The sequence below is a fragment of the Esox lucius genome, chromosome 13 (assembly GCF_011004845.1).
Source record: "Esox lucius isolate fEsoLuc1 chromosome 13, fEsoLuc1.pri, whole genome shotgun sequence".
Classification (NCBI taxonomy): Eukaryota; Metazoa; Chordata; class Actinopteri; order Esociformes; family Esocidae; genus Esox; species Esox lucius.
The window spans coordinates 15,072,027-15,132,974 of record NC_047581.1 but is presented as its reverse complement, the minus strand read 5'-3'; the positions used below and the strand labels follow the sequence as shown (position 1 = coordinate 15,132,974).

General features: G+C 44.6%; 1 protein-coding gene and 1 non-coding gene across 12 annotated transcripts; both read left to right on the top strand.

Annotated features, from left to right (window-relative positions):
* Nucleotides 1-1,024: 1,024 nt before the first annotated feature.
* Nucleotides 1,025-32,641, top strand: ep400 (E1A binding protein p400). Of its 11 annotated transcripts, XM_029124524.2 has the most exons (55): nucleotides 1,025-1,201; nucleotides 1,991-2,234; nucleotides 2,328-3,316; nucleotides 3,418-3,525; nucleotides 4,454-4,535; nucleotides 4,787-4,900; nucleotides 6,690-7,081; nucleotides 7,177-7,476; nucleotides 7,574-7,759; nucleotides 7,870-8,010; nucleotides 8,099-8,177; nucleotides 8,263-8,312; nucleotides 8,399-8,453; nucleotides 8,632-8,721; nucleotides 8,832-8,945; nucleotides 9,097-9,287; nucleotides 9,423-9,600; nucleotides 9,688-9,824; nucleotides 11,149-11,318; nucleotides 11,681-11,855; nucleotides 12,173-12,309; nucleotides 12,485-12,671; nucleotides 13,348-13,517; nucleotides 13,851-14,026; nucleotides 15,176-15,454; nucleotides 16,521-16,694; nucleotides 16,974-17,120; nucleotides 17,656-17,711; nucleotides 17,848-18,137; nucleotides 18,254-18,456; nucleotides 18,574-18,743; nucleotides 19,612-19,808; nucleotides 19,936-20,047; nucleotides 20,131-20,403; nucleotides 20,518-20,592; nucleotides 20,718-20,852; nucleotides 20,934-20,978; nucleotides 21,084-21,237; nucleotides 21,948-22,180; nucleotides 22,303-22,476; nucleotides 22,649-22,696; nucleotides 22,788-22,924; nucleotides 23,026-23,161; nucleotides 24,023-24,100; nucleotides 24,695-24,886; nucleotides 25,013-25,058; nucleotides 25,145-25,257; nucleotides 25,533-25,728; nucleotides 25,881-26,017; nucleotides 26,444-26,653; nucleotides 28,596-28,758; nucleotides 29,593-29,726; nucleotides 30,413-30,562; nucleotides 30,957-31,031; nucleotides 31,310-32,641. In XM_029124524.2, the coding sequence occupies exons 2-55, from the start codon at nucleotides 2,006-2,008 to the stop codon at nucleotides 31,595-31,597; spliced, it is 9,270 nt and encodes a 3,089-aa protein (XP_028980357.2). In that variant the 5' UTR covers nucleotides 1,025-1,201; nucleotides 1,991-2,005; the 3' UTR covers nucleotides 31,598-32,641. The 11 variants fall into 11 exon arrangements, with proteins under 11 accessions (XP_028980357.2, XP_028980355.2, XP_028980353.2 ...); XM_029124522.2 differs by having other exon boundaries at nucleotides 1,991-3,316; nucleotides 16,563-16,694; XM_029124520.2 differs by having other exon boundaries at nucleotides 1,991-3,316; nucleotides 16,521-16,685.
* LOC114840737 lies at nucleotides 18,981-19,110 on the top strand. Its single transcript, XR_003782828.1, has one exon. It is a non-coding gene; the product is annotated as a small nucleolar RNA SNORA49 (small nucleolar RNA).
* Nucleotides 32,642-60,948: the final 28,307 nt, after the last annotated feature.

The window sequence follows — 60,948 nt, the reverse complement described above, 5'->3', positions numbered from 1 at the left end:
GTCCCAACTTTTTTGGAATCGGGTTTGTAGTTGTAATAAAATATATCCTTCTTATAGAGTTGATGAAGTTGAATGTATTCTAGTATGTAATAGTTAGAAATTGGTTATGACAGGATTTTGTTTTCCTTATCTAAAAAGTATTTAACTGTTAACAGTCTTTTGGGCTCATCTGCATCTCTAAAGGTGGCACAGCAGGCTAATGATCTGTTCATGTAAGTCATTGACAGCTTCTTAAGATTGTTGGCTGGATTGTTAAGTAATTACCAAGTACAGTAGTGATTATCACCTCCATTTACACAAGGAATTATGGATCTAAATTGATGGCTATTAAGTAATTTGGAATGTGGCCAATGGAATGTAAAGTTCCAGCAACAATTGCAAATACACAGTGCCCCATGATTTTTTTGCATATAATCACTCTATCCACTGTCCTGAACATGGTCCTACAATACATTAAATGCAGCATATAGAATAGTGTTTTTTTTTAAATAGGGCAATATATATTTCATATCCATTGAGTTACATTGTGGCCAATGGAATGTGTTGAGCAAAACACCAGCAACAATTGCAAATACACAGTGGCCCTTGATTTTCTTGCACATAATCACTCTATAGAATCTCGTGAACATTTCCTAGAATACATTCACTGCGGCATATAGTATCGTTTTTTCTGTACAGGGCCATATTTATTGAATTTCCTTTGAGTTGCATTGTGGCCAATAGGATCTAGGATGGGTGGAGTAAAATGCCAGCAACAATTGCAAATACACAGTGCCCCTTGATTTCTTTGCATATAATTATTCTATCCACTCCTGAACATTTCCTACAATATACACTAAGCAAAGTGTCAACATCGATACATTTAATATAATTAAAAACGCGTTTTACTGCGGACTTCTATTTTGAAGGCAAAATCCGAAAACCGGAAGTCTTATTGTTGCTAGGGAATCTCTAATGTTGCTAGCATGACGCTTCTGTCCCAGGGTCATTCACTTCCTTTCAAACTAAACGGAACTGCATCCGGTTCTTCAAAGAATAGGTTGAAAAAAATAAGGTGGCCACCGCCATGTTTCAGAATGAAATATGTATAAAACATTGAATGTAATATTTCCGTATAGTAGCATTTACAATCATATTTTTTGTATTTGATTTTAAAGAATACTTGTTCTTTGATGAGACTACTGCAGGAGTTGTATTTGCTGTAAGTAACTAGATCCGGTGATGTCTGTTTACCCAGCTGCTAGCATTAGCTAGCACGCTATCGAAGGAAGAAGCAGTATATCGGCCTAATGCGTGTCACATAGCTGGACATTGAGTCGACGGAAACGTTTTTCTGTGACCACTGCATATATTGTATGTATGTCGTTGAGTTGCATTGTTGGGTAAAATCATTCTAAACCGCAGCGTTCACTAGCGCTATTACAGCTGAACTTGTGTGACAAAAGGCCGCACAACATTAGCATAATTTTATGTTGCTGGCTAACAACACATATTTTGAGAAGATGGGACAACCGTATGGCTTATGCTGATAGTTTAATATGGGTTTGGGTTAAATATGCTTTTAACTATCTATAAAGATATAAAACTTAACATCTTACCAGCTAGAAATATTACGTCGCTTATACTTAACAGTATTTCTACGTTGCCTGTCAAATTGTGCAAACAACAATGGTTAGCTAGTTAGCTAAAGTAGCTTTAGTTGTCACTGAAGATGCTTATCTGCACCTCTAAATATATCTAGGTCTGCAAGATTAATGACAGGCTAACTTTTCCAAGCCGTTCCTTAATCGTTGGCACTGTTTTCACAACGCGTAGCAATAGCAAATATTTTAGTTTTTAGCTGTGTGCAAAATGATTAATGATTGTCTTTCTCACAAGAATGGCAATGTTTGGTTGAACGAAACACACACTTCGTTTTAATTGTACTGCATCTTAACTAATATTGGCTTTATAATTCAATGACAATGTTTACCCTCGATTTCCCATACAGTAACAGCGTTACGCAATGCACCATGGGAATGGACCACAGAATATGCAACGGCAACTTCAGAGATCCAAGTCCAGCACTGGGTCTGAAGCTGAAGACCAACAGCAGCATACCATGGCAGTTACCCAACAGCAGGCAACAGCCAACCACCCACAATCACCTGTGACCACGTTTGCATCTGCAGCCAGCCCTTCAGCCCCCCAGTCCCCCAACTACCAGATAATCATGAGCCGCAGCCCCGTCACAGGTCAGAACATGAACCTCACCTTACATAATGTCAGTCCAGGTGTGACAGGCAACCAACAGATCACACTCACACCCCTCCCCCTGCAAAACCCAGGCTCTCCCGGTTTTCAACACCCGGCCCAGTGGAGGTTTGAGCCTATCCAGTCTCCCTTAATCCAGGTCCCGTCACCCCTGCCCCAATCCATGCAGCCCCAAAGTCCCACCCAGCACAGCCCTGTACCACTCCAGCGACCTGGGGGACCTGGAACGGGACTGGGGGTGTGTGGACAGAGCCCGACACGCTTTGTTGAGGCTGGGATGCTTGTGAGTAAGATCAGCCTCGGCAGCCCATCTGGGAGTGGGCACCTGTGCACTGTTTACCAGGAGGGGACAGGGCTGACGCAGCTAGCTTCAACCACGGCTGGTCAGGTGCAACTGTCCACCCAAGGGGCGCCAGGCTCTGTGCGTGAGCGCAGGCTGTCCCAGCCACACTCACAGACCGGAGGCACAATCCACCACCTTGGACCTCAGAGTCCTGTTGCCAGCGGGACTGCTCTGCCTACATTGGGGAGCCCAGGCCACATCACCACCTCCAATCTACCGCCTCAGATCAGCAGTATCATCCAGGGGCAGCTGGCACGCCCCCTGATATTTGATAAGACTTCGCAGGGTGTGGTAGCTGGAGTTGGAACTCCAGCCACAGCATCTTTCAATATGCCCTCTACCATTCCTCCCTCCAGTCCGTCCCTCACTAACCCTTCCCAAGGCATCTCCAACCCCCCCCTTACACCTACTAGCATGGGCTCCATGAAGAAACAGATGCCCAAAAAGCTGGAGGAGATTGCGCCACCCAACCCTGAAGTGGCCCAGCTGAGAAAGCAGTGCCTGGAGCACCACACTAAGAAGATGGAGGGCCTGAAGGAGATTTTCAAAGACTATTTGATAGAACTGTTCTTCCTGCAGCACCTCCAGGGGAACATGATGGACTACTTGGCTTTCAAAAAGAAGCCCTGTGTTCCGCTCTTCACCTACCTGCGGCAGAACGACCTGGACCTCGAGGAGGAAGAGGAAGAGGAGGAGCTGTCCGAGGTCATCAATGACGAGGTAGCGCTACGTAATTGGATTCATTAATCATACACTCAGTGTGTCTACGTTTTGCCTTGTGTTGAGTCTAGTCTAGTAGTTTAAATCTCTGCCACTTGCAGGTGAAGGTTGTCACTGGGAAGGATGGACAGGCTGGAACACCGGTTGCCATATCTACACAGCTTCCACCCAATGTTTCTGCAGCATTCTCTACCCAGACATTGTTCCAGGTAAAGAAGGGTGATGGGCTCCCAAATGACAGCAGTGTTTACACAGACAGGATAGAACTCATCATATTTATATGCTAGGTTTCCATCCAACTGGCGACATTGGATGCAATAATTTTCCATCAATCTTTTGTGCAACTTATGGTGTAAAAAAAACACTGCTTGTGATAACATAATGCTCAGAAAATGTATTTTCCTATGCAGGTTTTTATGTATCTAATAGAAATGTAACAAAGTGTGTATCAAGTACATCACCTCCAATCCAAAATACATTTATAAGAATCTTGTAAGTCCCACAGAATGGTTGGTATCTATCTACGATGTGGACTAGAAGCCTTTGTATTAGTTTGTACAACATGCAATCTGTTACAAGAACACAATATGAAAGGTATTTCAAAAATGTTCACTAATTACTTATACCAAATGTGAAATACATTTTTGTTTTTCCTTTGTTCTAACCCATTTTTTGTGGGGACCAGTTCCAAATCACGTTGCGTTCACGTCCAAGGAACAAGGGAGAGTTGAGGATCCAAATCATTGCTCGATAAACTGTACCGATTCTGATTTGCACGGTTAGCTTAACCAAGAAGTAGGCCGGAACAAATGTACGTTTTGGAGGGTACTCCTCTGGCTAAAATACAAAATTGAACTTGCAGCCCGGACACCAGGACAGTGCTGAGAGAATTTATGCTGCCCTTTGTGGGAAAAGATCGCTGTGCCGTAACCTGCAGCTCCACTGTGACACGGTACTTGTAGCCATTAGCTTAGCCACTCATGAATCCAACATCTCCGGTTTCATCAGCATGTTCAGGTCATTCAGCCACATGGAATGGTTTGGATGGAAGCTTGGTTAAAGCTTCCATTAAAGTACAAAAAAAAATGTATCTCTTATATCCAAGCTCTTGGTAACCCTTGGTGTATGGCTCCTCAGGTCCACCCGGGAGCAGCTGGTAGCATGACTACCCCTGGGGACATGGAGGCCTTTAAAAGACAACAGGCAATGGTTCAAGCAGGTAGGACAAGGGCAGTAAACTCCTGTGGCTCCTCTGTTGGTTTGTTTCCTCCCCCTTTTCTTTTTCTTTCTTTTCTTTTTTTTTTCTTTTTTTTTTTTTCCTTCCCTCAAATTGCTTCTGCTTTTAGATATTTGGCATCCAGCGCTATGTTTAGAAGTCTTAACCCCGAGGAAGGAGAGCTGGTCTGTGTGGTTTACAGAAGGTCATTGCTGTGTTTCCGTTATGAGGGTATTGTGTGTTTTAAATCCCAGATCAGGCTAAGAGGTCCCGGATTGAAGTTGGTCGCCATGGAATGATTTTCCAGCGTCCTGGTGCTTTAGGATCACCTGGCGTTCCACTCCAGCAGCTTATGCCGACAGCGCAAGGTAGGAGTGCTACTACCAGGCCGTTCTGTGTTCTGTTCGATGCTGCTGGACGTGTACCCATCCTACGAGGCAAACCGAATTCCAGCAACGTCCCATCGTCTCCAACGAAACCTCCAAGCAGCATCAACAAAGCAGTCTTCATCCATCCGCTGGGCAGACATCCCAGCAGGCCGCGGGAAGTTCAGGCTTAGCTCTCCCAGCACGCTCTCTCTCTAGACCAAGGGAAAAAATGGGGAAGAAGATTTCTTTTTAATCAAGTCTGAAGAAAAGGAATAGCCTCTCAATGGGATGATGCCATGTCTTATGATTTTTCACTTATGTTTTATTGATCATCCGTCTTCATCCGTTTCTTCTTTTCAAAGTAGTTTTGTTCTCGATCGTCTTTGTTTGGATGGACTTTCCTGTGCCGTTGGAGCTTTGGCTAATTTGCAAGCGGATCACGGAAAGTGAGAGGAGGAACCCTGGAAAACTAAAACATCTCTTTCCAGTGGGCCATATTTGCTCATTGAGTGATTGCTTTTTTTGTTCCTCCTTTTTCCTAATCATCGTAGTCATCCATCTCCCACAACCCTTGTCTCTCCGCGTTGTCAACATGGATTCACAATGCATCTCTGTCCTATGTTGAGACGTCAGTCGTCATCCGCCGTTTCCTCTCCTTGTTCCATCATCCTCTGTTGGTTTCCCCATCTGTTTCCCCATGGCATACCGTTCTGACTTGGCCTCTTTCCCTCAGTCGTAGTAGGAAGGAGAGGAGCCGTGTGGAGGAGGTTTGGTGCAGTCATGACGCCAGGTTGGCGTTGTGTGGGTGTGTCTGTCAGGGCCAGGTGTGGGTGTGTCTGTCAGGGCCAGGTGTTGGCATGGTCGAAGTGATGATGTGAGGGATGGTCAGGGAGGATAGGACAGGTGCTGCTTAGTCACTGTGCACAACTCTGCTCAGCCCAAGCCTGCTGTCTGCAAGATCCTGTGTGTCCTTCTGCTCACTTCTCTGCTTTGCTGTGTACTGTGTTCCACAAACCTAGAGGCAACCCGACTCCAGCACTCCTGCTAGGTTAACATTGCTTCATGCATGCTGTACATGTTTTTTTTGTGATAGTGGTTGCTCTTCTTTTTTTTTTTTCTTCTTTTTTTTTTTATAAACCTTCCCCTCAGTTTATTTTAATATTTCCTATTTGATTTCAAAACATTTCTTCTCAGTCCCTTTGCTGAAACGTATGCATGAATAGTTTTAATGACATTCTCTTAACATTTCAAATCATTTACATTTTATATATTTTATCCTTTATCGGTGGTCACGTTAAGATTTACATCTTTTACAAGTGAGCCCTATTTTCCTTTGTGATTTTTGCATTAATAAAGTAGTATTTCATTTGAGAGACATGTAGATGATCACATTTATTTTTCCTGTAATCATTGTGCTATATAATTTTCATTTAGTTCTCACTCTTCTTTAACAGTAAGAACTACTGCTGTTGACTCATAGCACATACAGTTAGTTTGTTCTGGATAGCCAATATTGTAAGTCGAGCTCTAAACACTTTCCTTCCATAATCTTGTGGTCATATTTAGAGAAATAACGGCTAAGTTGAGTAACCAGAGGCCTTCGGGCCTGACCACAACTCAGTCCCCCTCTGGTGTCCCTCAGTGCTCACCTGAATGGCAGTGTTCTCCAGGGGACCTCGATGCGCTCTCTCCACAGTGTAGCCTCCACAGAGTAGACCACAGCCACGTGTTGTTGTCCCGCTACTCCTTCCATTGGGTCTTCCCTTATGACTGTGTTACCTTGCTCCAGGCGGGATGCCCCCCAACCCGCAGTCAGTCCAGATCCCCGGGCAGAAGCAGAACCAGCCCCAGTATGACCCGTCCAAGGGACCGCCGGTGCAGAACGCTGCCAGCCTGCACACCCCTCCCCCCCAGCTGCCCAGCCGCCTGCCCCAAGGCTCCCTCCCCATGGCGGGCCTCCCCATGGCTATGTCCCAGCAGCCCCTGCATGTGGAGAGCTCCGCTCACGGTGCCAACCAGGCCCCGGTGAAGGTGCAGGGGGCTGGCCCGGTCATGGCTCCGGTTAACCCTCACACACAGCTCCAGGCTCAGCTCCAGCAGCAGATGCAGTCCAGCCTTCACCTCCAGATGCAGGCCCAGCAGCTCCAGCAGGCCCAGCCCATGCTGCAGCCGGGACACGCCGTGAGTCTCCGGGACATCCAGACATGTTGTTGGTTGGTTTTACGGATGTGTAGGTCAACCATTTGTCTCTCTCTCCCTCTGTCTCCTTTGATCAGACTGTGGCTCTCGCTCGTCCCGGAGCTGACTCCAACCAACCTGTCCAAAGAATGATGACCAACTCCCTGTCTAATCCCTCCATGTCTCCTAGCCCCCTAAACACACCCAACGCCCTCCCTTCCCCCCACGCCCTGTGCCCCCTCCGTCCCCCCGTGTCCAACATTAACCCCGTCACCCAGTCCAAACTGGCCGGGCCTAACGGAACCTCCACGGTCAAAATGGGAGGCTTTGGGCAAGGCTCTGGGGTGCAGTCTTCAGAGGGGAGCTCGCAGGACAAACAAGCTGAGCAGGCCAAACTGGTGAGGAGTTATTTCTGTGTTGTTCACCAGCTGTTCAGGCGCTTACGTGTTCACGGCTCATGATGTGAGCCCTCTGTCTCCATCTCTCACCCTCCAGGAGAGCCAGGTGCACCAGCGTATCTCGGAGCTGAGGAAAGAGGGCCAGTGGTCGGCCAGCCGACTGCCCAAGCTGATGGAGTCCTCCCGGCCCAAGTCTCACTGGGACTATCTCCTGGAGGAGATGCAGTGGATGGCAGTTGACTTTGCCCAGGAGAGGAGGTGGAAGATGGCCGCTGCTAAGAAGGTGCATCAAGTTCTACTGTAGCCTGATGAAAATGACGTCTGTGACTGGCTCCTCAATGACGTGCTCGTACATTGTTCCAGTGCTGTTGTTCACAAGTTAATTTTCCTCAGTTGGTTCGCACGTGTTCCCGTTACCATGACGAGCAGAAGAAGACGGAGGAGAGGTCCAAGAAAGAGGAAGAAATGCGGCTTCGTCACATTGCAAGCACCATCGCCAGGGAGGTGGAGTTCTTCTGGTCCAACATTGAACAGGTAGAGTTCTCTTTGTTTTAATTTGTTGTTCTGGTGAACTTGAATATATTTAGTGGCATCAACTTTTCTTGTTCTGGTTGTTTCTCAGGTTGTGGAGATTAAACTGCGTTTTGAGATTCACGAAAAGAGGCTTAAAACACTCAGTCTGCAGAGAGCAGTGAGTAAAGGTGAGTTTAATCAAGAACCTTTACATGAATCTTTTCTCTAAATGCGGGTTATTTTGGACTATCATGTGTATTCATTGCTTGGCAGGACAAGATGTTAAACCTGCTCTGACAACCGCAGGGAAAGCTGAAAAGGAGGTAGGTGGCTTGACAGATGGACTCACTCTGGTTATCCAGAATGCACAGTTGATTTATTTGGTGAGTCACAAAATGTTTCTTCACAGGAGCCCAGTATGTCAACAAGGAAGCGAAGGTCAAGTACTTCGCTGGCGGAAGAAAGTAAGTGTCTAAATGGATGTTTCCCGGGTGGGGACGTGCATGTTAAGTTTGGTCCATAATTTACATGGCATGACGATCCGATGATTTGTACCGGTCACCCCTTTAAGGCGCTGGTCTGCCGTTTTTTACTGACGAATGTTTAGCAGTGCTGTAACCTGTCTGTCTGCGTCATCTTCAGCTCCGGACGAGGAGAGTACCATCGAGGAACAGGAGGCCATGGAGGTGGCTGCCGATCAGAAGGCTGAATTAGCAGATCTGGCTAAAGATGGTCAGCTTTCTTACCAAATCCGCTGATTTGATTTCCCTATTTGATGGGATGTCTGACTGTTTGAAGCTGCCCCTTTCTCTGTAATGAGCCTTTGTCTTTTGCCTTCTCAGCTGAGATGCCCCTGGATGCGTTGGTGAAGCAGTATGCCGGTGCCTACGCTGAAAGCTTTGACTGGCCCCAGCCTGCCCCCCCGAGTGATGAGGAGGACCGGGACGAGACGGAAGGTGCTCCTGACCTCTGCATTTAGCCTCCATCTCTATGTATTGGTCTGGTGCCGGGCCAGTGGGGTCAATTTACGAATCCTTTGGCTCCGAAAGGCATGAAAGGGTGACCGTGTGGTCGCAGTGGTGCTAAATAGTTTCTGTTCTCTCTCAGAGATGGAATCCCCCATGGACAGCCCCCACCAGGCCGTGGTGATAGACTCCCTGCTCAGTGTGGACCAGTATAGAGGTTCTGAGAAGACCACCCCCTCTGACGCTGTCGGGAAGCCCAAGAAGGACATCGCGGAGGTGGCAGCCGCCACCGAACTCATCCTACCCAAGGGCAGCGCCAGGACCACCTCTTCTGTGAGTCATCCCATCTTAGACTCAATGAGCCGTTCGTCAATGACCGTAGTTTGTAAAGGACCCAGTTTTTTGTCATGAATGAAATGTGGTGTATTTCAGAGAACAGTGGGCAGTATTCGACTTTCTCTGTTCCAGGTCCGTAGCCCGGCTCCCTTCATGCTGCATGGTTCACTGCGTGAGTACCAGCAGATCGGAGTGGACTGGTTAGCCAGCCTCCACAAGAAACACCTGAACGGCATCCTAGCGGATGAGACTGGGCTGGGCAAGACTGTTCAGACTGTGGCCTACCTGGCCCACCTGGCTGGTCAAGAAGGTAAATAACGCTCAGCGTAAATGGCTTGTTCAATGCATCTGCTGCTTCTTGTTGTTGTATTTCCAAATGTATCTTCTTGATGTTCAGGCATTTGGGGCCCCCATCTGATTGTGGTAAGGACATGTAAGGTCCTGAGCTGGGAGATGGAGTTTAAACGCTGGTGTCCTGGCCTCAAGATCCTGCTTTACCTTGGCAACAGACAGGAACGCAGAGCGAAGAGAAGGGTAACTACTTATGATGTGTTTCAACAGGAGCTTTTTGAATTATACTAGCTAGACCGTTTTAATGTTTCACTGAAGACCCTTATTAGATCTTATTAGAGGGTTTCTTATTAGAGTTGTTTGGACACTAGGGAGTTGGGGGGAGGAGACATGCACTGCGGAACGAATCCAACGTCTTGTGGGCGGGTTTTAATAGTGGGGCGTTAACAAACCATTTTAATTTGCACTATGGTAATCTGTCAACAGAAATAAACGACGAGAGACTTACTGGATTTAAGGCGTTTAAGTGAATCACCATCCCGGGTATCGCTACAGATAATCCCTTTAAGGATGTTTTGAACAACACACTATCACAAGCTTCATGAATTGCGATTCCACTGATGTGGTCTAGAGGTTGGAGTGTCCCTGTGGATGTTTCTATACAGGCCTCACTGGGAGAAGACTTAGGGCCAGAGTTGCAGAAGATCGCCACGCTATACACACGGGTACCTGAACTATCCTATGGCTTAACACTACCTGGAAGTCATGCATGGATGTGATGCCACTCTCAAGGTGTCAGGAGTTGAAGTTCTCCGTAGCGATACCAGGGGTGGTGTTGAACCTAAACGCCTTAAACAACGAGAGACTTTCTGGGTCTCTGTCTTTAAGGCTACAACCCATCCAGGTCTCAATGAGGAGTTAGATTTTCCCCTTTTCTTTAAGTCTTACGTAAAGATTTATATGTGGTCATGTTACTAATTTAAACAAGTTCTCTCCATTCCTATATTAGAAGTGCCTGTTATCTTGCCTGATCTAGAGGCCATATGATATAACTAATTGTAATTGTTAGACCCAGGTGTTTCGATACTATGCAATTGCTTCTTCTTGTCCGTGTAATTGACACCCTGATGAAGTCGTAAGCCAAATGCGTGGTGTTTTTTTATAGTAATCTAGCCAGCACATTAAAGGCTTTTTAACTTTAAAACGGTCCTTAATTGCATCGTTGTTATGCATCAGCACGCGATTGGTGGAATGGAGTCAGAACATTAAGTGTTCCGCTGGCTACCTCTGTGATTTTCAGGTTGTGTCTCTGTGCACAAGCAAGAGTTGTAGGTTCCCAGGTGACTGGGTGTTGGCCTGTTGTGGGTCGGGGCTTGCAGGGCCATAGCCTCTTATGAAAATGTATGAATCTAGACTAGTGGGGGAAGATCTTCAAAGTCTGGCAAAGCAGAGAGTGTTCAGTAGACTAGACTCCCTTACCACCTTCAGGCTTCTGCTGTTCATTCAAAAGCATTTGTTGTTCGGATCGTATTTGTCTGTTCGTAACCTGCTCTTGATGTGTGTTCAGTGGTGGGGGGAGGCCAACAGCTTCCATGTGTGTGTGACGTCCTACAAGCTGCTGTTGAAGGACCAAAGCCATTTCCTGAGGAGGAGGTGGAAGCACCTGGTTCTAGATGAGGTGCAGCTCCTCAAGAACATGTCAGAGAAACACTGGGAAACTGTCTTTGCCCTCAAGAGGTAACAACTCTTTTAGACACCCAGACTAGTATGCTGAGAGTTAGCATGAAATAAAGGCTTGTTTTCATTGCTTAGAAGGTCTGAACTCTGAAATGTGGTTTAACCTTGTAGGTTTCAGTTGAATACTTGTGTAAACAAAACCAATACATTTCCTAAGCGATAAACACCAGCGTTTTTGGAGTTTGCTCTATATATAACACGGTTTCCAACAAACAACATAAGAAAACCTTTATTCTAGCAGAAATGACGTGTTTTATGTATTCTTTCAGCTTTGATATATTTCTTTTCTCTCCATATTTTATGCTGTGTTCTGAGCGGGATAAAGAGACCCTGCCAATTTGTTGTTGTGGTCTGTGTTCCAGTCAGCAGAGAATCCTCCTGATCAATACTCCACTACAGAACACCCTAAAGGAGCTGTGGACCATGATCCACTTCCTCCTGCCGGGCATTACCAGGCCCTACACAGACTTCCCCGTCAAGCCCGGCACCGACCAGAACCAGGACTACTGCCACAAACTGGTCATCCGCCTACACAGGGTCAGTCCTGGGCTTTGATTTCTGTCATTATTATTGATTATTGATAACAAGCAAAGGTTTGTCACTTCAACGTTTTGTTTCTCCTTCTCTGTGTTTCTCATTAAATAACTTCTCATTGGAATCTAATTTGCCAGGGAATTACTGTTCCTATCCGCTTACCTTTTCGTCTCATTTCAACTTTTAAACACATTTAAAGGGCACAAGCCACTGCATAAGCAATCATTTGCTAATAGACATGACATTCCATGGTTTATATTTTCATGTTTTTGTTCGACTGGTTCTATATTTATTCAAATCCTCATTGCTCGTGTTTCCAGATGATCCAGCCCTTCATCCTGAGGCGCTCTAAGAGAGACGTGGAGAAGCAGCTCCCTAAGAAGTACGAGCACATACTCAAGTGTCGCTTGTCCCGCCGACAGAAGAGCATGTATGAAGATATCCTCACCCAGCCAGGGTGAGTCAGGCCTCCAGACAACACGCTGACCTCGCCTCGGCCAGGTCACATTATTACGTTTCTTTTTCGTCGATTTGGGTTCTGTAATGGAAATGCGAGGTGAATATGTAGTTCTAACCGGGGCTTGGCGCCCCCGTGATGGTTTCTGATTGTCTGGCCCTCTGTCTGCCTCTAGAGCCCAGGAGGCGTTGAAGACGGGGCATTTTGTGAGCGTGCTGCAGGTTCTCATGCAGTTGCAGAGGAGCTGTAACCACCCAGACTTGGTGAACCTCCGGGAGACCTGCAGTTCTTATGTCTGTTCCCCTCTGCAGTACAACACCCCTTCCCTGGTGCTGGGAGCCCTGCAGGAGGACCAACGCAAGGTAGGACCAGGGGAGAGCCTGTATCACACAGCTAAAACAGCCAAGGTAGGACTAGGGGAGGGCCTGTATCACACAGCTAAAACAGCCAAGGTAGGACTAGGGGAGGGCCTGTATCACACAGCTAAAACAGCCAAGGTAGGACTAGGGGAGGGCCTGTATCACACAGCTAAAACAGCCAAGGTAGGACTAGGGGAGGGCCTGTATCACACAGCTAAAACAGCCAAGGTAGGACTAGGGGAGGGCCTGTATCACACAGCTAAAACACCCAAGGTAGGACTAGGGGAGGGCCTGTATCACACAGCTAAAACACCCAAGGTAGGACTAGGGGAGGGCCTGTATCACACAGCTAAAACACCCAAGGTAGGACCAGGGGAGGGCCTGTATCACACAGCTAAAACACCCAAGGTAGGACCAGGGGAGGGCCTGTATCACACAGCTAAAACAGCCAAGGTAGGACTAGGGGAGGGCCTGTATCACACAGCTAAAACACCCAAGGTAGGACTAGGGGAGGGCCTGTATCACACAGCTAAAACACCCAAGGCAGGACTAGGAGAGGGCCTGTATCACACAGCTAAAACACCCAAGGCAGGACTAGGAGATGATCCATGTGGAATTCCATTGTTTTTCTATGTATTTAAGGTTACCTGGTATTCATTTTCTGTGTCTCTTGTTCTAGAGCCTGGACCTGTCCCTGTTCGACTTGATCAGTAATGAGAATAGATGGACGCGCTACGAGACCGAGGAGGTTCTACCCAAACTGAAAGTCACCCGTCAGCTGATTGAGGAGATCTACAGTGGTCCGGACCCCCCGGCCAGACCCAAGCCTTGCAAGATCAAGCCCATGAGGTCTGTACTCACCAAATTATGAGGGACCCGGGGGCCTCTGAACGGTGCAGCAATTAAGTCCCTGCATCGCAGTTAGCTGGGTTATTGTGAGACTAATCTCCAAAGGTCCCAATGCAACTGGCCAGCACCGTATGAGTTGGGGGGGGGTGGGTTAGCAATGAAATACATGACCGTGCCTCATCACGCTCTTGGCGTAAGTCCAAATAACAGATGACATGGCTGATGTCATGATGTTACTCATAGAAATTGAAACTCCAGTGGTTTTTATGTCGTCTCTAGCTCTAGGCTGTGCTGCACGTTCTTTGACCTTTGAGTCTGTGATTTGATTGACAGGTTGTTCCAGCCAGTGCAGTACGGTACCAAGCCTGAGGGCCGCCTCGTGCCCGTGACAACTACTGTGGGTCAGCAGCGTCCTACAGCCACCCCCACCACTGCTGCTCCCACAGCCCCTCAGCCAGCCCAGAGTAGGGGCAAGTCCCCCGTCACCTCCACCACCACCACCACACAGGGTAAGACATCCCCATAGACCCCCTATGGCTCTTACACCCTTCACAGTGCCCTGGGATTCACACATGAAGTCCTCTTAGTGTTTGGATAATTGCAGTTTATTATTTACTGTGTGTGGGCCCTGTGTACTGTTATCATGTAGGGCTGGGCAAGTAAAGAAAACAAAAAAATCGTTTTTTATTTTGATGCAGTAACAGCAAGAGGTGTTTGTTATCATGATATACCTCATTTTTGCAACCTGCTATACATTTTTTGAGGCTGGAAAACTAAAATAGAACAAAATCTTTTTATTTATAAAATGTTATAAAACAGAGCAAACCAACAACCAATGTACAGCTCCAGAAATAATTTAGAGACCACAGACACCTTTCTCTTTCCTTTCCAAACAATTTGATAAGGAAAGTTTTAAGTGAGGAACAGAAGCGTTCAATTTGCTATATCCTATATGATCCTCACTCAAAGCCTTCCTTTTGACTTTTTTGGAAAGAAAAGGGTTGTATGTTAAATGTTTTGGCCATGTGCCCCAGCTGTTTTACCATGTAATGTTATGTAAAGCATGGGTGTGATGTCTGTCATTACACTAATACCTGCATTTTTGTTTTACGGTGTATATCTGTCTTTACCACTTATTTGTTGAAATTTGTTTTCACATAACATATTGGTTTTTGTTTAACTAACAAAAATGTATATACATTCAAACTCATGTAAAAAACCTAAAACCTTTAAATATGGATTGTTATAGCGTTGTATTATAGTGTTGTATAATGAGAGACAAAGGAGTTAAGACATTTTGTGACTTTTAGATTCTGAAAGGAATTGAATGGGCTACTAGTTGACCTAAAACCAGTTGACCTAAAACCACATTTTCCAGTGAGCGTGGCTGAGGTCTAGCTGGGGTTACTGAACGTGTGACATCAGCAACATTTCAGGAAGTCTTGCGTTTTACCAAGTGTATTCTAAAGCGGGGAAGTCCACGGCAAAGCTTTTATATTCATGTCGTCTTTTGACTCTAAACCCATCCATCCCAGACAGGTGGAGACCACACCAAGCTGATGAAGCACCACTTTTGGGTTGTGCTGTGAAATGAACTAATACATTGTTTCAGTCACCCCTAACTGTTAGCCCATCCCGAACCCCTTTGTACTCCACAGTGGCTGGGATCCCTATTCAGAAAGCCCAGACAAGCTCTCCTTCCATCGGCACCGCTGGGTCTGCTGTAGCCTCCTCTGGGAGCTCCGCCGGTGGCCAGCATGTAGTAGGGGCTGCCCCCCCTGTGGGCCTGGGCCAGGCTCTGTGTGGCGCAGCCCAGCCCACTTTGCCTGGCGTTGCCCAGGTCCCCAGGCCAACCCTAGGCCCCACCCATGCCATCCAGCCCAGCCTGGTTCCCCAGAGGCTGGTTCTAACATCCCAGGCCCAGGCACGGTTGCCTAGTAAGTGGCCTCCTCCCCTCCCTCCAACATCTCCTTAAATCTTCCGGCACAACAGAAAGGGCCGCTTTGACACCAAGCCTCTGTCTCCCTCCCTCGGACACTGCTGATGTGCGTTTAGGTCTTGGCTTGTAAAGGACCAGCACCTTTCACTTATTTCTTAGGATAATAATGTACTTCTTATACCACTGATGTATTTTCAAAGGAAAACCATACAAATATTCAACCATACAGTTTGTACACTTGATTGCAGAAAAAGAGCACTTTGTAAATGAAAGCTCCAGCCATGTCAGCAGTATCCCCTAAATCTCTTCTGAAACCTGCATGTCCACAGCCCAACGTCTGCTGCCATGACTGACTACACCGTACTGGTTTTAACCATTTAAAACTATCTTTTTCCCCACCTAAATATTGGTTCTCCCATTTTACTAATCGTTTACCTCTTGTCAGCCCAGCCGCAGGAAGAGATCCCAAAGCTTTGGTTTCTCTCTCTCCGTCTATTGGTTTTGTGTTGTTGTGTTTAGTCTTTTTCCTCTGAGGGCGTGCACTGCTAAGCATGTGCATATGGTTCCCCACACTGCTGTTCCCAGGCCACTCCCTCCCCCCCGAGTCTGACCACACCCGTCCTTTAGCAACACCAGGTGTAGCACGTTAACCGTTCTAAACAGAAACGGTATCTTTAAAAGAGCAAACAGTTGCGTTGTTGCATGCCTGTAATAGATGTTACGGTTGTGGTTGTAAAGGTAAGGACAAGCTACTAATTTAACTGAACACGTTTGTTGCAGGGCATCGGTCTCACCTGGAGATGACTGCTTTAGACCTTCTCTTTCCCCCTCAGGGTCTGTGTAGATTAGCTACCGCAGTGGTTGTTGTGTTGTGGAGGATAGCCACCTACTCCCATCCTATTCATTAACCCTCCCTGGTCCTGCATGTCTGTAGCCTCTCACCCTTCAACTAACTGACACACATCAAAGGGCTTTCTGTCGTCTTGTGACAGTTCGCTACTCGCCTGTCCTCTTTATCTGGTGTGACTGAAGGTGTTTGTGTGCGCCGTTCTGTCCTGCTAAAGGTGGAGATGTGGTAAAGATAGCCCAGCTGCCGTCCATTGCAGGTAGTCAGAACCGGATCTCCCAGCCAGAGACCCCCGTCACCCTGCAGTTCCAGGGCAACAAGTTTACTCTGTCCCCCAGCCAGCTCCGACAGCTGACCACGGGCCAGCCCTTGCAGCTCCAAGGTACACTCGGTAATGTACACCCAACATTTCATACTCTCCTTTTTACATCTTTGCCTTCGTCCCTGCTGTGTCAGCACGCTCTACAGTATATTGGCGTTACTTGCTGCAGTTTTTAATTATTCTCTTTTCCCCCGCAATGTATTTTATTCCAAGTCCCCTAAAAGGAATTGCGATTATAGTTGGATAACTGATGTTCCCTGTTTTAAGTGGTGATGTGCCATGTTTCTACAAGTAGCTGTTTAATGGTTTCTCTGTGGTGTCGGTGTGTTTGGCTGCATGGCGGTACAGGTAACATCCTGCAGATCGTGTCGGCCCCCGGGCAGCAGATCCTCCGGCCCCAGGGCCCCATGGTTATGCAGACGGTGCCTCAGGCCGTGCCCGTCTCCAACTCCTCCACCGCGCCGGGCACCCCACCCCAAGCCACGCCCACCCCAGGTACCAGACACATTCAACTGTGGATAGGGCCTCCTGTAGGCTTCTGTGTAATCTGCCTTTCGGATCGTGAAGATGGAATCAGTCCATCCAGATGTTAAAATGAAACTGAATGGAGAATGTATTTTTCCAGGATGTATTTTACCCTAACCCAATGGTCTTATGGCTACTCTGATCAGTCCACTGGGGATTTGTTCTGTAAATACCATCTCGTGTGTTACAAGAGCCCCTCTTTGGGTTTTCTTCATACCTAAAAGTTGCATGTAGTTTAAGCAACGCTGTTGACTTATTATTTTTTTTATTAAAAGTGGGATTTTGAGAGCTAAAATCCTAGGGGCTATGGAAACCATTATAAACAAAACAGAGAAAACAAAGGAATTTGGATAAAAATGATGTTACATTTTATAGGTCCCTTGTAAATACTTCCACGACAGTGTGTCTGCGGTCCGAGCTCATGCTTGAAACACATTGTGGTCTTACGGTGTAGTCCTCCTCCCGACTGGGATTGTGTTGTAATGGTCCGTCTCTCTCCCTTCAGCGGTGACTTCCACTTCCTCGGGGGTGAATGCCAAGCCTGCCACTGTTGCCCAGCAGGTGGGTACAACTGACCCTGGTGGTGCCCAAACAACATAAAAACATAGACTCACGTTTCTGCCGTGTTCCAGCCCATATTCTCCTTAACGTCATCATGTGAAACCCACGACGTGTTGTTTCCCTCTGGGTCATGTAGGAGTCATCAGAAGAAAGGAGTCGTCAGCTGAAGGAGCGTCTGAACCGCCTGTTCAGCGCCAACGAGCGGCGCTGCGGTTGCAGTGTGCTGTATGGGGCTGACCTCCTCCAGGCCTGTTCCGTGACCCCCGGACTGCCTCACTCAGCCCTGGTCCCCCGGGGCTGGAGGTGGGTGGGCAGGGAGAGCTGCCTCCGGGCCCAGAGGACCCCCGTGGCCACCACCTCACTTCTCCAGGGTGCCCTGCTTTCCTCCGCGGACCGCCGTGACGCCTGCCGCGGCCTAGTCAGCAGGTCTTTAGTCATCTGGCGTCACGTTTCACTGCCAATGCCTGGACAGACAAAATCACCCTGGTACAAAGCGAATTGAGCTCACAGTACTCATTTAAACTCCCTCTTGGTCTCTGTAGGTTGTCCTGTGTTATCCCTGCCGCTGTAGCTCCTCCCCCTCAGCTGTATGCAACCAATCCCCCGGCTTGCTACAGCCTGATGCAAAAGTCGATCCGCCGCAGGCTTCAGGAGACCGCTGCCCCCCACAGCGCGGAAATACGCCGACTGGCTACTGGGCCCCTTGTCCAGTTTCCTGACCTGCAGCTCATGCAGATGGACTCTGGTGAACACACTTTCCTATGAACCTGTGCACAAGCATAGGTAGCATGTCTGCCTGGTCTCCACACACTGTTGAAATTGCACTAAAATCATAATTTTCTGGGTTTTTTTTGCTCCAAAGGTAAACTTGAGGCCCTTGCCATTCTGCTCCACAAGCTACGGTCTGAAAATCGCCGCGTCCTCATCTTCACACAGATGTTGAAAATGCTGGACATCCTGGAGGCCTTCCTGGATTACCGGCAGCTCACGTACATCCGCGTGGACGAAAGCCTACCCGTGGATGAACGCCAGGTACAACCCCTTAAGCTGCAGCTGTAACGTTAGCTGTAACGTTAGCTGTAACGTTAGCTGTAACGTTAGCTGTAACGTTAGCTGTAACGTTAGCTGTAACGTTAGCTGTAACGTTAGCTGTAACGTTAGCTGTAACGTTAGCTGTAACGTTAGCTGTAACGTTAGCTGTAACGTTAGCTGTTATGGCGTTCACGCACCCTAGTTCACTCAGTGTCGGCGCTGCCTGCCTGTCTCTGTTTCTCCCTGTCTAACACCGGGACCTTTTGATTCACTGCAGTGTTCTGGCTCAGTAAGGGGACAGAGTACTCTGCTCTCTTCCCTCCCTACTGGATGAGGTTCCACCTAGGGCCTGAGAGAAGCGCACAGTACCAACCCTTAGTCTCATGCTTCACTTTTTGACTCTTTTGCTGCACTTGGCTGTTCAACTTTCTGTCTGAGAAATCTGTTTCTGCTTCTCTGGCTGTTTCTTTTCTCCGACTGACGCCTTGTGTAATTTCTTCTTCGGCTATCGGTGAGCTGAGTGAACAACCCCCGTGTTTGGTTTGCCAAATGTGAATCAGATGGAACGTGTCTTCATGCGCCTAAATGACTAATTGTACTTATTGAAGAACTGCTCATTTCCTGCAAACCACCCACTGATTCAGGATACATTGATTTGATAGACTGTAAACCACTGTCAGACCTGTCAGACCTCTCCAACCATCTGCACTATGTGTTGGAGAGGCCTGCTAGTAACTGTCAGCGTCCTGACCTAATGCTACCTATTCCAGGATCTTACTTTGAGTAGTGTGATAGGGTCCAAGTCTGACGAACATCAATTGGCGCTATTGTCTCCTGTTTCTCACGGTCTCCCCTTCCCTCCCATCAGGAGCACATGAAGGCCTTCAACAGGAACCGACAAGTCTTCTGCAGCATCCTGACCAACCGCTGCTGCACAGCCGTTGGGACCGTGTTCGACGCGGACACCATCATATTCTACGACACCGACCTCAACCCGAGCATGGACTCCCGTACCCAGGAGTGGTGTGACAAGATTGGACGCTCCAAAGATATCCACATCTACAGGTAACACAGGCGACCGCCATGTCCTGCCATAACGCTCCTCCTCGATGAGGGCACGAACTGAACGCTGTTGTCGGTGCCGTAATGGAGGGCCGTGTGTCATGGGTAACTGGGTGTCTTCATATCCCAGACTGGAGAGTGGGAATTCAATCGAGGAGAAGCTACTGAAGAATGGCACAAAGGATCTGATCAGAGAGGTTGCAGCCCAAGGGACTGACTACACCCTGGCGTTCCTCACGCAGGTAGGCCCCCCTGACCCCAACCAGCCCGGGTGACTTGAAACTCATCTGTATTTGGCTAACACATGAACGGCGTCTCTGTCCAGCGCACCATCCAGGATCTGTTCGAGGTGGAGGCTGGCTCGGGGGAGAAGGTGGAGGAGTTTGTGGTTCTGCACCAGGAGCCGTCACCCTCTGAGGCGATCTCCCCCCGTGTGGCCAGGCCCTACATCCAGGCCCTCCACAGCATCAGCCTGGACACCTCACCATCAGAGCAGCAGCAGGAGGAAAGCCGGGGAGTCCAGGAGGAGGACCTGGAGGAGTCCCAGGCCAAGGAGGAGCCCTCCCAGCTGACAGAGCTCAACGCTGTCATGGACCAGGTGATAAACTGTCACAGAGTGCCTTCTTAAAGTGTGTTGTTGACTACATATCAGAGAACGGGCACATCTCTTAACTAATACAGGATTGTCTGGATGAATCTGTTCCTTCATCAGCTAACGCCAATAGAAAAATACGCCCTGCAGTACCTGGAATATCTTCATGTCAGTGAGGACGAACTGGTTGCCAAGGTAGGACTCAACCTCGCCTCTTAGATTTCCAGAGGTACTTCAAGTTTGTCAGCCCGTTCATCCTCAAAGCACGTGAACATGACCATCATTTCCAAACTTTAAATGAAGCCTTTTGTGAATTTCAGGAGCGACTGATGTGTGCCAAGAGAGGCTGGGAGATGCAGCACCTCCAAAAACTGAAGGCTGAAGATGGGGAGCGGATGACCGTTGAGGAAGAGGAAGACCTGTTCACCTACACCAGAGAGGATGCTTACAACATGGTGGGTGGTTAGTGTTGAAGTAAAAGAACCGCAGGTAGTTAATTATCTACTGGAAATCACTAAAGTTATGTGTTTCAACAGGAGTATGTGTTTGACGGAGAAGACGGCCAAACAGAAATAATGCCTGTAAGTCAGTCACATTATCTATATGACTGTGTGTCCTGGCCTTATGTATTCTGTTAGTATCTCTGAGTGTGCCAGCTGTATTTGATCCTGTGATTCTGATTGCAGCTCTGGACTCCACCTACACCACCACAAGATGACAATGACATTTATATTGACTCTGTCATCTGTCTGATGTACGACTCCACTCCCATGCCTGAGTCCAAACTGCCGCCTGTCTACATCCGTAAAGAGCACAAGAGGCTCAAGATGGACCCCTCAGGTAAGATTTTTATTTCTCTTAAAAAGCGTTACTGTAGGCTTTCTGATCCCCCTGTGAGCTCTGTCCTCAGGTCCCATGGGTTTGACCCCTGTCCTCAGGTCCCATGGGTTTGACCCCTGTCCTCAGGTCCCATGGGGTTGACCCCTGTCCTCAGGACCCATGGGGTTGACCCCTGTCCTCAGGACCCATGGGGTTGACCCCTGTCCTCAGGACCCATGGGGTTGACCCCTGTCCTCAGGACCCATGGGGTTGACCCCTGTCCTCAGGACCCATGGGGTTGACCCCTGTCCTCAGGACCCATGGGGTTGACCCCTGTCCTCAGGTCCCATGGGGTTGACCCCTGTCCTCAGGTCCCATGGGGTTGACCCCTGTCCTCAGGTCCCATGGGGTTGACCCCTGTCCTCAGGACCCATGGGGTTGACCCCTGTCCTCAGGACCCATGGGGTTGACCCCTGTCCTCAGGACCCATGGGGTTGACCCCTGTCCTCAGGACCCATGGGGTTGACCCCTGTCCTCAGGACCCATGGGGTTGACCCCTGTCCTCAGGACCCATGGGGTTGACCCCTGTCCTCAGGACCCATGGGGTTGACCCCTGTCCTCAGGACCCATGGGGTTGACCCCTGTCCTCAGGACCCATGGGGTTGACCCCTGTCCTCAGGACCCATGGGGTTGACCCCTGTCCTCAGGACCCATGTGTTTATGCCCAGCAGCCGGTCGGAAGAAGAAGAAGGGTCATGGTGAGACGGTGATTCCTCCACGCTCTCTCTTTGAGAAGGCTAGCTTGCTCAAAGTCCGCCGCGAGGGCAAGGACCAAAAAAAGAACTTCTCCCTGAAGCAGCAGGCACCGTTCGCCAAGCCCCTGCCCTCGCTTGTCAAACCTGCCATGGAAGCTGGACAGGACAACCCAGAGTGGCTCATCAGTGAAGACTGGGCCCTTCTACAGGTAGGTTTGCTACTGCGATGGCCAGCTTTAATTAAGTGGGTTGCTGGAATTAAACCTATGTATAATAGTGATGTGTTGGAGTTAATATATGATGTCATGTTCCCCCTCTCTTTCCGCGCCAGGCTGTGAAACAGCTCCTGGAGCTCCCCCTGAACCTGACCATCGTTTCTCCTGCCCACACACCCAACTGGGACCTGGTCAGTGATGTGGTCAACTCCTGCAGCCGCATCTACCGCTCGCCGAAACAATGCCGCAGCCGCTACGAGAACGTCATCATCCCCCGAGAGGAGGGCAAGGTGAGCTGCCGCGATGAGAGTTACTACTGTATGGCCCCCGAGTTACTACTGTATGGCCCCCGAGTTACTACTGTATGGCCCCCGAGTTACTACTGTATGGCCCCTGAGGGGCTCCAAGACCACATGTTCTTAGAGCGGTCAGATAATGAACCCTTGTTGTTACTCACTGTAGTTGGTGTATGAGGCCAACCCCAAGAAGAAAACCAAGAGCATATACAAGGTACGTTGCGCCTGTCCGTTCCTTCTACCGTGGTCATACCGTGGCGATGTATAGAGTTCTCTAGATTGAGCCGTGTCCTCTTCTCAACCAGTCTAAGAACAGTCGTCCTCTACGGACCTGCCAGATCTACACCCAGGATGACAACGCTACACACATTCAGCTCTACAGCAGCCGTTTTGAGCTCATGAAGATCATTGCCAGCAAGAGGAGCCCCCCCATCAAGCCACTGTAAGCCCTCAACAGGGAGTGTGATCTGGTGCATTAAATGTCTTGAGCCTCAGCTGGCAAATATCTATTAACTGTATGGAATGTTTCCTTTATCATAATAGTTTGGGCATGAACCCGTTCCAGAAGAACCCCAAGCATGCCTCTGTCCTGGCAGAAAGTGGGATCAGCTACGACAAGCCCCTTCCTCCCATTCAGGTGGCAACACAACGCGCTGAACGGATTGCCAAGGAGAAGAAGGTGTGTACCAGATGATAAACTAGCATGGAGGGCCTGCATGACCTGTGTGTTCCAACAGACATTATTGCAGGGGTTTGTCGGACAGACAACTTTTGAAAGTTTTGATTGAAAGATTTGGAGACGTGGTTTTTCTGCTGTGTGTGCGTGAACCGAGTTGTGTTGTATTAAAGCACTGTCTTACTATTAACACTCCCTGCATTTGCTGCTTCAAGTCTCTTTGGGTGTGCAGCCACTGTGGGGTCTCAGCGGTCTGTGGGTTGGCCTGCCTAGTCACGGGGGTTATCACAGCTGTTTTCTTTCCTGGGAGTTCCCTCTGATCTGATTAGGCCTGGAAAATAATGATTGTGTACCGATCTGTCTCCATCTGTGATGGTGGTGCTACTAAAGGTAGTTGTCACTAATCTCTATTGCAGGGTTAGGACTCTGGTCCTCACTGGGATTTTCAATGGAGTCACAGTTGTTTTTCAAAACTAATTTGCCCCTCAGTTGTTATGAAAAAATATATTTATTATAAAATGTCGTTATTAGAAAGTCTATTGTAGATATTTAATGTCCATGATAAGCAAACTTACCTTATTAAATAAATAAATAGAATTTGAATAAACTTTACATCCAATTTTAGATGTTCATTAATGGGCTGGAGTGTTTTTTTAATTACATTTTTTACTCTAGCTCTGGCCGGATAGAACCGGCTTACCTGCAGAACCCATGCGCCTGGCCTAGTTTGACCGCCCCGTTCTAAAGCCAGAAACTGAACCCTGCCTATTTCTGCAATATGTCTGCTTACCATGTTATTTTCCATCCTTAGCTTGAATTATAACCTCTCTTACTTTAACCATTAAATTGACATTTTCTTTCTAGTGTGCCTTTGATACCGTAGAGTCAGACTTTGGGGCTATAGAAGCAAGTGACGACCAAAACGTAGACTACATGAAAGAAGTATGTGAAAGTGTTCAACTTGGCTCTGTTCATGCAACGTCTTTAGTCATTCTTTTATAATGGACCTTGTGAGCTTCTGTGATATTTTTCTGGGCTTATTAGGTTATTTTTTGCACATTTCGATTTTGCCTATAGGGTGTAGTATTGCTTAGTCCACGGCTGGCAAGTGAACTGCGCCACATTAACTTAAAATAACATTGAGGGACTGCCTTTGCTGGGTTCGGGACCTGTTGTGGGATTGGATGGAAAGCCGACTGGTGTGGGGGTGTGCAGTATCAGAAGCTGCTGGCGGGTGCAGGATGAATGAAGCTGTGCTTTAGTTTGTAATGTTACTAAATGTTTACATTCAAGTCATCCAGTAGACACTTATCCAGACTGACTTACAGTAGTGAGTTTTAAAATAAGTTTTACTGGCCTTCCTTGGGAATTTACTAAATGTTATATTGGCCCTCCCTGGGAATTTAACCCAGGAAACCATGTGTTCTCTCTGGATTTATACTGATGGCTAAATCTGCAGTTTGCAGTGTAACATTAATGTGTTAGGTTTGTGGACGAAGGCGTTTTCAAGACGAATGCCTGTGTCTCCCCTGGCAGGCTTTGGCGGAGCAGCAGAGGGCTCAGCAGCTAGCTCAGCAACAGCAGGCCCAGCAGGCCGGAGCCACCCAGGTCGTGGCCGGAGCCACCCAGACACAGGCTGGTTCTGCTGCAGGCCTGGCCCCGGCTCCAGGACTCCCCCAGCCGGCTGCAGTGGCTGGAGCTACCCCAGTACCCAACACGGCCGTCCTGGTGAGCCCGGGGAAACATCCCAGTTATCACATCACACTAATGGGTTGTTCTGTTTGTCATAAATCAATAGCTGTGGGAAGATATAAAGCATATATAATGGGGTTGGGCGTGTTTTGTGTTTTTCAGCCTGGTGCCATAAAGAATGCCACTGTGGGAACAACAATTCAAACTGGTGGGTTTTCACTGCATGCCCAGTAATCACTGCAAGACATTAGGATGTAATAACATAGTAAATCTTTTGTGTTTGGTCCCCTTCAGCCAGCGTAGGCGGAAACCTGATTGTGAACACAGTGGCTGGAGTTCCTCCCAGTCCGTTCCAGGCCAACAAACGTCTGGCCTCGCCAGGTCAAGTCATACCGCCGACCATGTCTGTAAGTATCTCTGTGACATAGTGTGTAGCGGATTGGACCTGTTTATGGCTGCTTCTGTTTGATTTTTCAATAAATACAGTGGGTTGGTAGGACTTTCTTGCATTTTGTAATGTCCCCATGAAGCCAGAGGTGACTATGAAACAGCCACAGTATTCAGATGTTGTGAAGCAGACCGGGACCTTCTGACTCCTCTGTCACCTCCTGTGTCTACTGTATACCAGTGAGGACCGTTATGTTGGTTGTGTTAACAGCCTTGTTCTTCCGCCCCCCTCCAGCCGGTCAGTGCAGCTGGAGCCCAGGTGGTTCACTCCCAGCAGAGACCCGCCGCCATTGCCCCTGGGGAGGTGGTGGCCATAGCTACAGGTCAGGGTGTCAGGGCCGTGAACCAGGTGACCGCCTCGGCTGTGGTGTCCACCACGCTGACCCCGGTGCAGTCCCAGACCCGCTCCTTGGTCACCCAGGTCACAGCAGGTACGGGACGCTATAAATCAAATGGATTCATTCATCTGATTCAATAAATCAAATGGATTCAGTCATCTGATTCAATAAATCAAATGGATTCCGTCATCTGATTCCTCACCCCCGCTCCTCTCTTTCTCGCCCTCCCCCCCCACCATCTCCAGCTGCAGGCATGCAGCTTCCCCAGGGGAAGCCCATCTCCCAGGCCCACCTCCACATGCTACGTCAGCAGCAGCTCCAGCAGCAACAGCAACAACAGGCTGCCTCTCCTCAAGGCATCAAGACAGTGGGGAAACCCCAGGTACTGTACCCTATGGAAAAGCCCTTCATTCATTAAAACCCCAGGTTCTGTACCCTATGGAAAAGCCCTTCATTCATTAAAACCCCAGGTTCTGTACCCTATGGAAAAGCCCTTCATTCATTAAAACCCCAGGTTCTGTACCCTATGGAAAAGCCCTTCATTCATTAAAACCCCAGGTTCTGTACCCTATGGAAAAGCCCTTCATTCATTAAAACCCCAGGTTCTGTACCCTATGGAAAGGCCCTTCATTCATTAAAACCCCAGGTTCTGTACCCTATGGAAAGGCCCTTCATTCATTAAAACCCCAGGTTCTGTACCCTATGGAAAGGCCCTTCATTCATTAAAACCCCAGGTTCTGTACACTTCGGAAAAGCCCTTAAAACAATACATCACCAGAATTAAAACTAACAGATGTGATTCCCATAGGAGCTAATGAAGATGCACAAGCAAAAGCTGCAGATGGCCGCCCAGCAACAGCAGGTGGCAGCTGCCCAGAGCCAGCAGACCTCCCAGGTGCAGCCAGCCAACCCCCAGGCAGCTCAGGCCAACCCCCAGCTGGCTGCCGTTGCTGCAGGTCCCAGAGGCGGGGCCGTTCTGGCTGGCACCACCGTAGCCAACCTTCAGGTGGCCAGACTGGTGAGGCCAAGCTTCATTACCTTCTCCCCAAAGTGAAATCCAGGACGGGAGACTACTGATCCTTTTTCATCTGTCCATATGTGACACGCAGTAACCAAGACATCACTGGCCCGGTTTTGACCAACTGAGTGTGTGGAAGCGTCTTGCTGTCGAGATCCAGCAGTGTAAAAATGATAGTGTTTGGCTAGATGGTGGAGCTAAAGCAAGTGACTTGATTTGCCAACTTCGTAAGGTCACATCCCATTGTACACGAAAGCCATTTAAATGTTTCATCTGGAACCCATGAAGTCCTCCATTTAAATGTTTCATCTGGAACCCATGAAGTCCTCCATTTAAATGTTTCATCTGGAACCCATGAAGTCCTCCATTTAAATGTTTCATCTGGAACCCATGAAGTCCTCCATTTAAATGTTTCATCTGGAACCCATGAAGTCCTCCATTTAAATGTTTTATCTGGAACCCATGAAGTCCTCCATTTAAATGTTGCTAAAAACTGTCAAAACGCCATCCCTCTGGCAGTACCTTAAACAAAATGGCTGCTAGGGAACAATAAACGTGTGTGTGCGTGCGTGCGTACACGCATGCACGCACATAAACGTATACCTGTCATTCATTTGATTTGTGATGTTTGGTACAAATGTTGTAAAAACTTAAGGCTCAACATGCATCTCAGACCTCACTGCCTCCATTCTGACTAAACCTTGCTAAATGAGGTCTTGCTATGGAGATCATAGTATTAACAAAGTTAAATCCAGTAGTAATCAGCTGAAATTCAGTAGCCACACTTTTCAATTGGCAAAAGAGGGGGGGGGGGCTGCTTAGCTTTTTTTCTGGGTATATAGATATACCAGACTGTCAGAAACAGACTCCACACACCAAAACCCGACGTCCTCTAGTGGGACCTGTGCTCACAGCCCAGCACCATGCAGCTGGATTGACATTTGCCAGAGAACACCAGAATTGGCAGGTCTGTCATTGGCGCCTCGCTCTCTTCACAGATGACACTGAGTTCACACTGAGCACATGTGACAGACGTGAAAGGGTCTAGGTGTCGTGGTGAATGTTATGCTGCCTGCGACATCATCCAGCATGACCAGTTTGGCGGTGGGTCAATGTTGGGGAGGCGTATACTTGAAGGTTCGCACAGACCTCCATGTGCTGGTCAACAGTACCCTGACTGCTGTTTGGTACCGCAATGATATCGTCAGACCTTACCCTTGTGCAGTGGGCCCTGGGTTCCTCCTGGTGCAAGACATATGCCTCATGTTGCCAGATTGTGTAGGCAGTTCCTGGATGACGAAGGCACTGATGCCATTGACTGGTCCTCACGTTCCCCAGACCTGAATCCAATTGAGAACCTCTGGGACGTTATGTATCGGTGCATCCGACACAGCCAAGTTGCGCTACAGACTCCAGGATCTCACTGATGCCCGGATCCAGGTCTGGGAAGAGATCTGCCAGGACAACATTTGCCATCTCATCAGGAGGATTCCCAGACATTGTCGGGAGTGCATATAGGCATGTGGGGGCCTTACACACTACTGAGTCACATTATGAGTTGGAACAGCCTGTGATTTCCATTGATTTTGATATTCAGTGTGAATTTGAATCCAGCCCTCAGTCGGTTGGTGATTTTTGGCTTCCATTGACTTTTGTTACATCAGTTTGTTCTCAACCAGTTACACAATGTATAGTCACGATTTGATCTTTAATATATGTCCTTCATCGAGACCCAATGTGTGATTTAAGAGTTCCCTTACCTTTTCTGAGGAGTGTATTTGTTTCCTTTTTTTCTCTCTATAGTATGCAACCCAGCTTAGAGTATTTTCACCACTATGTTGTGCTAATATGTATTATTTGCAAACTGTCAGTAACCCTCTTTAAGCTCACTTAGTGATCCTTTGAAATTGATCTTTCTAAGTGTTTTCCTTTGCCACTCCAGACACGTGTGACCACCCAGGGTCCGATCCCGGCCCAGCCAGGTCAGACTGCCCAGGTGACTCTCACCAAGCCCCCAGTGGTTTCTGTGCCAGCCGTGGTTTCCTCCGCTGGTGTCACTACCCTGCCCGTCATCAGTGTAGCTATTGGACAGCCCCCGAAGACAGGTGCGGAAACCCAATAATTACATTAAAACACACAAATGTTTTCGCAATGATTACCCGTCTGGATCGTTTCCTTGGTTAGCATGTGTCTGTCTGTCCTGGGTCGCCACGTGTCGGTCTGTCCTGGGTCGCCACGTGTCTGTCTGTCCTGGGTCGCCACGTGTCTGTCTGTCCTGGGTCGCCACGTGTCGGTCTGTCCTGGGTCGCCACGTGTCTGTCTGTCTGTCTTTCCGTCAGTCTGTCCTGGGTCGTCACGGTGTCTCTCTGTCTGTCTTTCCGTCAGTCTGTCCTGGGTCGTCACGGTGTCTCTCTCTGTCTGTCTTTCCGTCAGTCTGTCCTGGGTCGTCACGGTGTCTCTCTCTGTCTGTCTTTCCGTCAGTCTGTCCTGGGTCGTCACGGTGTCTCTCTCTGTCTGTCTTTCCGTCAGTCTGTCCTGGGTCGTCACGGTGTCTCTCTCTGTCTGTCTTTCCGTCAGTCTGTCCTGGGTCGTCACGGTGTCTCTCTCTGTCTGTCTTTCCGTCAGTCTGTCCTGGGTCGTCACGGTGTCTCTCTCTGTCTGTCTTTCCGTCAGTCTGTCCTGGGTCGTCACGGTGTCTCTCTCTGTCTGTCTTTCCGTCAGTCTGTCCTGGGTCGTCACGGTGTCTCTCTCTGTCTGTCTTTCCGTCAGTCTGTCCTGGGTCGTCACGGTGTCTCTCTCTGTCTGTCTTTCCGTCAGTCTGTCCTGGGTCGTCACGGTGTCTCTCTCTGTCTGTCTTTCCGTCAGTCTGTCCTGGGTCGTCACGGTGTCTCTCTGTCTCTTGGTCACCACCTGTCTGTCTCTTTCTCACCTGTCTGTAGGTGGGCCGGTGTTGACGCCACCGTTCCCCCAGTTCCAACAGCTGATCCAGATGAAGAAACAGGCAGCTGTTCAAGCTGCAGTGGCCCAACAGAAAGCCGTGCAGCCACAACCAGGCCAGGCCACTGTGCAGAAGGTGAGTAGTGTTAGAAATCAGCTGTTACGTATAGTGGTTGAAATAATAATAATATCCGGTTGTCAAGGGAGAGAGTAATTCAGTTATTTTTTGCAGCATTAGATAGTCTTGTTCATGAGGTTACAGACCTGGTCTTTCTTACACAACCTCCATCTCATCTCACTGTAATGTTGGTTACAAGCTGATATATACATTGAAGGGTGTGATCAGGTTTCCAAGACAGTAACCCCCATGCCAAACGTTCAGTGTAAACATTCCTGTGGTTATCAGAGTGCAACCTACAGAGAGAGAATCTAAACAGAGAGGTTTCTGTTGGTCTCATTATCTAGGCACATTCACTTCCAGTACATTCACATTGTCATTATCAATGCTCAGATTCCACAGTAGTGAAGTACAATGGACTTATAAGGACTCTGTTGTTCCACCTAGGTTTTTCAGTGGATGCACTAATTGTAAGTTGATCTGGATAAGAGTGTCTGTTAAATCATTCAAATGTAAAAGAATGAACAACTGGGACAACTGAGCCGCTGTTCGTGTCCACATAGACACATTATGTATTACCCAGGAGCTGCTTTTCTCTCTTAATTAGGGTGTGAACTGGTCAGAGGTGTCTTATACAATAACCCATGCCCCTAAGTGCTGTCAGAAGAGTCTTTGTGAGCCTGGTGGTTCTTTGTGTCCCTCAGATGGGCCAGCAGGTGACAGTCCAGGCTCCGCAGGTCCAGCAACAGAAGGTCACCTACGCTCCTCCTGCCACACAGCTACCTGGGCTCAAGACTCAGTTCTTCACCTCCATCTCCCCGACTGGGAAACCTCCTGGAGGACAGCCGATCCAGGTTACACTCTTATACTGTCAATAACTCACCTGGTTAGACCGGCGTACCTTCCATATTCTAACTCACCTGGTTAGACCGTAACACCACTGATACTCTAACTCAGTGGTTAGACCGTAACACCACTGATACTCTAACTCAGTGGTTAGACCGTAACACCACTGGTATTCTAACTCAGTGGTTAGACCGTAACACCACTGATGCTCTAACTCAGTGGTTAGACCATAACACCACTGGTATTCTAACTCACAGGTTAGACCATAACATTTCTTTTTAGAATGTCACACCACTGACACTTGAACTGGCCTTTATGCACTCACTGGGTCATTCTGCTTTTATCCAGGTGTTTGGAATCCACTTAAGTTGTACATTATATTTATTTTGACTTTAACATTAGGTGGCTAAGCCCCAGATAGTGCAGGGGCAGTCCACTGTGACCAGCATCCAGCAGATGGTATCATCTCCACCGCAGGTAAGAGAGCCCCCCCCCCCCCCCCCCCCCCCCCGCCCCACCAAAAGGGAGTATAGTACAGGAATCATATGAGGCGTATGAAATGACAAATGACTGGTTCTGTTTACTGTGTGTTAGCCTTTAGGTCGGTTTATTTTCATCTAGCATTTGACTTCAATACTAGTCCGCTTGGTTAATTTGAACATTGCACTAAGGCATTGTGACCTTTGGATCACTTCCCAACTGTGGTAAAACATGTTGTCTGTCCCATCTAACCTGACCCTTTGGTCTGGCATCAGATCCAGTCCCAGGCGGTGACCCAGGTTGTATCCTCGGCCCAGTCCCAGGTCCAGGTGATCCAACCCCAGGTGGTCCAACAGAAGCTCCTCCAGCAGCAGGTGGTAACTGCAGCCGCCTCTCCTCAGATACAGACCCCACCTCCTCACAGCCCAGCCCAACAGACCCAAGCGCCCCCTGCAGCTGAGTCTCCAGTACAACAGCAGCAGCAGCTGCCAGCCAAGGGCCAAGCACGTGGAGGGGCCATGAGGGGTAAGGGCCAGGCCAAGCCCAGTGGGGGCGGTAGCTAGGAGCCTGAAGGACTAGTCTCCCCCTCATCAGTGACTCTGAGGAGCAGGGGGATGTAGAGATTCTCCCTTCAGTGGCGTCCAGTCCGAAGTGGCTGTGCTGAATATAACCTGGTTAGAAACCGCTCCATGTAAAGGAATGACATTTAAGAGACATCTTTTTCAGTTTTTAACTGCTGGATGTTCCCCCCTCTGTGGTTTGAGACGGTCTCCTCTCCCCTGCACCAACATCTAATATAAGATCAGACAAGCAGTAGAAAAAGATTCATGCCTTTTTCTATTGATGAATATATTAATGTTACTCCATAGATAGCCTGTGGCTAGGGCCTAGCTAATTTGGGGAATTCCCATTTGAATAATGTTTTGTGTATTCATAAGTCGCCTCCTTGGTGTTGTTCTTCTCATGCTTACCATTTATGATGTCTGTAATTTTCTTGTTTATACAAAATATCCCTCTGTGGGAAAAGAAATAATGTGTCAGGATCGCATGGTGACTCCACCCCACAGTGGTGCAGATGGCTTCCAGAAGGACAGTAGTGAGAGGATTTAAGTCTTCATGCTAATTGTCATTGTGAAACTCGTCACGGCCGTGAGCCGCGAGTGATGGGAGAGTGTCACGTTCACATAACCTTTTTTGGTGTGCCAGTTTAACATTGACAGAGGCAGCGCTACCAGTTATTTAAATGTTTGCGTAAGAAGGAAGTTGCCATGTCCAAAACTGCCCCAACAGTGATTGTATCACAGTTATAACAACCACTCAATACACACATTAAATGCAATCTGGATGTAAAATGTTTTTTTTGTTGTGTAACCATCAAATATTGAATGGATGTGTATGCAAGTTCCTCATCAAATTTATGTGACAAATACACTGTAAACATGTACCTTAGTGTCTTGTGTTTTCTCATAAATATGCCATTTTTTATTGATGTTGAAGAAAATACTGTAAATAGCAATGAAAAAAGGAAGACATTTGTACTTGTAAAGTAGCTGTTTTCATTGGATTTTTTCAGCCTAATTGTAATAAAGTGTTTTGTTTTTATGCACTATTTGGTCTTACATTTGTATTAGAGTTTGAGTAGTTGAGTTTAGTTGATTGTATTGAACAACTGTGAATCTTAAAGCACTTAATGGTTGTCTGTGGTAATTGGTTAAGCAAGCGTCCTACATTAACCAAAGCAGGCAGTCCTACCTCGTGTTCATTATAGGGTTACTTTGTATAACACTGTCACTTCAGTGTTGGGAAAGCGTTAATGGGAGCTACTCATCTAGGCCTAAACTATGTAGGTTAACAAAATGTAATATTTTTAGCTGTTCGGAGCAATGAATGGTGTCAGCAACATTGCATATTTTCCTCAGCAGGCTGGCTGCCAAAATGGCGAGAATGTCGCCAGAGAATATGTATTTGGACAGGAAGGCAGAGGCTGAGCCCTGCAGGTCTACTGCGACTAATACTATTGATAACTCCATGAAAGGGGAAACCATCAGGATCCTTGGCGAGACTTAGTGTGAAAGTGCTAATGCATGCCGCTATAGTTTGTCTGTTGCAACTAAATAGGCACTAACATAATAGACTCTATAATTACCAAACCACTCAAAGAAGATTCATTAAAATGGAATTGGTGTTAATCAGATTGTTCATCAGGTCATCAGCCTGACACCCAAAATAAGAGAAATCTAACCTCAAATTCAGTTGAAAAAAGGCTTAAATCTTTTTATCAATTACGTGACATGATCATTGAAATTGTTCTAAAAGTTCTTTCAAGTATCAAGGTTTATTTGTCAAATGTACCGTATAACCCAGCGTCATTGTGCACAACTAAATTATTGTGACATGGAACCCTACAACTACGTAGCGAGTTAAGAAGAGTATATGAGCTAAACATCTGCAAGACAGAAAACCTTTATAAAATAAAGCAACAATGTACATAACATTTTACATTAGCAGCAATTAAAAAGAGTACTGGAAACTAGCAGCCATCTGGGCAGTATTAATGAACATTAAGACATGGCAAGTATGGCAGTAATATACATGTGTGAACTGGCAGCAATTGTTAGTTATTTAATATAATAGATAAATATGAGTGCAATAAGCTTATGAATGGTGGCATAGCATAGTACAAGCACATAGGGAGAATTAAGAGAAGAAAAATCAACACAGCAAAAAAATATATCAAAAGGAAAAAGCAATAATATATATAACACTGTACATAGCAGCAGTTCAAAAAAAGTACTGTAAATAAGCAACAATATTGGTAGTAGTATTGAATATTGTAGAAATGACAAGTATGGCATTAATATACATAACATTTTTTAACTAGCATCAATTTTGAAAGAGTAAGATGGGGAAGAAACATGAACAGTGTGGAAGAAACATTGAGTATATATACCCATGAACAAAATTACAAATGCAACACTTGTTTTTGCACCCATTTATTATGAGCTGAACTCAAAGTTTTAAGACTTTCTCTATGAACACAAAAGGCCTATTTCTCTCAAATATCGTTTGCGAATCTGTCTAAATTTGTGTTAATCAGCACTTCTCCTTTGCAGAGATAATCCATCCACCTCACAGGTGTGGCATATCAAGATGCTGATTAGAAAGCATGATGATTGCACAAATGTGCCTTAGGCTGGCCACAATAAAAGGCCACTCTAAAATGTGAAGTTCCATCACAGAGCACAATGCCACAGATGTTGCAAGTTGGGAGGGAGCATGCAATTGGCATGCAGACTGCAGGAATGTCCACCAGAGCTGTTCCCTGTGAATTTAATATTAATTTCTCTACCATAAGAATGCCCCAAAGGCGTTTACAGAGAATTTGACAGTACATCCAACAGGCCTCACAACCGCAGACCACGTGTAACCACACTAGCCCAGGACCTCCACATCCAGCATCTTCACCTACAAAATCGTCTGAGACCAGCCACCCGGACAGCTGCTGAAACAATCGGTTTTCATAACCTCATCGGGACCTGACTGCAGTTCATCGTCGTAACCGACTTGAGTGGGCAAATGCTCACATTCAATGGCGTCTGGCACTTTGGAGAGGTGTTCTCTTCACGGATGAATCCTGGTTTTCACTGTACAGGGCAGATGGCAGACAGCGTGTATGGCGTCAACGTTCTGGATCGAGTGGCCCATGGTGGAGTTGGGGTTATGGTATGGGCAGGTGTGTGTTTTGGACAACGAACACAGGTGCATTTTATTGGTGGCATTTTGAATGCACAGAGATACCGTGACGAGATCCTGAGGCCCATTGTTGTGCCATTCATACACGACCATCACCTCATGTTGCAGCATGATAATGCACGGCCCCAAGGATCTGTACAAAATTCCTGGAAGCTGAAAACATACCAGTTCTTTCACGGCCAGCATACTGACCGGACATATCACCCATTGAGCATGTTTGGGATGCTCTGGATTGGCGTATATGACAGTGTTCCAGGTCCTGCCAATATCCAGCAACTTCACACAGCAATTGAAGAGGAGTGGACCAACATTCCACAGGCCACAATCAACAACCTGATCAACTCTATGCAAAGGAGATGTGTTGCACTATGTGAGGCAAATGGTGGTTACACCAAATACTGACTGGTTTTCGGACCCCTCCATTACAGTGAAACTGCACTGCATCTTTGAGTGGCCTTTTATTGTGGCCAGCCTAAGGCACACCTCTTTATATGCCACACCTGTGAGGTGGATGGATTATCTCTGCAAAGTAAAAGTGCTCACTAGCACAGATTTAGACAGATTTGCAAACAATATTTGAGAGAAATAGGCTTTTTGTGTACATAGAGAAAGTCTTAGATCATGATAAATCATTTTGTTCAGTGTAGATATTTATGATTGTAATATGTTTATTAATGGTGCAAGCAAAGGAATATTCTAATGACCATTAAAGTACCTGAAAGGACATCAGAGCATCTGGTATGTTTGTGTGGGATCATGATCATGGATCAATGTTACTGATTGAGGAGCCTTATGGCTTGAGGGAAAAAAACTGTTTTTGTGTCTGGAAGTGCGTGTTCCGATGCTCCGCTAGCGTCTACCAGACTGCAGCAGTGTGAACAGACCATAGTCTGGGTGGCTGTGATCTTTGATGATATTCTGTGCTTTCCTCAGGCATCGTGTATGGTAGATGCTTTGCACGGCGGGGAGATGGCAGCCGATGATGCGCTCCGCAGACTTTACCACCCTCTGGATAAGACTCCCATTGATATGTTTTTTTTCCCACTAGGAACTCTGAAGTGGTCATTCATTCATTTCCCTAGGGTAATAGAATTGCAAAATTTGGCTACATTTTGGGGTCAAGTCTTCAAAACTGTGTGCCTCTAACAGGAAGCTATATCTGTCAGGAGGGCTTTTTGCAGCCGAACAATGATCCAAAGCATTCCTCCCTATCTACTCGGGAATGGCTCAAGGTTTTTACAATGGCCACCCCAGTCCCCTGACCTGAAACCTAATTAAAAACCTGTGTGGTGACCTAAAAAGGAGTCCTGAAGTGGGGACCAAGGACTCAGAAGAATTTGGAGAGATTCAGTGATCTAAAATGCCTTGTGATGTGTTCTCCTGCCAAATGAAACATTATGAAGACAGCGCTGTCATATAGGCAAGGGGGAGGTACACACATTTGTAATTGGTGATGGTGACGTGTTTTTGAATAGCTCTTTTTTGCTAATATTAGGTCTGATATTTTTGGAGGGTACTGTATTTAGCTGGTTACATCAAAGGAATTACTGCAGCATAGTATCAAGTTAACTGGATAACTAACGCTGCTTTAAAGAAATCAGTCACCAACATAACACACCAGTGTCACCACCAGTCCCCCCTTACTAATCAATATTGCAGTTAGATTGCAGTGAAACTGTAGCAAATAAATATTTCATCAACATTTTTTGAAAAGCTTAAAGTAATATAACAGGTTTTTCTACTATTCCGGAATCCTAAAACTGCTGCTGACTGCGGTTAGCTATGACAACCCGTTGAAAAGGAAGCTTGTGTCCATTTCATGCACATGTAATCCATATAACCTGACCATCTGTTCTATTTGCAGAGAAAACTGGGCATTGCTTCATGTGGACTTGAAACAGATCCACATGGCGCCGGGCAGTGCAGCCCCTGTGTGTTGTTCTGGGATGATCTGCATGTGGAGTCATGAAAATGGGGCATGTGTTGCTTACATAACTGAAATCCAACCTTCAATTTACATTGTGACACCTTAGAATGAGATTATGGTCAGAGTGTTGTATAATTGCAACACATTATAGTTAAGCTGTTGTTAGGTTGCAGTATAACTGTAGTATGTTACCAACGACACATTAGCTTATTATTGGGTCCCCAGTAAGCAATCTGAAAAGATTTTGACATTTGATCCATTAGCCCTGAAGTCTGTATTAGGTCATATCACCTACAATGTTGGTCTATTCCAGATGTTTGTGTATGTTCTAATCTATGTTTGGTTGCCTTAATTTCAGTGTCTCAGTATGTTAGAAAAACTAGCCACACTCGAGCCATGTTGACAATAGCCCACACAAGTTGATTCCTGTGATAGAGCTGAACAGAGAAAACAGGGCTAAAGCTGTTCTACACACTGGAACAATTCAGTCCATTCACTCCTCCCCTAGAATGTGAACCTATAATGTAGATTGTAATGTAGTCACTTGATTACTAAAAGGTGAAGGAGCAAATCCACGTGAAAATGTAAGAAGATTTTATTTTTTTAACTTAACAGTTGGTGTTTCTTTAGAATTTCAGTGTAATTATACTTAAACCAGTCAGCGACTCATAGATTTCCACTACGGCATAAGGGGTCCATTTGGGACCAGGGACTCCACACTGAGTGATCGTATAGGTATTATTTGTGTTGCCCAATCTGCTATATTTCTATCTAGCTGTGGAGTGAGTTTAAGGTATGTACTTACCTCCTTTGAAAATCCACACCAATCCAATGATTTTAAATGTACGGGACATTGTTAAACAAGTGAACAACATTTCAGGAGAAAGGAGATATTGATGGGCTGGATCTCTGGTCTTCTATGCTTGTGTTAAGCCAAGTAGCCTTGTGTTAAGCCAAGTAGCGCAGAGGTTAACTGGATGTAGCATGTTCAATGTAAACTCAGATAGCTAAATGTTTTAAAATGACACTGTAAAAAAATGCTTTACTTCCTCCAATATTTCACTTAGTTTTCCATGTGAATTTCATTTGGTCCCAGAGTAGTTGTGCTTTAAGTGTTTTTCACAAGATTCTAAATGGCTTGAGGCAAATGTATTCCTTGTCAGGAGAAGGAAATATATACCTCACAAAGTTCGCATTTTCAATTGCTTGTTACAGCAACCACCATCTGGCCGATCAGGGTCATTTTGAAAATGACAGATCTCTATGGCAAGACACATCATTCATTCAATTTTTGTTAAAACCGGGAGAGTGAAGTCTATCATGCATGACGCACAGAAGGAGAACAATCCATAATTAATTGAACAATCCATAGTCATACAAGAGTTTTAATGCACCGCTAGGGGGCACTGTAGTTTCATGGAATTCGTTTTTTCAGCAGACACTCTTTTAGGATGCCCATGGCAGTGTGTAGCTGCTCATCCTCCAGGGTTCCTCTGACACTTTGTGGTCAGTTTGCTGCATGAACAACGAGAGTGTGACTGGGTGGTTGAGGTGTGACAGCGCACAGGAGGAAAAGTGACACAGATCTTAGATGGTCTTTCTCTGGTGCTCCACTACAAGATTATAATTCAGATCTGTCCTTGCCAACCTCACAATTACACAACAGGAAGAGAAGCGTAAGATAAACCATAGCGGCTGGCCTCTTCATCTTCCGGATTCCTCTTTATACCAGAGTGGACAGTAGGCAGGTTACCAGCACAGACACAATGACAGTAATATAGGGAGGACTTTGTAGTGATTGTTAGGGTAAAGAATGGGAGGATTGTGGTCAGTGCATAACCAGTAACGGGGGAATTCCCTTCCATCCAACCAGAAACCAGCGGACAGAGGGGACCTCTGTGGGACATCAACATAGGCTTCCCTTTGGAGAGGAAAAGGTGGTGCAGACCTCAGAGGATCTGGTAGGGTTAATCACAGCACTTTGCCAATTCATTCATATCATTTTACAACCGGTGGGCATTCACTGGTTGTAAATTGACGAGCCAAACCACTCGCTTTCCAACTTGGAATTTCATGCTAACTAAGGTGGTTTTCTAATTATACGCCAGCCACTTACAGTATAAACAACATGTTACACATCCAGACCTAAATGGAAGGTTCAACTAAAAAGTGTATTCCCAAAAGTATATGCATTTTAAAACTATTGTGTGTGTGCGTGTGTGTGTGTGTGTGTGGGTGTGTGTAAAGGTGGGTTCATTTATTTATTTGGATCCCCATTAGCGGATGCCATGCTGACAGGTAGTCTTCCGGTTGTTTGACTCTTCCAGTTGTTTGACTGTTGCCCTTTAGTCGATTTTTCATTCACATGTAACACTAAGAAATGGTGCAAACAATGTAATCTAGAATGATTAAGAAACAACTGAAATGACACTTCTTTCAACTCTAAGTTCAGCGCAGGAAAGCCCCAGTGGCAGCACTTTGGCGTCTAGTGTTGTCTTTTGATATCTTCATTTCCATTGACAGTGTCTCCCGCATGCCGTTAGAGAAGATAAAGCAGCTGCTGGGTAGAGATGGTGGTGCTGTCAGAGTCAGTTTAATCTTTCCGCTCAGGCATGGGGCGAGCATCCTATAAAGTATTCACCTCATGAGGGCTTTTTTAAATACACTGAATGTTGTCAATTGAGAGAGAAAAAGGGATCTGTGTTCTCTTTTACCAATGTGTTCTTTCTTTTTTTTAAAGCAGATCCGTGAAAGAAGATCCAAGTAGAAAAGGAAGGAAAGCCAGCTGCCCCATTCTGTTCTTGTCATTCTTGTAAGGTGATGTAATAGGAAAATATATATCCCATTGACAACATATTCTATTACGTAATGCCTTATTCCTGAAAATAGAAACAGAAGGGATATCTAGTTACCTAGCTTGCCTCACCAAATCAAGTCCTAGTTGGTTGCTCAATCGGTTAGTCGATCTCTGACCACAGAGACCATTTAGGCGCCAAGCTAATTATGAACATCCAATGATGCAGATCATTGCTACTGAATAAACTCTTCATTGATGTGACGTTCAAAGACCTTTAGCCACACTGAAGTGTTGTCATGGAAACCAATTGCAACCCCTCTTTGTGCAATTCATATTGGCAAATGGTGCCTCATGTTGTAGTATACCAATAATGTACATCTGTTTGTGGTGTGCATCATATATCCATGCCATTTTTGAATATCAACTGAGGGCCACAGTTTTTCAAATAAATAACCTGTTGTACATAAATATTGATAAGATCATTCTCTTTATGCTAACATTTATACACTAGTCTGAGTACCATTCTCTTTAGGTAACATTTATAAACTAGTTTGAGTACAATTCTCTTTAGCTAACATTCCTAAACTAACCTGAGTAACACTCTAATTAACATTCATACACTAGTCTGAGTACCCGTTTCTTTAGCATACATTCCAATATTTGTCACTCCATTGAACTGCCAAAGACACAACTCCTAATATACTGACAAGAAGTGTCATCAGCATTATTGGAAACATACCACTGGTATATTATATGTGATGTGGCACTCCTCTGCTCACTCTATCACTCGCTTCCTTCCTTCACACTCTCATTCCCTCCCTCCATCTTTTCTGGTATGACAGTTGTCAAAGCAAAGGTCGTTCAGACATCTTTCTACCTCTTAGTTATCATTTTCATTGAGGTGTGGCCCAGTCAGATCACCTTTCTTCAAACCAGTGGCATCGGTCCAGAGCCATATCCACTTCCAGCTCTCCCTTATCTAATCTGCAGCAACTCACTAAACCAGCCTGTGATCTCGTTGGCATTGCTGTCCTATGTGGTTTTGCTATTTTTAGTTTATTTACTGAGGTCAGGAAAAACATCCAAGTCACTTGACCTGATTTGCTCTTCCCAACTACTAACTCTCAATAGTGCATGATAATAACAATCATCAGCTGTAATTGAATATATCAAAAAAACAGGAACATACTCGCTTTAGACACGCAGTACTGCTCACAACATACTAGATTAGCTAATAATATTCTGGTCTTGTTTACTAAGAGATGGAAAGTATACAAGACATTGTTTAAAATTCAGTCTTGATTCTACACAGTGCATCTTTAAAGAAAAAACTAATTCTCAAAAACATCACTGGCACCTTTAGAATATCTTAGTTGTAGTATTTTTACCATTTATAAAAATACTAGAAATACTTTATAAACTCTGAAGTGATTTTCTATGACTCTCACTGGGGTATATGTAAATACAAGGTGACACACATGCCAAACTTCCTTTGTCATCTATCAGCTTTTAGTCAACTGAAGCTGTGATGAACCTGCCTCGAAGAGGACCCAGGTGTGTTTTCCCCCGACGTAATGAGGAGCGTGGTTCAGCGTAAAGAACTGCAGAAGCTGGTAGAATCTTGGGTTCATCAGATTTCCAAAACTACAACTAGATGTCACCTTCATTCCAGCAAGCTATTTGGAGAAGAAGCAAGATTTCTTTTTCAGAAGAAAGCCTTTACTCTCAACAAGACCTTAATATCCGCACCTGAAGTTTGCTTCCAACATCATTGGAACTTTAACTGGAACCAGCTCCATATGAAACATTCTATGATCAGACAGAAATAAAGAGCTTTTTGGCCACAAACATCTGTGATGGGTTTGACATATAAAGAGGGATGGTCATGCAGACAAAAGCACAGAATTATGGTGGTGGATATGTTATGTAATGGGTCTGTTTTGCTTCCTATAGCCTTGGAAACCTGGTTAGGATACATAGCATCATGGACCCTGTCAGGTAACAAATTATTTTAGAGCAACATCTGTCTGCCTCTGCCATGAGGCTGAAACTAGGATGTCTTTGTCTAAGAACAAAAGATTAATTCCTCCAGATCCATACAAAAAAGCATCAATGATAACAGAATCCAATGTCTCAAATAGCCATCCCAGCCCATTGACCTAAACCCAATTGAAAAATGTTGGTTTCAGCTGAAGAATCCATAAATGGACCCTGTAGGATCTGGAGAGATTATGCCTCGTCACAGACCCCTTCAATCTCTCACCTCATTACACATTGTAGGAAAAGAATTGAAGAGACTCACATTTGTGGATCTCCTGTTTCCTTATGTCTTTCTACATCACCAATAAGTGGATGCTCACTTTACATTATGGCTCCCTAGATGATTGAGTTGTCATAGTGTGTTGTTGTGACTTTCCCTGTTTTGGTCTCACATGTTGACTGCTGAGTGAGTTCTACATGAGCAACTTTCAACATGTCTGACATGCCAGAAGAGAATCAGTTTGTTGGATATGAGTTAGGTAAACGGAATATAAATGTACATTGTTTTTGAAATGCTCACACAAAACAAAGTCCCAATGTCCTATCCCTTAATCTTTGCATATTTACCAGAGGTCAGATCCTCTGCTTTTCAGCTCTTGGCCACTTCCTGTGCTGTAAATGTTTTTGTTTCATTCATATTTTTTTGCTTAGATTGATAACATCCTAATATTTTTGTTGGACATCTTTGCTGAATGTACCAACTCTTTTCCAGCCGTGAGCTACAGTCAATATGATTTGTCAACGATCAGTGGTGTCCATTTCACATTTGCATAAGTAGGGCAGAGTTGAACTTTTTGTATAGTTTACACCGCTCACCTTCCCACAATCCCCTGTTTTCTCTGCATATCCTGGTTGAACAAATAAGTAAATGGGCACAGAATATTAGGTGTTTACACTTCATTTTGAGAGTAAAACTTCCATCTGCAGATGTTCAATGGATAGAAATACTATCATTACTATATACTAAACCATCATTATCATTATACTAAACCATTCAACAAACTATCTGTTGATATGATACTGTTTAGTTTTAGGGTTAGGTTTAGAAGGTTTAGGGTAAGGGTTAAGGTTAGGATAAAGGTTAGTAGCTGGTGAATTAACATATTACTGACAGTTAGTGAATAATCTGTAGAGCACCTATAGACACACTTTTGGAACACTCAAAATTAAGTTACTCCAATGTCATACTATTCAAGCTGCACTTGCCTGACTATGCTTTTTTGTACACAGGCATTTCACTCATGTCTTGGAAGCAGAGCTGCCATGAAGTCAGAAATGCATGTGATTGGTTGACTTAATGGACAAACAGGGTTTGTTTTTGAAAGGGGCTCAAAGCTCGAAGACATTTGACAAAGGTTAGTGCTTATCCTTACCCTAACCTTAACCCTTACCTAAACATAACCTTCATTCTTTCCCTAGCTGTTTTAGAATTAAACTTAAATTGAGTGATGTCAGATATGGAAAGATCCACCCTCGCGATTGAATCAACCATTTACATCAATTTCTGACTTTAGGTAAGACATGTTTGAGGACAAGTAAAACATCAAGCTCCCGCTCTGCCACTCTACTGTTTCCTTTTAATCCTGCAGTATACCATAGCAATGCAGAGCTGTGATGGGATACTCCTGTCAAGATTCTACTTTGCATTTACATAAAGTTGAGGAAAGCTGAACATTCGTCCTGTTCTGTTATTGACTTAATTGTCCTTACCGCTAATGGTACTATTGTCTAGTGCATTATTTTTATTGTTTAAATCCTTACGACTAATGTGATTTCTAGATTTAAATAAAGGATTTGTATGTGTGCGTGTGTGTTTTTCACAGTTTTGAATGTACAAATGGTTCCAATATGCCAGTAGTCATGCTAGCAGAATGGATAAGACTTCCTGCATGGCAGCAGACCCAAGAGAAGATAACTCTTTTTTTTGGGCTCTGTGGAAGGAGAGGTGAAATGACTAATGTTTAACCCACCACATTCACTCAGCGGAACAGCTGCCGTGATCCATGGAGCTGGGGGATGGAAGAGTAGTGTTGAGGGGGATGGGTATGGTGCTTCTCAGGAGAAGGAGTAGAAAATCTAGAGCCGGCGCCTCGCTCCACCCTCTACTCTGTGTCAAATAAACCCGCCCACCCTGAACAAACCTGCACACATGCTGAATGTTTAACACATGAAGTGTGTGTGTATGGGACCAGGTTCAGAGGTGCTTTGTGCAGGCAGATCCTCCATTCACCTCTGAGGACAGTAATCAAGAGTCCCTGTCTGCAGGGCCTTGGGTCCAGGGGGGGGTTGTCTGCAGGCCTTGGGGCCTTGGGTCCTGGGGGGGTCGGTATACTAAGACATTATTTATTGGCCTGGCTTAACTCTCCCGCTGCCTTCTGCGCTCCACCTCCATCCCATTGATCTTGTCCTGACCAGCCCCGGCCCCCCTTCAGAATTCTCTTCTTGGGCCTTCTCACCTTTCTGCTTGGTAAATCATGGGTGGGAGCAGAGCATGGAAACCTGAACGTTCATCATCAGTTGACTGTCACTATCGTACATAGATTTTTATGATCAGGGTTTACACATCATGCATGGTGACTGACTCCTTACACTTGTAAACTGAGGTGACCAAAGTAACATGATGAGGATGGAATATACATGTTTCAATGTACTGGGCTTTATGTTGCTTGGTTACCGGCACACGGTCAGTGTTGAGACAGATTTGAGTGTGACATGCTACCCATTTGGGATCGGGTCATGTGTTGGCGAATGGAAGAACAAGAGAAGCCAATAACAAGTAAGCTGGCTAGTACCCCTGTATAAAGTGTAATTGAGCAGTGTAGCTAGTCTGTAGCTGTAGCTAGGGGAGAATTACAGTTTGTACCAGTGTTCTACTTTGCTAACTCGCTATTAACTTCTCTCATTTTTTGCCTCGCTAATGTGACCACATCCCAATTAGGTAGCCCTGCCCAATCAGGTGGCTGCAAGTGCATAGCCACTGTATGGTCAGTGCATGTTCAGTGCAGAATGCAGCTTCAGTCTCTGGTGTAATCATCAACAGCATCCTTGTCATTTTTGTCCTGTATTCTGCATGCAATCATAGGAGCAGGGCAGAATTCCTGTCTAGTGTTTATTTATATGGCAACTGGATCTACTTTGGCGTTCTCTCTAGCTGATAGATGTTTTTGTGGAATGCTGGGCATTGCCTGGAATATCCTGGCCATGATGGGAAACAGGTGTGTTGGATTGGGAGGTTGCCGAGAGATAATGGACATGATGAGGACTCTGTAGGGAGAACCAAGAGAACCCTGGTGCAGTACAGTGTGTTCTCTGAGTACAGGGCACATGGTATACTCTCCTCTTGCACATAAATGGTTGCCCTAAACATTTAACATAACTTCAGCTACTGTTAGCTCAAATGTAATGACGGCTTGTGAGCATGTTAACACATCAAACCAGACGTTGATTTTGTTTCATTCTGAGAAAGAAAACCTGCTCACACCCTGATTAATTCTAATTAATTCTAATTAAAAGTGGGGCTGAACTACAGTTAGCACTTATGATGAAATAAAAGCAAATAGTAGGACTGCCCAGTCACATTGTGAAGTTCTACAAAGTCATAGGGTAAGAACTGTGCTGTTGTATGGGAAGAAGGACCCCAAACACTCACATACACACACACACACACACAGATATATGAGTAGAACAGAGATCATTTATCTGAGTGTTGTTATTCTGGTCTAACCACATCAGACTGCAGCTTCTCCTAACATCTACCACAGGGTGAAATGACACAGGAGAACCTGGGATGTAAAAAGAATTTGAGCATGCTGTATGGTATGTTACTACCTCCTCCATACATTCTGTTAAGGAAAACCTTTTCAATACAATCAGGAGGGATACAAACAAACCTGTCCAATGTGCAGAGGGATGTGAATCACTTGTTACATTATGTTGTGTCAGGGCCCAAGGTTACATCCAGGTAGACCCAGTTAAGGAGGTGCTTGGATGTGAAGGTGGTTATTGGTCTGCTAAAGATGCTCCCATTTAGGGCAGCTCAGACAGAGTCACAGTACACGCCACTATTGAGTATTTCTGTACTGGGACTTCAGTTGTTATTGCAGCGTACGATTTCTTCAGATTCGGGAAATGTCTGTACCCTTATTTCACCAAATGTACAGAGCATAATTCTAAGTGTTGTTTGTGGTGTTATCTATTCTTTACTGTCCTAAAGCTCCACTGGTTTTGCCTGGAATACACATTTGAGTTCTGCTGAATGGCATTATGTTTATTTTGTCGTGCAGTGTTATATTAGTGTATGAAAAATGATATATATATGAACATACAGTATGTATTTTTTTACTCCACCACGCAAGCTGGGATTGCTGCTGTCTGTGTAGTAGTAGTGTGTGTGTCAGGCCTGTGGTGTGTTGCTGTGGTGTTCAGTGCTGTTGAGACTACTTCCAGCCTGTGAGAATGACGATAACGAGCACCAGCCTCACTGACGGAATCGTTTACTGCCTGGAGGGCTGAGACGGAAAGGGAGTGTGCATGCCTGCCTCTAACCTACTGAAGCCTCACACTGCACAAATGCAAATGTTGATATGCAACATGAGCTGCCCAGGTGGATTCCAGCCTGCTGGTAGACCTGCTGGGATAAATCTGCAACATGGAGAAATGAGTGTAACTAAACATGTTTGTTTGTGTGTGTGCGTGTGTGTGTGTGTGTGTGTGTGTGGGTGGGTGTGGGTGGGGGTGGGGGTGGGTGTGGGTGCGGGGGGAGGTCCTAAATACATTAGGACATTTCAATGTAACACCTGAATTTTTTTTAATTACATTTAACTCCAGGAACAAACAAATAGTGAATGTAAAAAAAAATATGTTCTATTATTTTTCCCTTAATTTGGGATTTGTAGTAAGGGCAATGTGTAGCATTCTGTTAAAATTGACATTATTTAGCAAATTCATACCAAGTTTTAGGACCTTTCACTTTCATTGCTGCTATTCCTGTATTTCATTTGCACATGCCGAATTGCACCTTAAACTAGCACCTTGTACACCCTGTACTTGCATTTCAGTTGTTACACACACGTCTGGGAATTTTCCACTGCACATTTAGAATTGCCATATGTAATGCATTTGCATGAATTGCACACCTATACATTCCACTTGTATATACATATTCCTGTACTTGTAAATCTTTCTGCACTATTCTATTTGCACTTCTGGTTAGACACAAACTGCATTTCGTTGTACTGTTCAATGACAATAAAGTTGATTCTAATTTGATCTTTGTTGGAACTTTCCCAGAAAGTATAAGGGATTGTAATAAAACTACCCTTTACTGCTTTTGTGCATAACAATGAATTTGAATCAAAACATAATGTTTGCATTGAGAAACTGATAGTCCTACAAATTATGTCGACATCTACTGTCCCGAGTCCACCGGAAGTTTTGAAAACTGTGGTCAAGTCAAAAATCTTCAAAAAGATATGTTTCTACCACAAACACATGGATCTATTGATAACAGAAGGTGATGAGTTAACACTGTCATGCTCACCCAGTCTATGTTCCGAGCTCACAGACACACAAACAGATGCACGTCTTGCGGCAGGGGGGTCTATATCTGGGCCAGGGGCCCCTCTGAGCCATCCCAAACTGTTGATAGAGGCAGGGGGGAGGGGAATGAAGAGGCAAAGGACTGGGGGGGGGGGGGTGATTTATTTATTCAATAATGGCACATCCAGACAGGCAGGGCTGTGATCATGGTTACACAGGCCACAGCCAGATGCCACTGACGGGGGGAAGAAAGAGAAGTAGAGGTGGGGGTTGGGCTTCCAGACCCCCAGGGCACATAGATCCATAAATACAGTGTATGATCCCAGGGAATGACACGCCTGCCCTCCACTGTGGGGCCTGTTCCCTCACACTGCCGAGATGACTCACCTCAATGTACACATGATATACCGTGAGCCATTACCAGGCTATGCCTCAGCATGTTGCCACACATTTCTATGGCAACATTTTACCACTACATTTGATGAAATATATGTGAACTGTCTGGGATTGTAGAAGTCCTTCAGGTGTATCAAGTAGCGCACGTGAAATTGCATATAAGAGAGAAAAGGGGGGGAGGGGGGGGGGACACCGAGAAAATATTTGATGTGCAGCTTGCTGAAACAAGCACACACACGGGCATGTTGGCAAGTACCATAGAGATGATAAATCATCGAATGTTCCTGTACTCCGGTTTAAAGTTACCTCACATTGTTTAGAGCTCAACTTGAAACAGCCAAACAAAGCTTTTCTTTTTAAAAGAACAGGTTAACACACAACTGATCCTGCGTGTCAGTAAATCATGCAAGCCATGCCACCATTTGGTCATTTGACATTTTGCACTATTTTGCTTTCAAGTGTAAGTCCATGTTTAAAATAATTTAATTGTATCTGTTATTTTTTTGTCTTATATTTTAACATTTCCAGTTTATTTGATGAAATGTATTTATCTTTACCTCGGGATAGCTCACCAACATTCAACAAATAAAATGCTCAGATTTGTGTCAACACAAGAAATAAACTGCGTAAACAGTGACTTTCTCGACAACAAAGACAATGATCCAAATGACTTGGGTATTGACAGAGAGCACCAGAACCAGGAGTTAAGGCTTGTTAAGGCTTATATGCAAATGGGTTTGTGGAAGTACCCAATAGGTAATAAACACTAACAGCACATGGGTATGAAATGTGTTTCTATGGGAGTGTGTGCATGTATGCCCGTGTGTTCATGTCACCTATGAACGAGTGGGTGCGTGGAGTGCCGGTTCATGTGTGTGTAGACAGAGTCCACTGACTGTGCACTAAAGGACTGGGAAGGTTTCTGACCAGTCCATGGTAGCGTGTCCTCACCATGGTATGAGTGGTATGGCAGGCTGTCCTGGCCCCAGCCGCAGGTGTTCAGTCCCAGGGTCCCGAGCTTAATGAGGAGCTTGGCCAGGAGAGAGCGGGCAGTACGGAGTACAGTCAAGATTGCGACAGGTGTGGATCGGCTGGGAATTGATGTGGGGCCAGAGTGCCCGGGATGCAGGTTTTTATGTGAGGCCAGGACCAGCCTGTCAAAGCATTCCATGGTTACAGACATTTAGGCAGGTTGCCTTGGCATCTTGGGCACAGGGGCTTTGGTAGTCCGACTGAAACCTGTTGGTGTTACAGACTGGATATGGGGGAGGATGAAGCTGTCTTTGAAGAAACCGGCCAGCTGGTCTGTATATTTCCTCTAGACCCTCAGTTTTACTGATTCTTCTGTCTTTGTAAGTATGTGCATGTATGTGTCTGTTTATTTTTGTTAGTCTGTGTTTGTCTCTGTGTTTTTGTGTTTCTCAATGTGTGTTTTGTATATTTTTGCAAATGTGTTTCTGTGTGTGTTTTTTTGTTTCTGCGTGTGTTTTTTATTTTTATTTTGTGGTGAGTCAGTGTATGAGGGGAAAACCAGTCAACCATCATGCCTAGTGGTAGATGACATCTCAAAAGAGCATAATCTATTAACACGCCATTATCAGAGCTGAATGCTAGCTGACTCAGATTAATGTTGCAAGGAACTGCTTCTAGGTTAAAGGTCATATCCTGTATGTTAATCACCCAGCACCTCTGACCTCTGTAAGGAAATGTCAGAGAATGGGAACATTACTGCCAGCTGACTGGGCACCAATTATTAACATAATAAAAAAATGTCCAGACAAGTGGAGAGAGTGACTTGGAGAGAGAGTGAGGAGAGAAGAGAGAAAGTGCCAGATAGAGGGAGTGAGAAAGAGGGAGAGAGGGAGTATGAGTTTAGAGGGAAAGAGGATATAAGGGGAAAAACAGATTGGGAGAGAGGAAGAGGTAGGAAGAGAGAGAGAGAAACAGAGAGCAAGAGGACAAAGAAATAAGAAAGAGGTAGTGAGAAAGAATGAATGAGAAAGAGAGAGGGAATGTGCACTGCTCTAAAGCTTGGCATAGCTCACAAAAGCCAAAACAACAGACAGAAACGAAAGCATGCCCACACGCACCCACACACACACATGCACACAACTGTCTTTCCCTCTTATTGCTTCCTCATCCACAAAGTCTTTGATGACCCCCCCCCCCCCCCCCCAAAAAAAAAATCCCTTCCAGGCTACAATGCAACTTTTATTTCATATTGCTCTTACCCACACACCTACCTCCATATTACTCCTACCCACACACCTACCTCTATATTACTCCTACCCACACACCTACCTCTATATTACTCCTACCCACACACCTACCTCTATATTACTCCTACCCACACACCTACCTCTATATTACTCCTACCCACACACCTACCTCCATATTACTCCTACCCACACACCTACCTCTATATTACTCCTACCCACACACCTACCTCTATATTACTCCTACCCACACACCTACCTCTATATTACTCCTACCCACACACCTACCTCTATATTACTCCTACCCACAGACCCACCTCTATATTACTCCTACCCACAGACCAACCTCTATATTACTCCTACCCACACACCTACCTCCATATTACTCCTACCCACAGACCCACCTCTATATTACTCCTACCCACACACCTACCTCTATATTACTCCTACCCACACACCTCCCTCTATATTACTCCTACCCACACACCTCCCTCTATATTACTCCTACCCACACACCTACCTCTATATTACTCCTACCCACACACCTACCTCCATATTACTCCTACCCACACACCTACCTCCATATTACCCCTACCCACACATCTACCTCTATATTACTCCTACCCACACACCTCCCACACCACTCTCCTACATTCAAAGACAATATCTGCTCAGATGTGACTCACTACCTCTAGGCTACACAGGAACACATTCCTATTCTGTGACACACTGGTGATGACCACTCAGATTTTTCCATTGCTCTGTTTCCTCTCACTGCAAAAAAGGTATTCAGTATGTTCTTCTGTTAGGTCATGCTGAGGGAAATTACTTTTTTACAGACTTCCTTACAAAATCTAATATATGTTGCCTTTAATTATGTAAAGTGAAATAACAACTGGTAGGAAAAAAGAGAGTGGTCTATTTGGTTCCCATGTCTAGTTTAAATCAGGGTCTCCACATCAAAGGAATATGATCATTATCATAAAGCATTATTCTATTAGTACTTAAGTAGTATCTATTGTATTAAGATGTAATTGTGGCATATATGAAAGTGTACAAAAACTAAGTCAACATCAACATAAATATTCTTTAACAGGAAAAAAAGCTTTGTGAGAAGACTGTGAGTGTTCAAGTAGTGGATTCTTACAGGGCTGACTCTACTCTACACGTTGTTGTTGTGCTTTTGCTCCCAAAGGATACTGTGTTTGTGCATCAATGTTTCTCCCGGCTGGTGGAGTCTTGTTTGGTGGAGAATTTTGGCTCCCTCTCCATCATCACTGTGATAACTGTGACCTTGACAGATGCTGCTAGGGTCACAATGGGTTATCTTTCACTGGACTTCCCATGACCATACACGTGAGTTCGTCCTGAATTTTATATTGAACATTTTGTTTGTCATTATTTGTGACTTATCTTTTACCTTTGACTTATTGTGCTCTTTCATATATTAGTTTCTGGTGGTGGTTTTGGAATCCAAAAATACAACCCCATTACAAAATACATTTTTAATTCAGGCCAAATAATTATTGGGCATCATCCTCGCTGAAGCCAAGTCATGCTGACATTTTAAGGAAGTCAAAAGAGTTGTCTACCCCAGATTGTATCTCACGCACTCCCCCAGATTGTACCCGACGTTGCGCTCCTCCACCTTCCATTTGAGGATGCCCCACAGATGCTCAATAAGGTTTAGGTCTGGAGACATGCTTGGCCAGTCCATCACCTTCACCCTCAGCTTCTTTAATAAGGCAGTGGTCGTCTTGGAGGTGTGTTGGGAGTCCTTATCATGTTGGAATACTGCCCTGCGGCCCAGTCTCCGAAGGGAGCCTCATGTGGCCAGAGTGAGTAGGCAGTTCCTGGATGACGAAGACATTGATGCCATTGACTGGCCCTCAGGTTCCCAAGACCTGAAGCCAACTGAGATCCTCTGAGACGTTATGAATCAGTGCATCCGATGCTGCCAAGTGGCACCACAGACTGTGCAGGAGCTCACTGATGTCCTGATCCTGGTCTGGCAGGAGATCCCTGCCAGACCAGGATTTATCATCTCATCAGGAGCATTCCCAGACATTTTCTGGAGTGCATACAGGCACGTGGGGGCCATACACACTACTGAGTCACATTATGAGTTGCCATGATGAAATTCACACAAGTTGGAACAGTCAATATTGTTCACTTGGATTTTCGGTGTGTATTTGAATCCAGCCCTCAATCAGTTTATTTTGGTTTCCATTGACCTTTTTTACATCATTTTTCTCTCAATGAATTACACAATGTACATTAAAGATTCTGATCTTTAATATAATTAGTTCATCGAGACTTTATAAAAGTTTTGAGCAGTGTGTATGTATATATATGCATCTCTATCTATCTATCCATCCATCTATCTATCCATCTTTCTATATCAATCTATATATATCTAACTATATATATCTAACTATATATATATATATATATATATATATATATATATATATATATATATATATATATATGTATAAACACACACACACATGCACACACACGTTTCCACTTATACAGAGTGTGACCAGTATATCCACTGAGACCCAGAAATGAGAAAATGCTAGTGAGGGCTATGGCTGGGAGTGGGCCCATTAGATCTGTCTAGCAACAGTGGCGCATAAAAATAGCCCAGGCCTCTTCATTGTCCTCTGGTTGGAGTGCTGTGCTTACTGCTGTGACTCACAGAGAACTCCTGAGGAGAGCAGAGTATGTATCTGGTCTGTTGAAGACGAGGTGTAGGAAAACTGAGGAGAGCATAGTGGATATCTGGTCTGTTGAAAATGAGGTGTAGGAAAGCTGAGGAGAGGGAAGGCAGTGCAAGCCAGGATGAACATTGACCTGTCTGTGGTGCTCTAGCACTTAAGTTATATTAGGGTCAAATTGACCTGTTTTAAGACTTTGATTTGTCTGAAATACCATTTTGTTTTTTTTTATCTGCATGAAACTTGATGATATCCTTAACATTGTTTTTATGAACATACAAAACAAAGGGTGACCAAATGAGAGAATTAGAGAATAGATGAAAATGATTGTTGAAAATCCTGTTAAATGCAGATATAGAGTGGAAACAGTCCCACTACACTTCAAAACACACACACACACGCACACACACACACACACACACTCAGACACTTTGTAATATCTAACATCACACACACTAAAAGCTAAATCCCCCTCACCTTTCACAAATACAAGCTATTATTATCTTTGTTATTATTGGAACTGAACTTTTCAAGTGGGAAAGGCTTTGTTGTGTAGTGTGTGGGAGGGGCCAGGATGTTCTGTTCATAACTTTCCTGAGGTGATATTACTTATAGGGCATGGTAAGGACCTTGTCGATATTTTACTTTGAAGACTACACGTCCAAAAATGATCTTTACATGTCCAAAAATGTTCTTTACATATTAACATATTTGATCTTTTATTTATTTTTTCACATGTAGGCTTTTTACCCTTGTGTGTTTTTTTGTTCTCCTTTGCCTGTCCAGGACTAGTAGACATTTTATTGGATTTAAGTGCAACCAGCCTATAGTTTCTGCTTGGCTTTTTTCCTAAGCCCCCAAACACATTGGCTCCACAATGCTTCTAGCATACAGAGCTTATCATTCTCTGAGCATCTGATTTTATTGCCAGCCGATAGTGTATTGAAAATGCTTTTTTCATTGTTGTATAAAATGAATAATAAACTAATAATACAGTGGTACTTGTTTTGGTGTATACATTTTGGCTAAAAGACTGATAGACAGATCTGTAGACTATTTTATTTATTTATTATTTTAAGTAATAGTATTCTTTGTATCCTCATCCTTTCATGTTGTTAAAAAAAGCTAGATTTCATAAAAATACTGTATGGCTTGGTTATACTGTATATAAATGAATACATGACAAAATTGATAGATTTTGTTTGAATTATGACTAAACAACATTTTGACAGTTATTTTTCCTGATGTGGAACAGTGCAAAGTGGAGCAGATCATAACCTTTGCTCAGGAGGTTACATACTCTGGCAGGTATCACTTAATGTAATATTTCTTACTATCATCAAAAATAAACGTGTGTATTTGTATTCAGTGTGTGACTGGCAAACCTCAGATGGACAAAAAAAATGATGGGCGGGGGTCAAACGGTTGACTCCGCCCACACTGATCCTCACCTCGAACTGCAGTCAGGAGTACTTGGATATATTTAGCGTATGGGTGCAAAATTAGGTTTTACCATGCCAACACAGAGAGGCAGTGTGAGATTTTGGGAAGGCGGCCGCCTTTGAGTTTTATATGCAGGAAAATCCCTGTACACCCACACACACACACACGGGACAGACTACAAGTCAATGCTATGTGCTGTGTGTGGTTTGAACGTTCAGTCATTGGAGGCTTTGTTTTATTCCAGCTCTCTTTGCTATCTTGAACCATTCATTACCTGAGACTTCTAGGAATTTTTTTGTCATAATTTTTATTTTTTATGACCATAAAGCTTCCCCTTTACAACACAGAGGAGGTGAACCCGCAGTCTGTGACTGTCAGGTTCAGCTTTAATGTCACGGTAACTTTGGTCTTGTTTACATTACGAGAGAGAGAATAAAATGCTAGATAGACTTATCTTGGTTTGCATGAGCATTTACATAGCATTTGAATTTTCAAGATGTTCCCCAGAGAATTGTGGACATCAATCGCTGGAAATTCGTGCGATGGGTAGATACTTAGATATAGCTCTGATGCAATGGTTCTCCCACGTGCAAAACACTGTGTGGGGTGGGCTCTATCAAAATTGTTGTGCATACTACATCGGGAGGTGGTGTCTTGAGCTATCAAAATCTGCAAGTTTACACATCAAAATCCAGCATCTCGATTATTATTCACTATGTCTCTGAAAATGTTGCTTAGTGTAAACAAGCTCTATGTAAACCTTAGATCCTTACCGCTATCTTTCCGTATCCTACCAGCGAATGAAGATAGTTGTCTGTGTGTAATTGCGCGTAAGTTCACTGAAATTATGCATAGATAGAGCTACAGTCTCCCTCACTTCTCTCTGACCTAAAAGCCTACACTCTCTGGGTATCAACACACTGCCCTGATCCCCTCCCCCACTGAGGGTTTCTTATAGAGCTGGCTCCCTGGGGAGGACCACGGCCTTCTCCCCAGTCCCACTGCTCTAATTGATGAGGTGAGGTAATGGATCAACTTGACGTGCTCACAGGAACACCGGGAGTCATCAGAGTAACGGTTGGGCTAAGCAGTCCGTTCACCATCCATTATCTTTATAGCCTTTTCATTTCCAGAAAGTAGGTTCTCTCATTTTCACAGCAGAACCGTAGTAGTCAGTCGCTTGGACAAGCAGTGCGGCCTCCACTATGGTGAGTGGGAACTAGTGATGGCCATTTGAGGCTTCATTAGCGTTATTTTAGCAGCCGGATATTATGCTGGCAGCACTCAGATTTGCTTTATCATAATAAAAGCCTTCATTGAAATGTAGAGGTGCTGGTGATAAAATTTGAATATAATCAAAAAGTTTATTTATTTCAGTAATTCCATTCAAAAAGGGAAACTTGTATATTATATTCATTAATTACACACAGACTGATATATTTCAAATGTTTACTTCTTTTAATTGTGATCTTTATAAGTGACAACTAATGAAAATCCCAAATTCAGTATCTCAGAAAATTAGAATATTACTTTACTAGAAATGTTGGCCAACTGAAAAGTATGAACATGAAAAGTATGAGCATGTACAGCACTCAATACTTAGTTGGGGCTCCTTTTGCCTGAATTACTGCAGCAATGCGGCATGGCATGGAGTCGATCAGTCTGTGGCACTGCTCAGGTGTTATGAGAGCCCAGGTTGCTCTGATAGTGGCCTTCAGCTCTTCTGCATTGTTGGGTCTGGCGTATCATCTTCCTCTTCACAATAGCCCATAGATTTTCTATAGGGTTAAGGTCAGGCGAGTTTGCTGGCCAATTAAGAACAGGGATACCATGGTCCTTAAACCAGGTGCTGGTAGCTTTGGCACTGTGTGCAGGTGCCAAGTCCTGTTGGAAAATTAAATCTGCATCTCCATAAAGTTGGTCAGCAGCAGGAAGCATGAAGTGCTCTAAAACTTCCTGGTAGATGGCTGCGTTGATCTTGGACCTCAGAAAACACAGTGAACCAACACCAGCAGATGACATGGCACCCCAAACCATCACTGACTGTGGAAACTTTACACTGGACTTCAGGCAACATGGATTCTGTGCCTCTCCTCACTTCCTCTAGACACTGGGACCTTGATTTCCAAAGGAAAACAGAGAACATAACTTAGGACCACTCAGCAGCAGTCCAGTCCTTTTTGTCTTTAGCTCAGGCGAGATGCTTCTGATGCTGTCTTGTTCAAGAGTGGCTTGACACAAGGAATTTGACAGCTGAAACCCATGTCTTGCATACATCTGTGCGTGGTGGTTCTTGAAGCACTGACTCCAGCTGCAGTCCACTCTTTGTGAATTGTTTCACAATCCTCTCCAGGGTGCGGTTATCCCTATTGCTTGTACACTTTTTTCTACCACATCTTTTCCTTCCCTTTGCCTCTCTATTAATGTGCTTGGACACAGAGCTCTGTGAACAGCCAGCCTCTTTAGCTATGACCTTTTGTGTCTTGCCCTCCTTGTGCAAGGTGTCAATGGTCGTCTTTTGGACAGCTGTCAAGTCAGCAGTCTTCCCCATGATTGTGTTGCCTACAGAACTAGACTGAGAGACCATATAAAGGCGTTTGCAGGTGTTTTGGGTTAATTAGCTGATTAGAGTGTGGCACCAGGTCTCTTCAATAGGTTTTCATTAGTTGTCAGTTATAATCATCAAAATTAAAAGAAATATATCAGTCTGTGTAGAATGAATGTATACATTATACAAGTTTCACTTTTTGAATGGAATTACTGAAATAAATCAACTTTTTGATGATATTCAAATTTTATGACCAGCACCTGTATAAGGCAATATAGTTGACAAATTAGTCTGTGAAAAAGGACAGACAAGAATAACATTGGAATGGACATTAAACATGAAATATACAGACCAGGTTGTTGACTATATTACCGTATATATTTCAATGATGGTTTTAAAAAAATAAGAATCTGAGTCAGCACCGTTTTTGTTTCCTGTGTTGATAATACAAATCTAAAATGTTTACTGACCAGTTAGCCAACTTTGTACTGTAGTAGAAGTAATCAACACTGAAAACGTTACTTATCTTGTTTGTGTCTTCGCCAAAATTGGAGTCGGTTTGACCGTGTTTTATGTGCCCTGAGACACAAGAAAGCATTATATGAAACTGAGGTACTTTTTTCCCTCCTACATCACCACTTATGCTCTTATTATTAAGAGTAAAAGTGTATTATTACTCTTTATTCTTACATATTTGTCCCACTTCAGCTTTCACCTTTTCCAACCAAAAATTGTTTGTGGGGCTCTGCAGCTGACATAAGCGTAGCTACACAGCTACATACGCGTCAGCTTTGGGCTTGGGAGAAGGAAGGGAAGTCCTCCAATGTGCTAGCTGCGATGGATAATGAGGTAATTCAATTATCTAAACTGCAGGAGCAAATATAAATGTCCAAACCACTTATATATTTACATGTACATTTTAATCATTTAGCAGACACTGATCCGTGGAGAATGGAAAACAAAATTAAACCACGTACAGCACAGAAGCTGCCCTTGCTGTACAGTACAATCAACTTAGTATTTACAATCCAAATCAAATGAATCACTCTACACATAAACAATTTCATTGGTGGTTTACTAGCTTTGTTTACTAGGAATTGTCTCCTTATTAGTGATCAATAAATATTGTCAACTTTTTCAGTTGCATATCGTTACACAGGTGGAAAAACATATAACAACTAAAGGTATCCAGGATTCATTTCAATGGCAACTTAGGTCATCAGATGAGCGAATATGCCCTCAAACGTGTTGAAGCACGTGACGTCCTATTTGAAAGAGCAGCGTGGCAAAAAGCTCAATGGAAATGGATGCACGGTTTTCATTCTCATTGGGAAAGCAAAGATAAATTGTTGGGCCTATTTGATCCTTACCTAATTTATGTGGACACTGTTATATATTTATTTGTACCGAACCCCCATGGGAATCGAATCCACAACCCTGGTTTGACAACCAACTGAACTACACAGGCTCTACTCAAAGAGCCTTGTATGTATGGGGTCTATAATTTGTTCCTGTGGTTTAATCTGACAAAAAAACATTAATTCTGGTTAGGGTGTCTATCAGTCTTTCTCTGTCTTTGTACTGGACCTTTTCTCAGCTATCAAATACAGACAGACATTTACTACTGAGGTGCTGACCTGTTGCATTCTCTACAGTGAGTTGATATTTTACACTACTGATCATCAATTTATGTTTGAAGATCTAGAAAACTAAAGTGGACGTGTATTCATATAATCATGCCTGGTCATCCCTCAGAACCTGGCTCCTCTCTAGTTTCCTTTATGAGCTCCTGCCTTTCAGTGGAATCGTTCCTAGCCACATGTCATTAGGGTTTCAGGCTGGGTGTCTGTATAAGTACTTTGTAACTGCTGATGTAAAAAGGGCCTGATAGAATATACACTGTACAAAATCATAATCGCAACACTATAGTTTTTTCATGAAATACAGCTTAAAATAATTCCATTTTTGTGAAGTTAATGTTTTGTTTATGTCTGTTAGATATGCTTTTATCTTGTTCCATTGTTTGACCTGACTTTCCTAGATATACTGAATTATTTCCAATTGTTAAAGCCAAGACCTCCAGTCCATTTGTAAACAATACGATATAGGCTGATGTTGTAACTTACTGTACTGTAGGCCCTCCTTTGATATCAAAGCTTGTTTATAGATTAAAAAACTGGCATTAACTAAAATTTAGAATAACTGTCAGCAAACATGCTTTTGTAATTTCAGTGTTGGAAGAGATTTCGCAATAATTCATGGAGGACATTACTGTCACAACTGTAATATTGGTATTGCTCCAAAGACGCTCCACTCTGATTTGCTCTGCATGGATAGATGCAAGCTAACAAAAGGTCGACAGAGTACATCTTCAGAAAAGCTGGCAATGAAATTACAAAAGTGAATCCAAACATTTTGAACCCCATACAAAATACCAAGGAGAATAGTTCATCCACATTTTGGGGAATATTTGTGGTTAGTTTTTAATCTAATAAGCAATATTTATTACAGATTTCAGCAACGTAGTTCTGATGATTTCTAAAGAATTAAATCTTGAAAATGTTCCATCTAAAACAACCCTTCTTATGTCTTGATATGGAATTCATCTGGTTGTATTTTTGCGTCCTCTCTTCTCATTTCCTATACTAAAAAGTAACACATGATGTTAAAAAGAGGTAAAAGGGAAATGGGAGAAAAGAGTCACTTGGCAGCCGTCTAGGTGGAGAGAGACACGGGAAGCTGGGCTGGAATTTCAACAATGCAGGCAGTCATCGAGTTCTTTGGTGGAATAGTGCCATTTCTTTTTCAATAAACTTCTTTTGTTGTGGTATTCTCAGAAGGTAGCAAGTGGTAGTAGGGTTTTACGATGTTGACTTTCTTGAAATAATTTTAAACTGTATCTGCTTTCTGCACTAAAAAATTCTGATCTCCAGTCATACCTGATTTCTTAAAGGATTAAGACAGACTTCTCGACAGAATTTGTACAATTAATACAGTCAACAATTACCTTTCTCATCACTTTCAGTATCTTTCTCTGATAGTCTTATTGCCAGTCCCTCTTTCTCATGCTTTTTCTGTCCCGTATGTCTACTGTATAGACATATGGGACAGAAGATCTTCATTTTTTAAAACACCTAGCGTCCTCTCTTCTGGTCTCCTTCTTTAAAAGCAATTGGAGGAGAAAGTCAGCAGGTCAGGAATTCTCACTTTCTCATCCAACAGGCTTTGAGAAGGCGACTAGGAGAGAAACGTGAACAGTGTGTAATTGAAATCATCCCCAGGACTGGCAGAATGAATTATGTCTGGGCCTGAAATGTACATCACAGTCCAAGCAAGAACCTGGCATGTAATTATAACAATGCTATATTTAGAAGAAAATGTCACAAATAATCCATCACCTACATTCAAACATCACGTTTATGGTGAGCCACATTACTTGTTAGAATAAGGGATGTCATAACGATATGAAAATAGATTTGTCTTCCAATCCGAGCTTGTAGTAATTGATTTGACCTGACTTCCCAGTCCATAATAATCATCATAATACTGACAACATTCTCACCTTATTCAGATAAGTATATTCCTAAGTAATAATACAGATTTTTGGGGGGTGAAAATAAAAATAGAAGACCCATTGTCTAATCCACAATTGTTATAATACAATATCAAAGCTGATCTTCCTCTCAGGGGGGCTCAATTAACCTTGTAAACTCCAGCTGCCAGCTTCTTCAGTGAGAGTTTTCTTTGTTTTTTGATCAAGGTTTAACCATCAGCTCAAAGCTTTCATTCATTTGCTATGTCATCCTCTCTTTTCCCAGGGATTTTCACTTGTCCATAATTGATTTGCCTTGCTGCCTTTGATGAATCAAAATCCAAATAATAAATGTAGTCACTATTACCTGTGCAACTCTTATAATAACCATTAATAACAAGGAACTAGTCATTATACCATATCAGTCACCCTTCCTTTTTTACCATGCAACATACAGTATATCCACAGAATATTTACATTCATCAGGAAGGGTAAAATCAGTATCACACCGGAAAATCATTGAAAGCTTTCTCTGTCCAAACATGAGGTTAACACTGGAGATCCAGATTACTACTCCTGATGAAGCACAGCTGTGGAAATCTGAAGACACTCTGTACTTTATCAGTAAGCATACTAATTGAGCATTGCACAGATGGAGAGAGATTATTGAGACACACACAGGGTCCAGAAAGCCCAGCTGAAGTAAACAGAGCTCTTTCCTGCTTTGTGACGGCTGGTTGAAAAGATGGTGGTTATGGTGGTGGTAAAGGGGGTCTCCCTAACCACAGAGTCAAGAGACAAACAATCTCATCCAACATAACGGAGTAGCCAGTATCCTGATGTTGACATCTGAAATGTAGGTAGGATAAACTCTGCTGTTACATACGTAACAACAAGAAGCTTAAGGGAATAATGTAACCAAACCACCAATGCCTTGTTTCAACTGTAAAATGTAATGTTACCAAAACCACAAGTGCCTCATTTCAACTGTACAGTGTAAT

Bases quoted from the DNA above. Each gene is read 5' to 3' on its own strand.
- ep400 (XM_029124518.2), top strand. From the start codon at position 2,006: ATGCACCATGGGAATGGACCACAGAATATGCAACGGCAACTTCAGAGA. The intron at 9,825-11,148 runs GTAACTACTTAT...ATGTGTGTTCAG, and splicing joins AACGCAGAGCGAAGAGAAGG to TGGTGGGGGGAGGCCAACAG. The intron at 12,310-12,484 runs GTGAGTCAGGCC...GTCTGCCTCTAG, and splicing joins GATATCCTCACCCAGCCAGG to AGCCCAGGAGGCGTTGAAGA.